This window comes from Stegastes partitus, unplaced genomic scaffold (assembly GCF_000690725.1).
Source record: "Stegastes partitus isolate 25-593 unplaced genomic scaffold, Stegastes_partitus-1.0.2 Scaffold1158, whole genome shotgun sequence".
NCBI classification, from domain to species: domain Eukaryota; kingdom Metazoa; phylum Chordata; class Actinopteri; family Pomacentridae; genus Stegastes; species Stegastes partitus.
Genome location: NW_007578889.1, coordinates 176,420 through 229,571, shown reverse-complemented (window position 1 = coordinate 229,571; position 53,152 = coordinate 176,420). Strand labels below are relative to the sequence as shown.

The 53,152-nt window shown below is 40.2% G+C and overlaps 5 protein-coding genes across 5 annotated transcripts; 2 read left to right on the top strand and 3 right to left on the bottom strand.

Annotated features, from left to right (window-relative positions):
- The first annotated feature begins 3,151 nt into the window (after nucleotides 1-3,151).
- Nucleotides 3,152-8,871, top strand: slc26a10 (solute carrier family 26 member 10). The gene is made up of 18 exons (XM_008296866.1): nucleotides 3,152-3,489; nucleotides 3,839-3,949; nucleotides 4,126-4,283; nucleotides 4,412-4,576; nucleotides 4,888-5,040; nucleotides 5,138-5,220; nucleotides 5,317-5,464; nucleotides 5,552-5,665; nucleotides 5,889-5,966; nucleotides 6,059-6,154; nucleotides 6,554-6,660; nucleotides 6,922-6,991; nucleotides 7,132-7,314; nucleotides 7,406-7,460; nucleotides 7,600-7,688; nucleotides 7,778-7,832; nucleotides 7,951-8,057; nucleotides 8,143-8,871. Exons 1-18 carry the CDS (start codon nucleotides 3,225-3,227, stop codon nucleotides 8,179-8,181), a joined length of 2,076 nt encoding a protein of 691 aa, XP_008295088.1. The 5' UTR covers nucleotides 3,152-3,224; the 3' UTR covers nucleotides 8,182-8,871.
- Nucleotides 8,872-10,826: 1,955 nt separating this feature from the next.
- LOC103368471 (beta-1,4 N-acetylgalactosaminyltransferase 1-like) lies at nucleotides 10,827-18,710 on the bottom strand. The gene is made up of 8 exons (XM_008296868.1): nucleotides 18,700-18,710; nucleotides 17,757-17,817; nucleotides 17,456-17,636; nucleotides 16,247-16,339; nucleotides 14,291-14,478; nucleotides 14,066-14,206; nucleotides 12,909-13,146; nucleotides 10,827-12,802 (listed from the first exon to the last, which is right to left on the bottom strand). Exons 1-8 carry the CDS (start codon nucleotides 18,708-18,710, stop codon nucleotides 12,591-12,593), a joined length of 1,125 nt encoding a protein of 374 aa, XP_008295090.1. The 3' UTR covers nucleotides 10,827-12,590.
- On the bottom strand, nucleotides 17,917-30,965 carry LOC103368468 (beta-1,4 N-acetylgalactosaminyltransferase 1-like). Its single transcript, XM_008296865.1, has 11 exons — nucleotides 30,686-30,965; nucleotides 28,356-28,555; nucleotides 28,072-28,254; nucleotides 25,643-25,749; nucleotides 24,655-24,692; nucleotides 24,354-24,534; nucleotides 23,144-23,236; nucleotides 21,188-21,375; nucleotides 20,963-21,103; nucleotides 19,806-20,043; nucleotides 17,917-19,699 (listed from the first exon to the last, which is right to left on the bottom strand). Exons 1-11 carry the CDS (start codon nucleotides 30,782-30,784, stop codon nucleotides 19,488-19,490), a joined length of 1,680 nt encoding a protein of 559 aa, XP_008295087.1. The 5' UTR covers nucleotides 30,785-30,965; the 3' UTR covers nucleotides 17,917-19,487.
- A 4,613-nt stretch (nucleotides 30,966-35,578) lies between these two features.
- On the top strand, nucleotides 35,579-45,894 carry c1galt1la (core 1 synthase, glycoprotein-N-acetylgalactosamine 3-beta-galactosyltransferase 1, like a). Its single transcript, XM_008296864.1, has 4 exons — nucleotides 35,579-35,819; nucleotides 37,485-37,745; nucleotides 40,387-41,051; nucleotides 44,755-45,894. The coding sequence occupies exons 2-4, from the start codon at nucleotides 37,529-37,531 to the stop codon at nucleotides 45,085-45,087; spliced, it is 1,215 nt and encodes a 404-aa protein (XP_008295086.1). The 5' UTR covers nucleotides 35,579-35,819; nucleotides 37,485-37,528; the 3' UTR covers nucleotides 45,088-45,894.
- Nucleotides 45,895-46,168: 274 nt separating this feature from the next.
- Nucleotides 46,169-48,083, bottom strand: tac3a (tachykinin precursor 3a). Its single transcript, XM_008296863.1, has 7 exons — nucleotides 48,013-48,083; nucleotides 47,512-47,627; nucleotides 47,323-47,422; nucleotides 47,061-47,090; nucleotides 46,904-46,957; nucleotides 46,715-46,781; nucleotides 46,169-46,424 (listed from the first exon to the last, which is right to left on the bottom strand). Exons 2-7 carry the CDS (start codon nucleotides 47,611-47,613, stop codon nucleotides 46,406-46,408), a joined length of 372 nt encoding a protein of 123 aa, XP_008295085.1. The 5' UTR covers nucleotides 47,614-47,627; nucleotides 48,013-48,083; the 3' UTR covers nucleotides 46,169-46,405.
- Between the last annotated feature and the right edge of the window lie 5,069 nt (nucleotides 48,084-53,152).

The window sequence follows — 53,152 nt, the reverse complement described above, 5'->3', positions numbered from 1 at the left end:
TTGGGGTGCCACACAGTCATTCACACTTTCTTTGTTTAAATCTACCAAGAACTGTGTGTTATGACAGAGCAGACAGGTTTCATCTGGTTTGGGGTTAATGCTTCATATCCTTTTCTATTCAGTACATTGTTCCTTTAACCACTGATTAATATCTTGTTTAAACAGTCCGCAGACACATCACTCTCATGGTGCGTTCATAAATCCTCTGGAGCTGATCAACACAATAGCCCACATTCCTGGCATTTAAAGGAAGTCCCTTATATCACTGCGTCTCCTCTCCACCAGAGACAGAAATTCTCGGAATATGACAGTGGAACAAAAACAACTCTTCACATGCATGTCTGTTTATTTCATTTGGTTTAAAAGGCCCGTATACGTCACAGGTTGTACATGCGGCGTTCTGAATCAGTAACACATCCTCGGAATTCTTGCCGACACCCTGTCTGCCTCCACTTAAATTGTTAGCAATGGATTCTCTTTCATGAAATAACATCACATGAAAGAGTTAGCTTAAATTAGCTAATGTTTTCCTTTTCCAAATTTAGAAAGAACAACAGTCATTAGAAAGAGAGAATAATCAGGGTTAAATCATTTGACTTGTCTCCAGCACTGTCCCTGTATGTGGGATTACCAAACATCCCCTGCTAATTATGGCTTCGTCTGGGCTGAGGTGACATGTTGTATAAATATGACAATGATTTCATGTCCTTAACATTACAGCTCCAGCAGTGATTATTTTTTATATGAACAATTAATCAAATGATTGCATGTAATGTGTTGGAGGTCTCTTGGAGTGATGAACAAACTGGTATAGTCCTGCTCTGTAGCTCTACAGCTGTTTTTTTTGACTGAAACAAACAAAGACGTAAACAATATCCACCAACAGCAAACAGCATCGGTGGGCAACCAGGAAATGAAATGCAACACGTAAAAGAGAGAGTGTTGTAAGTATGACTGGAGCAAGAGAAGAAGTCAAGTGATGGTATGATGATGGTAAGAAACGGTGAAAGAAGACAAGTGGATAAAGCTTCCGTAGCCTTGTCTTGAGTTTCTTTAATGCCTAGACATAACGAAACTTTATCCATAATGCTGTCAGATTTTCACCAGTAATTTAGGACATTTTTAAAGGGCAAAGATAAGCGATGTGTCCCTGTAAATAGGAGCATCAGATTAGGAAATGCGTCAAATGATTTGGCCACCTACCCTGACTTAAAACAGAGCTACATTCAGCTGCTGAATGTTGCACTGCATCTGTTGGATATCCAGTTAGTAAGTTGCCAACATGTTAAGTATCACAGTGTTTTAAGGTGATATAACATCAGCCAACTTATTTAACTCAAGTGTCAACCTCTGGAGCTGCAGTTCCTCAATTGTCCACTTGGGGCTGGCTCCGAAAAAAAAAGTCAATCTCCGTAGACCTGCATGTTAAAATGTCCAACTTCACAGCAGAAATGAACTTGTTTACAGCCTGGTACAAAAAATGGTTCAGGTCTCTAAAGCTTATTTCCATGTTCATGAAAACTGCACATGGGATGGAATTGTTTATACCCCAGCCATTTAAATTGCATTAAGGAAAAAAGTTTAAATTACACAAATTAAGGGTGTGGTAGCTTCTAGTTGGTGGGCATGGTCATAGGCCAGTCCATGGCCCAGAGATTTTTGCTTGGCCTGGCTCATGCTCCACTTCTTTGCCCATTATTGGACAAGCAGGGAGTTTGTAGGAGAAAGGCACTACCAAGATGGCACCAGCCAAAGCTGCCACACGATGCTTCAAAACTGCTGTTCAGGAAACTTATGGGTGAAGGTCCGTCTTTATACACAGTTAACCCCAACATTTAAGGTTTCAAAATGTTTCCTTTACCTTTTGTAGGCATAACACAGCCATTATAGTACTTCTATATTGTTATCATAACTGCATGGTACTCTCCATATTCTGATTTGGAAATCACAAATTGAATTTGTTATCATTATAACACACTGTTTGCTTGCGCTCATGTCTGGATGATCAGTATCATGTTCACCGCAGACATCAAGATGAAGCAACTTCACGAATGCACTTCATCCTTTTATATCGTTCTGTGGACTGAATGTGTGTTACAGTGCATCTTGAATTTTCAGCTGTAAACTCGCTGCCCTTTTACCCAAGGTCTACGCCCATTCAAGCCCAAATCCTTGGGTGTTGGCCTATACAACAATAGAAAACAGTGGCATTGCCTGCCCTTCCTCACGTAGCCTCATAGGATGGGAGACGATATTCATGGGATGGGTGAGATCATTCACGGCACCCAAAAACCAGTCAACACCCTACATTTTCTTTATTTTATATTGGCCAGTCAGCCTTTCTTGAGACTCTCTTTAATGCGCAAGGAGAATCTCTACTTTGATTTTATCATTCGATTCCGAAGCTGCATTTTGCAGACACACACACACATTTTATCTGTTTTATCTGTTTTATCTTGTATTTATCCAAAGCTCCCTTGTATACTCTCCTGTCTGACAAAGAACATCTCACTCATCACTCACAATCTCTGATCAGAGTCAAGGTGTGGTTTGATCCATGAACCAGGCTGCCATGTGTGATTGAGTTTCACAGGAGTCTCATGGGTACCGGGCAGACTCTTTTCCTTATGGCTACACAATTTAAACGCCCACCCATTACAGACATCCATCCTTCTCGGAAATGAACTCCTCGCTAACAGACATGGTTTGAGGTTACACCTCAGCTCCACCAACAATACTACTTTGATCTCCTCAGGCGTTTCACAGTGCTATACATTGTGTGACTTAATCTATTGTGCCTCCCCTGAGCTTGTACCAACCGCATAGCTGTGCAGTGTGAAGGATTGTGTGTGTGTGTGTGTGGAGGAGGGATTGTGATCAGAGGCAGGTTGTGTGTCTGACTTTTTACTTTCTGCTGAAGAAATAAAATGCTTCTAGCAGTAGGACCCAGAGGATATGTGTGGGGGGGATGAACCAGCACACCTTTATGTTGTCTGAGGCAGGGCAGAGATGTAAAAAAAAAAAGTTGTTCAATACTGTAACAAGAAAAAAAAGTTGAGCTATGAGCCACGTCATTGGCTAAGAAGAGGCTGACAGGAAAATGCAATGGCTCTTGAGGTCAGGGCAGAGTCTGCTATATATGTATTGCAATTGACAACACCTTGCCGGACTCTGCTACAGCGCTTGCGTGGTCGACTGTCATCAGGCGTCTCTACAGGGACAACATGAGCGCTTCTGTGGCCGTGTACAGGAATATCTACACGGAGGACCGCTTCAAGCAGACGTACGGCTCTGATGATGACACCGGTGGAAGTTTGCGGCTCCGGCAGAAGCTGGCGGAGAGATGCAGGTGTTCGAGGCGCAGCTGCCTTCACCTGTTGAGGGAGAGAGTTCCCATTTCCAGCTGGCTGCCGAGGTACAGGCTGAAGAAATGGATTTTAGGAGACACCGTAGCAGGACTGACCGTCGGTATTCTGCACATTCCACAAGGTGAGGAAACACTGATTACAACAATAGCAACAACAAAAATAGCAATAATAACAATAATAATAACAACAATAATAATATGTAAAACTACCATTATAATTATGATTTATTAATTATTATAATAATGATGTTTTGAATTGAATTGACAAGTATCCCAAGTTCTTGACAAGTGTTAACATTTTTCACATTTACATTGTCATAGTGGAGAATTTTTAATTTTATTTTTTATGTATGTTCCAACCTTAGTGTGAAAAAGTTTCAGATTTTATGTTATTTTATAAATTGTTAAAAACAAAAAACAAACAAACAAAAAAACACAGGGTTATTAATTAACTTTTTTTCCCCTAAACAGGCATGGCCTTTGCTTTACTCACATCCGTGGCCCCAATTTTTGGCCTTTACACCTCCTTCTTCCCAGTTGTCCTCTATATGTTTTTCGGCACCGGTCGCCATGTGTCCACAGGTAAGACTGGAGTCCACATAGCATGATGTAGAAAAGCAAACATCATTTTCAACGTTTTGTCCTAAACACAGTATTGTAAGCACTTAAATTGCTTAATATCCTGAAACCAGATTTAAATCGGAGTCAGTTATCATGTTTTCCAGTGTTGCTGAAATGACTTAGTGGCCTTTTCTCAGGTACATTTGCTGTAGTGAGTCTGATGACCGGCTCTGTGGTGGAGCAGCTGGTTCCCACTCCTCTGGAGATGAACTCAAGTTCGTCAGAAGCGGCTGACTTTGAGGCCCAGAGGATTGGAGTGGCCTCAGCTGTAGCACTTCTCTCAGGAATTATTATGGTAAGACAAAGTTTAAGAAAGTCACAAAGTGGAAAAAAAAAATGCTGCCAGTGAGGTGGCAGGTTTCTCTGTGTGAGCAGCGTTCTTGATTTCCTGACACTCATAATGTTCATCTTATTCGTATCCAGCTCTGCATGTTTGGTCTTCAGCTGGGCTTCCTCTCCACCTATCTGTCAGAGCCAATTGTTAAGGCTTTCACCAGTGCTGCTGCCTTCCATGTCACCGTCTCACAGCTGCAAAGCATTCTGGGCCTGCGACTCCCTCGCCACACCGGGACCTTCTCCCTCTTTAAGGTTAGCAGAGCTTTATGATGAGATTTGATTTGATTTCACTTTATCGACATGCATTTCTCTGCAATTTGTGTTACATCTCAAGACATACACTGTTTCACCAAAAGGACAAAGATGTAATGAGTAGAATACAAGGTCACAGTACATCAATTTAATCACTCCCTTCAGTGACTAGTCCACACAGGAACAACACAGGAACCCAAACATTGATTTAATAGTTTGATAGACCAAGGAACAAAAGAGTCTGTTTTTAACTCTAAATGTTGTTGTCATAGCAGAGAGCCTGTAGTCTACTCACTAATTCATGTGCTTAGACTTTAGCATCAGTGATGGAGAACCTGCCTCACACCAACATTGCAGAGCTGCTGATCTCTTTGGTGTGTTTGGCCGTCCTGGTCCCAGTCAAGGAGATCAACATGCGTTACCGGCACCGCCTGCGTACACCGATCCCCGTGGAGATCCTCACGGTCAGTCAGCTGGCTTTAGGAATGCTAAAGGTATATTTAATATTTACAATGGAATCAACATGAGTTATAAAAGATGGTTTTACGCTTCACTCCTCAGGTGATTATCGCTACAGGTGTGGCCTATGCCTTCTCGCTGGACTCCACTTACAGCATTGAGATAGTTGGCCACATCCCTGCTGGGTAATCTTTTCATTTGGATTGAAAAAAAAACACACAGATTAGCTCAGTAGCTACAAGTGGTGTGACTAATTTTTTCCACATTTTTTTTATTCTCAGATTCCCAAAGCCACGGATGCCCGCCTTTCACACTTTCCCTGACATTGCTGGAGACACGATAGCCATAACATTTGTTGGTTATGCTGTGTCTGTCTCGCTGGCAATGATTTATGCTGATAAACATGGATATTCTATACATCCAAACCAGGTAAAATCCAGGAATGTCTTCTTGCTAAAATGTCACATTGGTTTCTTAAAAAAAAATGTTAACCCTTTAACCTGTGTTTGATTTCAGGAGCTGCTGGCTCACGGTATCTCCAACACAGTATCCTCTTTTTTTACCTGCTTCCCCAGTTCAGCCACTCTGGCCACCACTAATATACTGGAGAGCGCAGGAGGATACACACAGGTAATGTGCGTCTATACATCTTCACTGATTACACCTTTACCTTGCTACAGATGTAAACAGAGGGGTCGCACCAGGGAATATAAATGAATCACTAACAACTCATTTAATTGTTTAATTAAAAGAAATATAAACAAAGACATACAGAAAATCGGATTTTACATCTAGCACACATGTGATCTTTGTTTAGTTGAATATGTGACTGTATTTGTGTTTGTTCCTGCAGCTCTCTGGCTTGTTCACTAGTCTGGTTGTCCTGGTTGTCCTGCTGCTGATCGGACCACTGTTCTACTTCCTACCCAAGGTGTGGACATATGTGTGTGTTTGTGTCTGTACAAGCCAAAGTTAAAGAGAGAGGGCAAGTTCACTCACCTCATCTTTTGTCTCTCTCCTCAGGCAGTCCTGGCATGCATCAATGTTACCAGCCTGAGGCAGATGTTCTTGCAGTTCCAAGACTTACCCGAGCTGTGGAGAATCAGCAAGATTGACTTTGTAAGGTCATTTTAATAGCAGTACGACATACAAGAGTGTGGTCTTAAACATTAGAAAATTAAGTTAATTTGTTTTGCAGTTTAGGTAGAAAAGTGCCGTCTGGTCAGCTACAGCCGCCTGCTGACAAATTGATGCATGTATCTTCAAACAATAACCGTGGTGTCTCAGTCGCAAGGTTGTTTGAAATAAACACTCTTTCAGCCAAGAGGTATTAATCATGTTTATGGAATCATGGGCTCGTGAAACCCAGTGAACACATCAGATAAATCGCCTTGATCTTTGCACTTTCAGGCTGATCGCTTGGCAAGAATGAATCCTATCTTACACTGGCATGCTTCCATTTTTTAATCGTTGCATTTTGAAATACCAAAGCGCTGTTGTGTCTGTGTCTCTGTGTAGATGGTTTGGCTTGTAACCTGGCTGTCTGTGGTGGTGCTCAACGTGGACCTTGGCCTAGCTATCGGGGTGATTTTCTCTATGATGACTGTCATCTGTCGCACACAAAGGTACGTTTTGCTTTCTGTATAAATACTGTTGACATCCAGAACAAGCAGCTCGTGGCAACATTTCAATTAGAAGAAATACCATTTACATCTGGGAGGTTAAACAAGAACTGAAATGTGCACAAATATTCACACTCACAAGCAGCAGAAGTCACCCTTCAGTCATTTTGGTATAAAAACCAGGGACAATCTTCTAGGCAGGACATTTACAGTAGATCATGTGTCATAATGTGTGACGTTATTCTTAAACTGATGATTCCACAGGGCTGGCTGTTCAGTACTTGGTCGGGCCAGCAACACAGAAATTTACAGACCTCTGGAGAACCACAACAAGGTGAGCAAATTGTCTGGTTAGGTCACTTGCAATATATATATATGTTTTTATTCCAGCGACAATTAATAATTATAATCACAGGGATGATGCAGCAGCAGTGTCTTACCATAAAGATGAGACTGTTCGATTTTCTTTTTCAGTGCTACGAAGTGCCAGGAGTGAAGATCCTGACTTACAACGGGCCTATTTACTACGGTAACCGTAGTTTCTTCAGGGAGGAAATGAGCAGGCTGTTGGGCCTGACGCCAGAGAAGATTCGCAGCCGGGAGAAGGCCAGGAAAGCCCTGGAGAAACGGGAGAGAGAGGCCACCGTCAACACTGTGGTAGGTACAGATTTTAGAGCAAAACCTATGTGTGTAAAAAAAAAAACCTTTGTAAAATCCTATTTAAACTAAGTGTCCCTCTATTCTGTAGGAAAGAGGCATCGCAAACACATCGTTTTCCTCAGAAAATGAGTTCTTTAAATCAGGTAAGTTATGCCTTTTATAGTGGCCTGTGGTGAAGGCTGCTAAACATGCATGCTGTGCTGTTTTCTGAGCACTAGGATTTTTTTTTTTGTGTAGATTTTCCTGTGTTGCAAATAATTTAAAGATTGCTTTTATCTTCAGAAACATCTGAGAGTGACGTCCAGGTAGTGCTGATCGATTGCAGCAGTGTGATATTTGTTGATGTTGCTGGGGCAAGACTCTTCACGCAGGTTAGTCAGCAACACGAGTTCCATGTCATCGCAGTGGTTTTCTCCCTCATTGTTTCGAAATGATTGACTATTCCGGGCTTTTTTTGCAGATGTGCACCGAGTGCCAGAAAGTTGGAGTTCATGTATATTTGGCAAACTGCAATGGTAAGACCTTTTCTTATGTTTATTTTTGTTTTATTCTGTGTATTTTATGCAGAAGTTTTATCTTTTTTTTTGAAAGTTAATATACACTAACTGCTACTACTGTTTTCCCTCCCTTCAGAAAGTGTCTTAAAGATCCTAACATCCAGCGGTTTGATGAACTACATGAACCCTCAGCATATCTTCGTCACAGTTCATGATGCTGTGATGTATATTCAACAGCAGAAGGTAGAGATTAGACTCTTTTCACAATTATACAAGAGAGTTTTAAAAAAAGAGGTTGCTAATTTCATACTGCTATCGTCTGTTGTAGGAAAAACCTCCAGAGAACACCACAACAGTTTGGGTGTGAGCCAGGAGGACAGTGATGAGTCATGCTCGCCTCGACCGAGTATCTGGGACTAAAATGTCAGAGTGCACGAGGACTTGGGTTTTATTGGCTACGTCTCTCAGCTGCATAGGAGCACTCCAGTAATCTGTCCAGATTGTACTGTAAACCAGTGTTTCAAAGAAGCAGTAGCCTGTTGTAGCACTAAGTCATAAATTACTTTTACATTACAGTGTTACCAGATCTTTTGCAGACATTGGAGAATCGAAATCAGCTGGGTTTAAATCAAGCAGAAGGAGCCACACCGCAACAAATAAATCTGGTCATACAGTGTATTTAGACGAGTCTGAAAAACAATATAATTACTTGTGTCTATTAAACTGTTTATGGCAGATATGAAATGTTCTTGTTTAACAGCTGTTCTGTTTTTTTTTTAATTGTCATATATGATGTATTTTGTAATATTTATTTAGTTTGGTGTTTGCAATACAAACAAATATTGAAGTGCACTGCGTAGTTTGTAAAATACTTTATATATTTATATCTTTTGAAATCTGTGCTTTGAAATATGCAACCGTGTACAGCAAATGCCATTACATACTGACTTTATTCTCTTTTCTAACTCCAGAGAGACTGAACAAAAGATTTTATGAATGACCTTTGTACAGTCATTCAGTGTCTGTTTTGACAATAAATATATCTCCAAAAACGGAACATGGATTGTGTTTTTGTTCCCCCCTCATTAAAACTACAATTAATAAATGTTTTTAGAGAAAGCTAATGTTTCTACATTAATGTTTGGGCTACCATGGTTAAGTGTGAATACATTTTGGGTGGGAAGCACAGTGTGGAATGTGAAGCATGCCACAGATTTTGAAGAGGGAAGAAGAGCAGTCTTTGTATTGGGTCGGGTACTGTAGATGTGGATGTCTGCACGGAGAAATTATTAAAAATGAAAAAAATATGCTTGGATTCACAATGACAAAGGGATTTTTTTCAAAAAGTAAAGCCGGATGAGGGAGATCACAGGTCATCAGCAGTGTAACCTACTGTTTTTTTTTCAACATCCAACACTGGAAATAGATTAGCTTACTTTTGATCATTTTCTACTTTCTAAGAAAAAGGTGATCCGTTTTATAAAACACGTCTGACAAAAACCCTCTGTTCTAATGTCTCACCTCGCTGCCCTGCTGCCCTCTGCTGTCCAACGGCTAAAAGCTATGACTGCTCCTCATCACAATCCTGTTACCTTGACCTGATAAAACTATATGTAGTGCAAGTTCAAAACCAGGACAAAAAAAAAGGCAAAAAAAAAAAAAAACTAATTATTTCCTTGCTTGATGTTGGATAGCCAAGTTATTAATTTTTTCTTGTGCATATTTCAAAGAGGCCTCTAGACACTGTACCCTTTGGGCTTTCCCTTTAAAGCTCAAGGAGTGTTTCACTAATTGGCAGGAAGTAGTCCACTTCAATTAGAACATGGTACACAAGGCTCTGGCCAAATGTTTACTAAGCCAGATTCTACCGTCAGGCCTACTAACGTGCACACATGTACGGGCACATACTGAGAAAGTAACCCTACAAACTCCTCAGGGAAGGTCAGTGATTTAACAATAACGCTCTGATTTACCTGTGGAAAGGTGCTTACAGGTAATACTGCAAAAATGAGAAGACTGTACACAGCTTGTGCTTACAGTTATGTCAGTTAAATTGTCTAATAAAGGAAATTAAGTAATTCTCTTTTCTCTACTCAGTTACCGTTGGCTTTTTCCCATAAAGGAACAATAGATCATAGTAGAAGGATATCTACAAACGCATATAACACTAAGTAATCCCATGTTTCTGTTCTTATTAATTTGTTTGTACAGAAACAGCAAGAATTAAAATGTAGCAACAAAAAAAAAAAAACATACATTTTTGGTACTTCCTGGCAATGCAGAGCACCTTTCAACCTGTGTGGCATTTTTGTCTGATCTTTCATTTCCATCTTGTGGTGAACAGCTGGAATGACAATCTGTTTCCTTACTCTGCATGAAGGATCACATGACTCTCCAAAGAGTCAGCTGCCACCACAGTAACAAAAGCTTGCACAGGCAATTTATTAATCGTATTAATCCCGGTTGAAACCAAACACAAATTACACCTTTACAGATACATGAATGCCCAGAGGAGATACTTAGATTCATAAAAGTACTACTTCAACAATAGCAGAAGCAGTCTAAGTATCCTATGGATGCATCCAGAGCTGCTGCTGCATCGAAAGACATGTTGATAATTTTTTTGTCTAATATTCAAAACCTTGTCAGTGAAGAAGGACATTAAGTCTTCACTGCTGACAGCTAAAGGGACACAAGGCTCCACAGAGCTGTGACTCTTTGGCAGCCTGGCTACAGTGCTAAAAAGAAACCTGGGGTTGTTCTTGTTCTCCTCAATAAGGGGTAGAATAGTAAGCAGTTCTCGTCTTGCGGATCACTTTTTTTTTTTATAGGCGATGAAACTATCTTTCCAGGCTAACTGAGATTCATCTGAATTTGTCATGCGCCACTGTCTTTCCAGTTAATGATGCCTCTATATTTAACAAACCACTTGTCACCAAGCTGTGGACTTAACCCAGACAACCAAACACACACACAAGTAGTTAGTATTCATATCAAAGCGATGAGACGATACCAGCTGAAGATTATTTTTAGTGAGGAATGACTTCTCAGCATAGTTGAGGCAATGACTAATTTGCCAGCATGATAACAAGAGGATGAACTTTCATTGCCTCACATTCACACATAGACAATTATATGTCCATCACACACACACACACACACACACACACACACACACAACACAAAGAGAAGTCATGAGACAAAATTGTGATCTAAACACTAAACATCGTTGCTTAACACCAACAGAAGACGGGAAAAATCAAGTCAAACAGAACAACTACATTTGTTGGGACACTGTCAGATGTTTAGCTACGTATGTGTCATTTGTATTTAAAAAAAAAAAAAAAAGTCTGCAGCCAGTATTTTGTTTTTGGAAAAAAAAACCCCAACAACTTAAAATACAATCTCATCTGTCATTAAACACATCAGGTTCTAAATTACAGAAATGAACATCAACTTAAAAAAAAGTATCTAATACAGTAAAATCTCTTTTTTTGCTACCAAATCCAACTGAAAAAATTACATCAGTGTGCAATTTATTTATTTATTCCCCCCTCTCTCAATGCACGTACCTCAAACTTTGCAGCTGAACAGTTTACTCTACATCGTGGGAAGGAAAAAAGCTTAATTTAAGGACTAACGCTAAAAAAAGCTCCCCAGATGTAAACAGCCTGTGGATGCAAAAGGCTCCTAAGATTTGGAGAAGGCATGCTTCCTAAAGGAGAGTAATGAGTAGCATGATCCATTTCATCCAACAAATCTCAGTAATGACGTTTTATCAACATTTTATCGCGACACTGTCAAAACAGGGTGAAGTGATGAGGCACTACTGCCTCATGTTAGGTTAATTGGTGATTCTAAATTGGCCTTATATATGAATGTAAGCACAAATGGGTTTCTGTCTGTGAAGGCTGTACTTTGTCACATCAGCTGAAAGGAAAAGAAACTTGGAAAGAGTAACCGCGGAGACACGACCATAAACTCTTACAGGGTCTGCATAACTGTTGGGAGTCAAAAACGTTCTTGATCATTGCTGCGGACAAACTGGAATCCGGGAGTCACAACAAAAATTTGGCATTTTTGGTTGTGAAAAGAATGTTTTCTATCATGACATCCTCTCTCTAGTTCTGTCTCACATCTACTTGGCTCTTTCAGGTCTTTCTCTTTCTGGAGTGTTACAAAGGACATCAAAACCTGCACGTGGACAGGAAGAGGCCAAAGGACATAAAAAGTCTATCAAAGGAGACTCTGAGCAGCCTTGATGCCATTCACATGGCCTTCGCTTTTGATTGCTTTGTTTTCTTCTTTGTTTTTTTTAGGTCTCCCACCCACACTCGCTCATCCACTCATTCTTTGCACCACTGATGCCTGAAATTACCAAACATAATTATGAGTTCGTCTGTGGACAAACATGTTGCAACTCCTGAGCCTGAGGTTTGTAACATGATCCCACAGGAAGTTTTGGAAACCAAACTACTGTGCAATAAAAATGGCAAACAGGGCTGTTGACTATACTGAGTGCAGAAAAGCTGACTGACAACTCAGCTTAGATTCTAACATGCACTGAATTCCCCTCAAACAGGTCAATAGTGTTTATGAAAGCATATAATTGTGGACTTCTCAACTCACAACAGCATTTTAATTGTTCAGGCAGTAAAAAAACAACAACAACAACAACAAAAAACTGTAAAAAAATAAAATAACAATACAAGATTTTGCGTTCTTCATTTATCGGGAAACAAAAATTATTTGTTGCTCTTACATTAGACAAGTGTGTCATTGACTGGTCATGCACTTGAACCTGTTCTTGAAGTAGTAGACTTCGTTATGCATGTTCGTGTTCGCACTGGAAGACAAGTAGCGGAATTTTTCATAGGCCTTTTGTGACTCTGTTTTACTCCAGGGCAGTTGAATCTTTGATGCGTGGTTTACAATGACGTCGCCACAGGAGCCAACGTGGAGGGAGCCCAGAGCGTCGATGAAGAACTCTACAGAATCAGAGGAAAATGTATTTTAGCACAGGTCTTGTTTGCTTTTCGTTCTGAATCAACTCAACAGTGTAACCCCAGCTCAATGCAGGAAATCAATACCAACCCAGATGCGCTTGTCGTGACAGCCGGGGGTCGAAGCCAACCTGCCGCACTTTGTCCGTCTGCCCCATGAAGAAGTTGATGACGGCATCGGCCACCACGCAGTTGGGAAATCCGTCGATGGCGTGGTGGTTGCCATTTCTGATATGCAAACAGTCGCCCTCTTCTCCTCCTGCTTCCACTGAAATGGTGTGACAGTACGTTACAGTGTAACCCGTCACCTCTCTCACCGCGCCGCCGACCTGGTGTCACAAAGGCAACAAAAACATACAGCAAATACATTTATGAACATAAGAGTGTGTATATCCATGGAGGCAGACAAACAACTAAAGACATTTCTCACACAGAGGGGTTACTGCTCAGCCACAGCATTTTAATCTCACAACTCCTGTTCTGACATACTTATGTGGTTTGACTCACTCTGTAACCTCAAGACATCAAATGACAGAGCATGCATGCACTACAGCCCACAGTTGCAGGATACATGATAAAAACAGAGCCACCTAACAGAAAATACTGATGAATGATTGAGTACTGTGTGAAGCTGCAGCATTCACTCCTACTTCTCTTTTTGACTCTATAATCTGACAAATAATAGCTACATAATATCAAACTACAACAACAAAAAAATATCAGTCCGCAATAAATCTTGATTGAAATAGTTCAGATGGCTTACTGATAAAAACATATAGAAACTGGATTCCAGCGCAACCTTGGTCACCTTTGTTCTGAGTTTCGACTTAAGGTCGCTCAAAAATGTATTGCAGCATTGATCACTGGAAGCCGTGTAAGGAATCAACAGAATGCTAAGATGAATATTTTACTTGTAGACAGTAAAGTAAAGCCAAGAGTGAGGAGATATGAAGGGAAATTGCTGGGGAGATTTGCTGCTGATGCTATCAGCACCGCACCGGTAATGAGGACCTCTGTTTAAGGAAAATAAATTGTACAGTGACATTCGATTGCCTTCTGTTTCTGTGACTATGTTGTGTGGTCAGAGCTGATGTGTTCAGAATGTATTCATGCTATTAATTTATTTAGACACATGCGTGCTCCTTGGCCTCATTTAGGTGGCTCAGCAAGGAGGGAGCAAAGAGGAAGGAGCTGAATACTTCTGTTTGATACAATGAGTTCAGCGTATACATGTCACATGCATCTCACCAGATCCAGAGTGGTTTTCTCTAGTATGTCCACCATCTTCTCCAACTTGGTGTTTGCAGTGAAGATGAAATCATCATCCACCCAGAGCACATACTTGGTGGTCACTTGAGACACTGCCAGGTTTCTTCCTGCAAACCAACCCTGCATAAAAGAGGAATCAACGTACACTAACTATTTAATAACTACAATGCAGAACGCTACATAGAGAGACATCAACTTCTTTACCTTTCCATATGGCATGATATAATGTTCAATATGAGGGCCGGTCACAGGCTGAGGGTGCTCGTTGTCATCTGCTATCACTATGGTGACGTTGGGATAATACTGTCGTATGCTGTCGATGAGGTCTTTGAGCTTGTCGTAGCGAAGGAAGGTCTTGGTGGCAATAGTGACAAGAGCACTAATGTTGTACTCTAAGTGGAAACAGAAAAATAAATCATACGGAGATGTGATTTTGAAATCATGTACAGTATGTATACAGTATATCTCTTCATGGGACAACACTGAAGAAAAGACACTTTGCTACAGTCTAAAGCAGTCAGTGTACAGTTTGTGTAACAGTGTTCCCTCAAAATAGACAGCCATTAATGTCTAAACCACTGGCAACAAAAGTGAGTACACCCTTAAGTGAAAATGTCCAAACTGGTCCCAATAAGCCATTTTCCCTCCCCCCTGTCATGTGACCCGTTAGCGTTACAAGGTCTCAGGTGTGAATGGGGAGCAGGCGTGTTAAATTTGGTGTTATCGCTCTCACACTCTCTCATACTGATCACTGGAAGTTTAACATGGCACCTCATGGCAAAGAACTCTCTGAGGATCTGAAAAAAGAACTGTTGCACTACATAAAGATGGCCTAGACTATAAGAAGATTGCCAACATCCTGAAACTGAGCAGCAGCACGGCGGTCAAGACCATACAGCGGTTTAACAGCACAGGTTCCACTCAGAAGGTTGTCTTTGGAAAATAGATGTATAAGTGCTGCCAGCATTGCTCCAGAGGTTGAAGGGGTGGGGGGTTGGTGTGTCAGTGCTCAGACCATACGCCGCACACTGCATCAAATTGGCCTGCGTGTCTGTCATCCCAGAAGGAAGACTCTTCTAAAGATGATGCACAAGAAAGCCCACAAACAGTTTGCTAAGGACAAGCAGACTAAGGACATGGATTACTGGAACCATGTCTTGTGGTCTGATGAGTCCAAAATAAACGTATTTGGTTCAGATGGTGTCGAGTGTGTGTGGCGGAAACCAGATGAGGAGTACAAAGACAAGTGTGTCTTGCCTACAGTCAAACATGGTGGTGGGAGTGTCATGATCTGGGGCTGCATGAGTGCTGCCAGTGTAATGGAAAAATATTGCATCTGCATGAACAATGTTAAAGCAAGTTTCTCTAAGTTTCTCTAAGTTTTATTAAAGCTGAGTGGAAAGGTTACAGGCCCAAAATGTGTTCCCATAACATCTAGGTAAACACTAGTGGCTATACATGGGAAGAAGAAGTTGTGCATCCCATGTGTTTAGACTATTGATGCCTGATCCACCGTGTTTAGTCTTCTAAATGTCTGTGGATGAGTAGACCCTGTACACCCAGCTGTTGTTTTCCAGCATGAGATTGTTATACTACCGTTGAAGTAAAGACCACGCCTGTACATGTATAAGAATACTATGCTGCCTGCATTCATGTGTACTCTCCTGCAGACTGATTGCATTCTGTATGACCTGTACCTTCAAAGCTTTGAATAAAACAAGACAAAGACAACTCGGACCACTGGACTTTATGTGGATCATAGAAAATTTCCTCAACACCGGCACCGGACAACTACAGTTCATTGAGGGAAACCATGAATGCCAACACGTACTGTGACATCCTGAAGCAGAGTATGATCCCCTCCCTTCAGACACTGGGCCACCGGGCAGTATTCCACATGATAACAACCCCAAACACACCTTCAAGGCAACCACTGCCTTGCTAAAGAAGTTGAGGGTGAACGTGATAGACTGGCCAAGCATATCTCCAGACCTAAAACCTATTGAGCATCTGTGGGGCATCCTCAAACGGAAGGTGGAGGAGCACAAAGTCTCTAACATCCACCAGCTCCGTGATGTCGTCATGAAGAAGTACATTGCAGCAAAGTATATATATATGTGTGTGTGTGTAAATATATAAAGATGATACACAATAACAAACCTTCCTGGTATCCAGAGTTGTAAAGCTTCGGAATGATTGGATGCCCAACTTTGATGATGAAAAATGACCGTTGACTTTTGGTTGCAAACCGAACTGCAGAATGAAACAAAACAGTGACAAATCCAAGTCAGAGGTGATGAAGTAAGTGCATATTATCATGAAGATACGATTTTCATGGTAAGCTGTATTTGCACAGGCAAGTACAACTTTTTTTTTTAAATTTTTTTTAGATGCACTGGAAACAAGTTTCACAGGGAGAGACTAACATTTAAATGACTTCTTCTCCATGTTCAGAGAACGACCTTTCATGAATCTGTTGCAATTTTTATTGCACACTTGTTCCACTTATTTGGTCTTTTCATCATAATTAGAACAGAATAGGAATAAAAAAATGTCAGATATTGAAATCTGGGATATAAATATGTATAGGCATTACAACAGAGGACATTTTGCTTTTGCTGTCAAATGATGAGCAAAATATTACTATGTGACATGCAGGAACATAAACATAAACATAAACATAAACATAAACATATATATATGTATGTATATAACTAAACTGAACTGACCAGCAGGTAATGCTCATATCATATTGAGTACCTGTATTGTGGTTCTGATGATGTGGCTTCAAATGAACAAGTTTGCTTCTTTCTAAGCAGGCAGGAGCCAGACAGGTACACCCAGAGGTAGTTATCTAGCTCATGGCCAAATCTGTGGTGTTGGTTAACTGTCAGGCAGTGAGGCCAGAACTAAACTTGCTTCCTGGTCCAGGCTTTGACAGACTGCGTGAGTATTCCCACACCACCCAGCCTGGATATGTCCTAAGTGACAAATCTTCCTTTTGACAGGCAACAGATTATCAGCCATTAACTTTGCACTTCAACCTAAAACTTTACTTTTGCTTAGAGATAATGTTTTGCACTGTAAGAGCAGTCAAACCTAACCTTGCTTCACTTTGGTCTCTTTAGGTAGTTATTTTTTATTACTCATTGACCATCTCATGATAGTTATGAGGTCGTATCTGAACACCATTTCCATATGTTTAGATTCAGCCTGTATTAATACTTGCGTAACTCATTTTCAATAATGCCTATTCTATTATTAAAAATACGTCTAAAATAATTTTTATTTTACTACTGAGGGTCTACTCTACACCATCAAATGTATGCACATGACATTCTCGTTTTAGTATCCACATGATAACTTTACTTGTATCTGCTGTCTTCGGGTGGAACACAGTGTTTGTATAGGTGACGAACTCCAGCTGCCTGTTCAGGTCAGGGAGACGAGGACTCGACAGCATCATCTGCTTCTCTCCCTCTCCTGTGATGGAGACCCCGTCCACCGTCGCAGCAACATCAAAAATCCCCAGAGTTGCTGTCAAATATACCTTTTCGATCATTTTCAGAGTTTTTTGGGGGAAGAAAAAAATAAACTTTAACATTTGGACAAAAAAAAAAAGGGGGGGGAAAAGTCAACCACAATGAAAACCTCAAAATGAAGAAATTACTGTATGGACTGATCTTGCTTCTTCTTTCAGACCCAAACCTATGGAAAGAGAGCAGCGATTACTAAAGATGTCAAAGTGAAATAATGATCAAGACTCAAACAGCAGTCACAGTACCAGTAGCAAGTGAATATAGCNCACAAAGAGAAGTCATGAGACAAAATTGTGATCTAAACACTAAACATCGTTGCTTAACACCAACAGAAGACGGGAAAAATCAAGTCAAACAGAACAACTACATTTGTTGGGACACTGTCAGATGTTTAGCTACGTATGTGTCATTTGTATTTAAAAAAAAAAAAAAAAGTCTGCAGCCAGTATTTTGTTTTTGGAAAAAAAAACCCCAACAACTTAAAATACAATCTCATCTGTCATTAAACACATCAGGTTCTAAATTACAGAAATGAACATCAACTTAAAAAAAAGTATCTAATACAGTAAAATCTCTTTTTTTGCTACCAAATCCAACTGAAAAAATTACATCAGTGTGCAATTTATTTATTTATTCCCCCCTCTCTCAATGCACGTACCTCAAACTTTGCAGCTGAACAGTTTACTCTACATCGTGGGAAGGAAAAAAGCTTAATTTAAGGACTAACGCTAAAAAAAGCTCCCCAGATGTAAACAGCCTGTGGATGCAAAAGGCTCCTAAGATTTGGAGAAGGCATGCTTCCTAAAGGAGAGTAATGAATAGCATGATGCATTTCATCCAACAAATCTCAGTAATGACGTTTTATCAACATTTTATCGCGACACTGTCAAAACAGGGTGAAGTGATGAGGCACTACTGCCTCATGTTAGGTTAATTGGTGATTCTAAATTGGCCTTATATATGAATGTAAGCACAAATGGGTTTCTGTCTGTGAAGGCTGTACTTTGTCACATCAGCTGAAAGGAAAAGAAACTTGGAAAGAGTAACCGCGGAGACACGACCATAAACTCTTACAGGGTCTGCATAACTGTTGGGAGTCAAAAACGTTCTTGATCATTGCTGCGGACAAACTGGAATCCGGGAGTCACAACAAAAATTTGGCATTTTTGGTTGTGAAAAGAATGTTTTCTATCATGACATCCTCTCTCTAGTTCTGTCTCACATCTACTTGGCTCTTTCAGGTCTTTCTCTTTCTGGAGTGTTACAAAGGACATCAAAACCTGCACGTGGACAGGAAGAGGCCAAAGGACATAAAAAGTCTATCAAAGGAGACTCTGAGCAGCCTTGATGCCATTCACATGGCCTTCGCTTTTGATTGCTTTGTTTTCTTCTTTGTTTTTTTTAGGTCTCCCACCCACACTCGCTCATCCACTCATTCTTTGCACCACTGATGCCTGAAATTACCAAACATAATTATGAGTTCGTCTGTGGACAAACATGTTGCAACTCCTGAGCCTGAGGTTTGTAACATGATCCCACAGGAAGTTTTGGAAACCAAACTACTGTGCAATAAAAATGGCAAACAGGGCTGTTGACTATACTGAGTGCAGAAAAGCTGACTGACAACTCAGCTTAGATTCTAACATGCACTGAATTCCCCTCAAACAGGTCAATAGTGTTTATGAAAGCATATAATTGTGGACTTCTCAACTCACAACAGCATTTTAATTGTTCAGGCAGTAAAAAAACAACAACAACAACAACAAAAAACTGTAAAAAAATAAAATAACAATACAAGATTTTGCATTCTTCATTTACCGGGAAACAAAAATGATTTGTTGCTCTTACATTAGACAAGTGTGTCATTGACTGGTCATGCACTTGAACCTGTTCTTGAAGTAGTAGACTTCGTTATGCATGTTCGTGTTCGCACTGGAAGACAAGTAGCGGAATTTTTCATAGGCCTTTTGTGACTCTGTTTTACTCCAGGGCAGTTGAATCTTTGATGCGTGGTTTACAATGACGTCGCCACAGGAGCCAACGTGGAGGGAGCCCAGAGCGTCGATGAAGAACTCTACAGAATCAGAGGAAAATGTATTTTAGCACAGGTCTTGTTTGCTTTTCGTTCTGAATCAACTCAACAGTGTAACCCCAGCTCAATGCAGGAAATCAATACCAACCCAGATGCGCTTGTCGTGACAGCCGGGGGTCGAAGCCAACCTGCCGCACTTTGTCCGTCTGCCCCATGAAGAAGTTGATGACGGCATCGGCCACCACGCAGTTGGGAAATCCGTCGATGGCGTGGTGGTTGCCATTTCTGATATGCAAACAGTCGCCCTCTTCTCCTCCTGCTTCCACTGAAATGGTGTGACAGTACGTTACAGTGTAACCCGTCACCTCTCTCACCGCGCCGCCGACCTGGTGTCACAAAGGCAACAAAAACATACAGCAAATACATTTATGAACATAAGAGTGTGTATATCCATGGAGGCAGACAAACAACTAAAGACATTTCTCACACAGAGGGGTTACTGCTCAGCCACAGCATTTTAATCTCACAACTCCTGTTCTGACATACTTATGTGGTTTGACTCACTCTGTAACCTCAAGACATCAAATGACAGAGCATGCATGCACTACAGCCCACAGTTGCAGGATACATGATAAAAACAGAGCCACCTAACAGAAAATACTGATGAATGATTGAGTACTGTGTGAAGCTGCAGCATTCACTCCTACTTCTCTTTTTGACTCTATAATCTGACAAATAATAGCTACATAATATCAAACTACAACAACAAAAAAATATCAGTCCGCAATAAATCTTGATTGAAATAGTTCAGATGGCTTACTGATAAAAACATATAGAAACTGGATTCCAGCGCAACCTTGGTCACCTTTGTTCTGAGTTTCGACTTAAGGTCGCTCAAAAATGTATTGCAGCATTGATCACTGGAAGCCGTGTAAGGAATCAACAGAATGCTAAGATGAATATTTTACTTGTAGACAGTAAAGTAAAGCCAAGAGTGAGGAGATATGAAGGGAAATTGCTGGGGAGATTTGCTGCTGATGCTATCAGCACCGCACCGGTAATGAGGACCTCTGTTTAAGGAAAATAAATTGTACAGTGACATTCGATTGCCTTCTGTTTCTGTGACTATGTTGTGTGGTCAGAGCTGATGTGTTCAGAATGTATTCATGCTATTAATTTATTTAGACACATGCGTGCTCCTTGGCCTCATTTAGGTGGCTCAGCAAGGAGGGAGCAAAGAGGAAGGAGCTGAATACTTCTGTTTGATACAATGAGTTCAGCGTATACATGTCACATGCATCTCACCAGATCCAGAGTGGTTTTCTCTAGTATGTCCACCATCTTCTCCAACTTGGTGTTTGCAGTGAAGATGAAATCATCATCCACCCAGAGCACATACTTGGTGGTCACTTGAGACACTGCCAGGTTTCTTCCTGCAAACCAACCCTGCATAAAAGAGGAATCAACGTACACTAACTATTTAATAACTACAATGCAGAACGCTACATAGAGAGACATCAACTTCTTTACCTTTCCATATGGCATGATATAATGTTCAATATGAGGGCCGGTCACAGGCTGAGGGTGCTCGTTGTCATCTGCTATCACTATGGTGACGTTGGGATAATACTGTCGTATGCTGTCGATGAGGTCTTTGAGCTTGTCGTAGCGAAGGAAGGTCTTGGTGGCAATAGTGACAAGAGCACTAATGTTGTACTCTAAGTGGAAACAGAAAAATAAATCATACGGAGATGTGATTTTGAAATCATGTACAGTATGTATACAGTATATCTCTTCATGGGACAACACTGAAGAAAAGACACTTTGCTACAGTCTAAAGCAGTCAGTGTACAGTTTGTGTAACAGTGTTCCCTCAAAATAGACAGCCATTAATGTCTAAACCACTGGCAACAAAAGTGAGTACACCCTTAAGTGAAAATGTCCAAACTGGTCCCAATAAGCCATTTTCCCTCCCCCCTGTCATGTGACCCGTTAGCGTTACAAGGTCTCAGGTGTGAATGGGGAGCAGGCGTGTTAAATTTGGTGTTATCGCTCTCACACTCTCTCATACTGATCACTGGAAGTTTAACATGGCACCTCATGGCAAAGAACTCTCTGAGGATCTGAAAAAAGAACTGTTGCACTACATAAAGATGGCCTAGACTATAAGAAGATTGCCAACATCCTGAAACTGAGCAGCAGCACGGCGGTCAAGACCATACAGCGGTTTAACAGCACAGGTTCCACTCAGAAGGTTGTCTTTGGAAAATAGATGTATAAGTGCTGCCAGCATTGCTCCAGAGGTTGAAGGGGTGGGGGGTTGGTGTGTCAGTGCTCAGACCATACGCCGCACACTGCATCAAATTGGCCTGCGTGTCTGTCATCCCAGAAGGAAGACTCTTCTAAAGATGATGCACAAGAAAGCCCACAAACAGTTTGCTAAGGACAAGCAGACTAAGGACATGGATTACTGGAACCATGTCTTGTGGTCTGATGAGTCCAAAATAAACGTATTTGGTTCAGATGGTGTCGAGTGTGTGTGGCGGAAACCAGATGAGGAGTACAAAGACAAGTGTGTCTTGCCTACAGTCAAACATGGTGGTGGGAGTGTCATGATCTGGGGCTGCATGAGTGCTGCCAGTGTAATGGAAAAATATTGCATCTGCATGAACAATGTTAAAGCAAGTTTCTCTAAGTTTCTCTAAGTTTTATTAAAGCTGAGTGGAAAGGTTACAGGCCCAAAATGTGTTCCCATAACATCTAGGTAAACACTAGTGGCTATACATGGGAAGAAGAAGTTGTGCATCCCATGTGTTTAGACTATTGATGCCTGATCCACCGTGTTTAGTCTTCTAAATGTCTGTGGATGAGTAGACCCTGTACACCCAGCTGTTGTTTTCCAGCATGAGATTGTTATACTACCGTTGAAGTAAAGACCACGCCTGTACATGTATAAGAATACTATGCTGCCTGCATTCATGTGTACTCTCCTGCAGACTGCTTGCATTCTGTATGACCTGTACCTTCAAAGCTTTGAATAAAACAAGACAAAGACAACTCGGACCACTGGACTTTATGTGGATCATAGAAAATTTCCTCAACACCGGCACCGGACAACTACAGTTCATTGAGGGAAACCATGAATGCCAACACGTACTGTGACATCCTGAAGCAGAGTATGATCCCCTCCCTTCAGACACTGGGCCACCGGGCAGTATTCCACATGATAACAACCCCAAACACACCTTCAAGGCAACCACTGCCTTGCTAAAGAAGTTGAGGGTGAACGTGATAGACTGGCCAAGCATATCTCCAGACCTAAAACCTATTGAGCATCTGTGGGGCATCCTCAAACGGAAGGTGGAGGAGCACAAAGTCTCTAACATCCACCAGCTCCGTGATGTCGTCATGAAGAAGTACATTGCAGCAAAGTATATATATATGTGTGTGTGTGTAAATATATAAAGATGATACACAATAACAAACCTTCCTGGTATCCAGAGTTGTAAAGCTTCGGAATGATTGGATGCCCAACTTTGATGATGAAAAATGACCGTTGACTTTTGGTTGCAAACCGAACTGCAGAATGAAACAAAACAGTGACAAATCCAAGTCAGAGGTGATGAAGTAAGTGCATATTATCATGAAGATACGATTTTCATGGTAAGCTGTATTTGCACAGGCAAGTACAACTTTTTTTTTTAAATTTTTTTTAGATGCACTGGAAACAAGTTTCACAGGGAGAGACTAACATTTAAATGACTTCTTCTCCATGTTCAGAGAACGACCTTTCATGAATCTGTTGCAATTTTTATTGCACACTTGTTCCACTTATTTGGTCTTTTCATCATAATTAGAACAGAATAGGAATAAAAAAATGTCAGATATTGAAATCTGGGATATAAATATGTATAGGCATTACAACAGAGGACATTTTGCTTTTGCTGTCAAATGATGAGCAAAATATTACTATGTGACATGCAGGAACATAAACATAAACATAAACATAAACATAAACATATATATATGTATGTATATAACTAAACTGAACTGACCAGCAGGTAATGCTCATATCATATTGAGTACCTGTATTGTGGTTCTGATGATGTGGCTTCAAATGAACAAGTTTGCTTCTTTCTAAGCAGGCAGGAGCCAGACAGGTACACCCAGAGGTAGTTATCTAGCTCATGGCCAAATCTGTGGTGTTGGTTAACTGTCAGGCAGTGAGGCCAGAACTAAACTTGCTTCCTGGTCCAGGCTTTGACAGACTGCGTGAGTATTCCCACACCACCCAGCCTGGATATATCCTAAGTGACAAATCTTCCTTTTGACAGGCAACAGATGATCAGCCATTAAATTTGCACTTCAACCTAAAACTTTACTTTTGCTTAGAGATAATGTTTTGCACTGTAAGAGCAGTCAAACCTAACCTTGCTTCACTTTGGTCTCTTTAGGTAGTTATTTTTTATTACTCATTGACCATCTCATGATAGTTATGAGGTCGTATCTGAACACCATTTCCATATGTTTAGAACTCAGCCTGTATTAATACTTGCGTAACTCATTTTCAATAATGCCTATTCTATTATTAAAAATATGTCTAAAAGAATTTTTATTTTACTACTGAGGGTCTACTCTACACCATCAAATGTATGCACATGACATTCTCGTTTTAGTATCCACATGATAACTTTACTTGTATCTGCTGTCTTCGGGTGGAACACAGTGTTTGTATAGGTGACGAACTCCAGCTGCCTGTTCAGGTCAGGGAGACGAGGACTCGACAGCATCATCTGCTTCTCTCCCTCTCCTGTGATGGAGACCCCGTCCACCGTCGCAGCAACATCAAAAATCCCCAGAGTTGCTGTCAAATATACCTTTTCGATCATTTTCAGAGTTTTTTGGGGGAAGAAAAAAATAAACTTTAACATTTGGACAAAAAAAAAAAGGGGGGGGAAAAGTCAACCACAATGAAAACCTCAAAATGAAGAAATTACTGTATGGACTGATCTTGCTTCTTCTTTCAGACCCAAACCTATGGAAAGAGAGCAGCGATTACTAAAGATGTCAAAGTGAAATAATGATCAAGACTCAAACAGCAGTCACAGTACCAGTAGCAAGTGAATATAGCTTCATCTATCTGTAATGTGACGCCATTCCGTCATTCTTACATGGGTCACTTTTACATTTATGTTTACGGCTTCATTCAGACAAACCCATAAATGAGTTATTTCACATCGTACACGTGAGATCAAGTGTCATAATGGATGCTAATGCACTAACAAGCAAAAGACTAGATCTAAATCTGCTACGTAACAAATGGTTTAGCTGTAGCTGATAAACTGTGAGCTTGTGTGTGACAGCTCACCTCCATTCAGAGATAATTATAAGCAACTGATGAGGTTACTGCTGTTGTTTTACATGTGTAGATATGCTTATATGGATTATGCTGCCGTCTGATGCTGCAAGTGTTCAATAAACTCTGAGGAAAGACCCCTACAAACAGCTGGAAGCAACAAACTAAGCTTCAGCTCATAATAGCGTGACTAGGTTAATTTGGTTGATTTTAGATATAAGTTTTTTTTTTCTTATCAGACAATGAGTTGTTCAGAAAGGAGCTGTTGTACCACGGCTGTTATAAGTAACTCATTGTCTGACAAGAAAAGAAACCTTATATCTAAACTTCAGCTCCTCTTAACATTTTGTCAAAACCCAGAATACATTCACCATTTGTGAGTTTCAATAATCTGATGCCGTCATTGGAGCAAAGTCTTATTTTTATGGAAAATTTCAGTTTGTAATCGATGTGAAATTGTAGGGCAAAGTAAATACGTAAGGTATGTTGTTTTTGTGACAAATCGTCACTCTGTGATGTTTTTGGACCAGTTTTGGTGCTGAAACGTATCTTGAAAAAAAAAAAACTCATTAAATGTGAAGCATTTAGGCCCAGCCTGTTAAGGAAACTGTGTTAAAATGTGTTGTTACCTGGAATGATGATTGTTTGCAGAGGTCGCACCTCCACACCCTGGGTAGGATACTGAAGAGGACTGTTGGCCTCCGCTACAATAAGCACATCCGCAGGACTGTAGGACCTATATGTACACATATAACATAACATACTTTAGTGCAGCCTTGTGTTGTTCACAGAGTCATGCCTGAACAAACTCACTCCGGACTCGCTCGTAATTTTGGATGCATTCCACCTGGTCAGAGCGGTCCGGAGCTGGAGGGAGAGTGGTAAGAAGAAAGGCTGGGGACTCGCCATGTGTGTGAATGAGAGATGATGTACTGCTGGGCACATTAGTGTTAAAGAGCAGCGCTGCACAAAGGATGCTGAACTGCTGAACTTTTTTCTTTTGTGTTTCTTTGCCTAGTCTCATCAATGTGTGCATGTATAGGTCTTGATGCTCTGGCAATCGTTGAGATTCAGGTTTTCTCAGCTTCTGCATCTCTTGCAGGTACTCTTGATGATTGTCGGCCCGGTTTTCCCACAAAAGTCGTCAGATCGTCTCTGCTGTGTGTTAGTACAGCAGTGCAGTTAGTGCAGCTAGATTATGGTGTATTTGTTTTCTTTTGTTTTCCTCTACTTTCCTTTCACTCTTCCTCGCACTTCTTTGGACTGCACACTTTTCTTTTTCCTTTTTCAGGTCCAGCAATATGACATGTAACTCAATAAGAATCCAGCATCCAAAATAACTGAACAAAATAAAATAGAATGACTACATACATAAATAAAGGAAAATCAGACTATCAAGAGGGGCCTTATATTTGTAAAGCTCCCCTTGGCAAAGTAAATCTGTTCAGCACAACACAGCATTCAGGTCATCATTCTGCTTGCTATGATGCTGGACCGGACATGCTAAAAAAAAAAAAAAAAAAAAGGATGCTGAACTGCTGGCGGTTGATTTGCGGCTGTTTTACCTGCCGAGGGAGTTTTTGGCGATTACAGTTTACATCCCCTCCTCGGCTGATGCTTCTGCAGCCTGTGAACTCATCCGTAGTTCAGTGTCCCAGCTGCAAACATCACACCCTCAGTCTATGATCGTCATCTCAGGAGACTAATATGTCACTCTCTACCACTCTCCCCGCATTCAGCCAGTGTGTGGACTGCCCAACCGGAGACGGTGGGGCCTTGGACCTGCTGTGTGCGGACACTGGCGATGCATATTACTTAACTATTGTTATTTTCTTGTACTGTCTTCTATGTTTTTGGATGCTGCTGTTTACAATAATTTCCCAGGTCTGGGATAAATAAAGTATATTCTGTTCTATTCTATTCTTTAACATATCAGAAAAAAGCTGTATTATTTAATTCATGTGCAATAATCGCCATATTCCAGACACATACAGAAGAGGCAGTAGTACTGTATGGTCCTAGTATTGAGCTCTGCACAAGCAGAAGTGACAAAAGCTGACAGATGAAATACTCTTTTAAAAAAGACAATCCTGTTGCCTAAGAGTTATTATACTGTGAAATATCCTCTGACCTGGGTGACTTATCCATTGTCTAAAATAATGCTGGTAAAATTAATTAATCAGATGGTTTCATTGCCACAAATCTTGAGCCATCTAAGCTTAACTACATGATTTTTTTTTAAAAATGTACTTTATGCGTATAACTGAAATGTAAAAAAAAATCAACTGTGACCACCAGAGAGCTTATCTTCAAATATGTAGCAAGATTATTCACGTAAACCTTGCTCATTTAAGACAAACTGCATCAAGAATATCGCTTCTACTAAGTCTATTAAAACAGTGGTATCTGTTACATCAAATGTTTTTAGATCGTCTTCTGTTTCCCCAAGTTGTGTATGAAACCGCCCTCTGCGCTCCTATTGGTCAACTTCACAGCCATGTTCCAGACGTTGTCATACAACACAGGAGAACGTAAGAGGAACAGAAACAGAAGCCCTTTGTTGGGATGTTGTGACGTATCCGAAATGCAGCACTGGTTGTTTGCAGCAATGATAAACAATGAGGACAAAACTATCAATTGTCATGTCCAATTTCATTCGTGATGCCTTACGTCTTTTTGGCTGGTATATTTTCATGCTGATATGATGTAGTCTGAAACGGTTATTGGTTTCAAATACATGCCACAATGGGGGAGGTGTCAAACTGAACTAACGCTTTATTAAGATGGGTGCGGAAGACGTTGAGGCATTTCAACAGGCAGCACTGCCAAGTGAGATGTTATCATGTTACAGCATGACTTAGAGACGTCTCTCTGGAATAGTTGGTAGTGATTCATGACCCAGCCTTTTGTGTCAAAGTGCAGATCCTTAATCCACATGGATTTTCTCCACATCTTACAAAACTGTGAACATCTTTTAATGAAACAAACATTTAAAAAGCAAAGCAAACAGTTACATAACTCACACATAATCAGAGTGATATTATCATTTAAACTATACCTCCACTGGAAGTTGTTGTACTCCTGAGCTCTGTGACGTTTTATGCTGTCAGGATCAGGGTGGAGCTCCAAGAATGCAAGATCTAGGTTGTGGGCCCACACTCGTGGAAAGAGCAGGTTGGAGAACGGCAGGTGAAAGCTTTCCTGATCAGCCTGGCATACACATGCATTTTGTGCCAAACGACTGGGTCAGAAAACAGAGTACAGAGTGAGTTGATAAGGATGATTATTTGAATTTAGAACATAATTTAAGCAAAATTACAGTCATGCTGATAAATAACACACCATGCCACGTCCTCCTTTATATGGTAGGGAATGTTGGTGTCTCCAGTTTTCCCACGGAAGAATTGTTTTATTGGACTACTCTGTTTTGACCGTATGTCGACTCCTGAACTGGTCCCGGGCCTCCAAGCATGAAACAGGAACATCAGCAGTAATCCACTGACCAAAATCAATCCGAGACACTTCTTATTGATGTTATTCATCTAAAAGGAAGATTTGTTGAAATGTCAAAATGGTAAACAGGACAAAGGGGCATGTGAGAGACCTGTGTCCAATGTGGGAATTTTCCATTTTGACAAAATTGGACACCTAGACATGAGCCTGGTTTTTTCAGTCCTTGAAACTCTGCGGAGGTGAAAGCACAAATAAAGCGACTGCCATGTAAAGACCTACCAAAATAATGAGCTTTCCTTAAATTTGAAATGATAAGAGCTACATTTTAACTTAATAAAGGTTGTCTGATTTGCTGGATCCCATCACAGATTGAATAATGGATCCCATTCATGTATCATACTGCAGATGTGCAAGCATATTGGTGGTGTAAACAATTTAATGCAGAGCAGTCTGTACATGCACAACCGATAGTTCATACCAGCAAACATTCTTTTCAAAATCAGAATGATGCTTTGAAGCTCCTATACAATTTTGTAAATGTCACAGTGTAGTGTTAGACTTCCTGATTTAGACTGACAACCACAGATAGGCGGCTACAGGATGTGAACGCTTTGTCACTGAAGCTTCTGGTTAGTTTTACTGCTCTTTTCTAGTTAACACTAATGCCCTGACCTTCACCACTATTTTCTTTTCTTTAATTTAATTTACTTTTTAATTTAGGTTGTCAGTGTATTGAGTAGCTTCCTCCCTTTTGCACCCCCTGTGCATTTGAATGAAGAACAGGCAAATGATAAGGTCACAGCTAAGCCTTCTAGAGGCAGCGCGTTACGTCTGTTATCAGGAGACAGATCTTTCCATCCACTGAATCTCCATGTTTAGCTATTATGCTCTTTTAAAGTGCACTGAAGAATTGAAATTCTGCTGTCAGTAAACATGAAGGTGAGATGAGGGCTAAATGTATCTGTGGCCTTTGCACTTATTTTTTCCACACTGAAGCTAAACTACTGGTCATTTATAAATTGTCTGCTAGCTAGATATTTCCTAATATAAATAATTAGGTTATATTAGATTAGATTTCACTTTACTCTTACCGAGACAACGGAAGACAGTTTAGCATCTAACCAGAGATGTCAAAAGCAGGTGTCCCTGTTCTTAACTTAAGCTGTGTTTAAACATGATAACAAGTGCACAAGCATAAAGACCAGTATGAAAGGCTGCGTGGTATGTGGGTAGCCTAACTGGTCTAGCTGGAAGTATTCTACATAATGTCAAGTTGGGTTATCAGATCATTTTCATGTGCCCAAGTTGAGTAGAGAGCACATGAACAAAGCTCAGAGGGACACTGGAAACAACACTTAGACAAGCACGATGGAATCAGCCAACACTCTCAGACCAAGCAGAGCACCCCTGGACTACCTCACACCTGGATACTAGACTAATCAGGGACTGACAACCTTTATCAAGAGCACACAGTGGAATCAATGTAAGATTAAATGTTACAAAAGTTTTTAAAAAACGTGCAAAAAAATAAAGAGGCCTGAATACATTCTGCGCATGTGTGTGAATTTCTGTCCAAAATATGCTGCCTGGATGTCTGTACAAGTCAAAAGCATGACTCTGGACTCCTTTTGTAAGATGCCACGCAACACAAATGTTGTATTCTTTATTTGCGGATGTATTTTGATGTAGGTTTTGCTTGAATTTAAATTTTTTTTTTCCTGATTTGCATTTTGGCGACTGAAGAGAACAGGACTTCTCAGGGTTACTGCAAGTTACAGTAAATGACTGTTTACCTTTAATATATTCTCTCTTGACAGTTTTCCCTCCCTTTTCTGTCTTTCCTAAAACAGTCTTTTATAAATAAAAATCCAACCTATAGGCCACATGATAGAAACCAGTGATTTGTCTAAATAGATAAGCCTCAAACTAACACCACTCCCCCATTGTTAGCTCCTAAACTAAAGTCATATATTCACAACTTAATGATAAAGGAGTAAAACAATGAACACTAGGTTAGGTTTGGCTTTTTGTGTAGCGCTGCAGCACGTCTAACACACATTTCATATTTGCTTTGGAGCAGCCTATGGAACCGGTATTTCAGTAGACAAATCCTCACCAATCCAGACATGTCTTATCAGAAAAGAATAAGCAAGGAAGACAGAAGGGGTAATAAATAAATAAACAAATAAATAAAATTTTAAAAAGGACATATTTCTTACTGTTGGTGAATCCACTGGAGGTGTTTTCCGATTAAGCCGACTTCCGCACAAATTCTCAGAACTTTTGACGGACAGTTGCGCATGCTGTCTGCGGAACATGGGTTTGGTGATCTGACGCAGCCACACCTTTAGAGCGGTGCGACATCATCCCTGTAAGCAGCTGAAGGTGAACAATCCAAGTGAAATTCGGTGCGTAAAAGTTGAGAAAGTTTCTCCAGGTGAGGTTGTATCATTTCTCCATTGAGCTGACCAGACACCGTTCCTCCCTCCCCAGTAGCGCACTTTTGGAGTTTGACTCCGGAAGCGGTAATCTGTGCAAGTTTTGACCCGCTTCATTAAGAAATACATGTTGCTTCTTTCTTGTACTTCATTTGAGTGTTTTCAGGTAGGGCCTGAATTCAGATTTTATCCTTTTATTCACTTATTAGTGACTTTGAGTTACTCCTATATAAATCTAATCAATGATTATGATTATTCCACAATTTCCAATATGAGGCCTTGTTTATTTTTTTGATTTATATGATTTATTCTTTACACATGACCGCATTTTGGATCACTATTAATACGTCGTCCTGTAATATTCTCAGTACATGTTTTCCATTTTTGTTTTTTTCAAACAGGCACTTGAAAGGGAATATTAAACGGTGCTGTTTTGCTCTGCTCTGATTGGTCCAATTTGACAGCTGACTGTGTCTCTGTTAGTGTTTTGCGCTCTAAAAAGTCATTCAAGGGACCTTTTCTTTCCATCACTTAATTAAATACTGGTTTTACTGGTATCCTCTTTTTTGTCCTAGAGATTGCTTTTATTTATTGATTTTTTATTGTGACTTACTTTTACTGATCTTGATCTTATTTATTTGATCTTGTCTTTATTACTTCCTGGCTATCATATCAACAAATGGTGGAATACTGAGCACTTTTTTTGTTTGTTTGCCAAACACTATCATTTGTTTTTTCTGCAAAACAAATCTTCCCTAAGGTATTAATAAATTAACCTTGACCTTGATAATATAATTGAAAGATTTAAAAAAATAAATAAAATTTAAAAAATTCTAATTTCCCTTTTTTACTTTATTTTATTTATTTATTTATTTATTTTTTTACAACTCACAAACATTCTTTTCAAGGGTTTGGTTGGCATAATAATGTCAGTAATTCCATCAACTTAATGTTGTGTGTGATTGAAGCTTAAATTTATTGGTTAGTTGATGTAGCACTACATTTACATAATGAAATTAGCTTGATAACTCTTTTTTTCTTCTTCACCTTATCAAGTTCAAGTCCCCTCCTTGGTAAGGAATGGTGAATAAAAATAACAATAATAAAAAGAACTTTGATTTTTAAAGAAAAAGCTAGTTGCCCAAACTTGTGTTTTGAACACAATTCTATTAGAAGTTGTCATAAGTGAAAAATATTGGTGCAAACTGTTGTGTTGGTTTTCTTTTGCTTTTGTTGGGCATAAATGTTATGTTTTAGAGTGCACATGCTGCTTTGCTTTGTGAAGTCTTGTTCATACTGGCTAACTCAGAAACTACAGCCTTCCTGGAAACAACACCCACGTTCCGGATTTCCCGTGTCAGTGCTTTTAGTATTCTTTTGTATTCATGGAACAGTTTGTATTGAAGAGATATGAGGCATTTGGATTCTGTCCCCCTGTTGTGTTGCTTTTTCAAATCTGAAGTCATCATAATTCTTTACCCTGGCACCAGTTCTAGTAGCCCTCTTCTCTAGCCTAGTTCCTGTATCTCTTATCTAAGTTCCTCCTGAAGAGGCTGACAAGTTCACTGTCAGTTGTTTCTTGATAGTCGGGGGACAGTGTGCTTAAACAACGAACCAAAATCAGGTCATTCCTCAAAAATATAGACTTAGAAAAGTTCATCCATGCTTTCATCTCCTCCAGACTTGACTACTGTAATGCACTTTGGTGATGACCCCTGAGGTCATCTCGTATCTTGAGGGTGGTTCTAGTTCGTCTGTTGGTTCTGTGAGTGGCTGCTTGATGTAAACAGGAGCACCTGTGACACCCAGTGTGCTCCTGGGTTACTTAAGGGCCGACTGCAGTCTAATCGCTCTCTGCATCCCTCTGCAGGTAACACACCGGTCTGGTTATGGGTTAGTTTCTTCATTTGGAATGTTTACATTTACATCACTTGCACAGACATAATTCATGCATGCATCACACACAAACCACTGACTATGTCCTCTCACAACCCCATTCTGGTTTGGCTTTTAATTTGGTATAATTTAAGTGAATAAAGACAAGCTTTAATTTTTGAAATTTGGTGTGTCTGTCCTTGACCTGGCGTCCGTATGCGTGGACATCACATTTTGGGTTATATTACTGCAGTAGTTAATTTTTTAAATTTTTTTTATTATTTCTATTTTATTATTATTGTTTTCATTATTTTTTTTATTTCTAAAAATATTTGTATATATATATATATATATATATATATATATATTTTTTTTTTAAAATATATTTTGAATTTCTTTATATTTTTTATATTTTATCCCTCTTTGATATTCAATCAGACCAAATAGCAAAGACGAAAAAAAAACAAACAACTTATATCAAACAGGAGCTTGGGTCTTAAGAGGTTAAGTAGGGAGCTGCTCTGACCCCGGCACCAATGAACAAACTCCACGTATCCCTATGTCTATAGGGATGTACATTTATACATATACGTACACATATATGCAGCAGTGTTTCTATAAAGGGACAAACTGATTATATGTAGACATTTTGCTATACATTTATAGAATATTTGTTTGTTTAATATGTTCGACATTTTGGACGAGGCTAATCCTTGTTCGTCTGGGTCCAGATTGAAGGTTTTCTTTCCCGGCTTACCCACATTATAAATTTATTGTGGCAATATCAGTGGTTTCTCTTGGTATCACTGCTGATTCTCATGTCTCTAGATATCATGTAAATAATGTTTCTTCTCTTTTATTCTTTAGGTGCTACATAACTCCCAGGGATTTGTGGAGAGTCTTCATTAGCTGTGGAGTCAGAACCACTCCGTATATAAGATGGCTTCTGACTTTGCACCAAGCTATTGGTTTAACTAGACCTGATGAAGGTCCAGTACCGAAACGTTGCTGTAATAAATTCATGTTTGGAATTAGACAGTGTGCGTGAGTCCATTTTCATACCTGTTCAATGTACTCTTCCCTCTCCTACACACCCGCCTCTTGAAATAGATGTGCAAAGAGTTGCCTTGAGTTGGATCCAATTTACCTGCAATATACCTGTTTTACAGTAAAGCACTTTGTTGTAATGGCTGATATAGAAATAAAATTTATATTATTGTGATAAAAAAAATTCACTTGTGTCTTTTATCACAGACTCATATTAATCATATCTTTGTGCTGATGTATTGTGTTTATTTCTATTTTTATTGTTATTATTATAGCCTTTAGACTTTATTTTAAGCATTTAATCGTTTTTAAAACTTTATCTATTTCCTTGTTCATTTTATTCTCTTTAACCATTAATTTATTTACTTATGTGTTTATGGTTTTACCCTCTATTTTCTTTTATTCCACTTGTTCTTTCCCTTACTCAGATGTGACATTTCATTTTGCTATCTGGTGTGGTTGTACTCATTTATTTTGAGAGTCTTTTACAATGTTCGGATTAAGAGTCCTGAAACAAGTTTTTCAGTTTGTTTTTACAATTGCCGATAGAAACACAGGTCTCAATGTCATTCGGCAGGATGTCCCACTGAGTGGTAGCTTTTACAGAACAAGCTGACTGCCCAAAGGTGGTGCGTCGAAAAGGTATTAAACAGTCACTTGTGGAAGATATCCTTGTGGATTTTATGGATTGTGCCGTGCGATACCAAATAAACTGGAGTAGCAGAGGAGGGGCCAAACCATTTAAAATTTTAAAAACAAGACACGTTTGAAAATAACGTACAATTTTCGAAGCTCAGAAGATAATGCTTATCTAAAATCCTATACTACTACTAATAATAATAATAATAATAATAATGATGATGATGCTCGGCCATCCAGCTCTTTAAGTCAAGTTTATACTATCAGTGACTGCTCTTTAGGCCTCAGGTGCGTTCATGTACAGTAATCATACATTCGTCCTCACATGTATTCATACCCTCCCATTAAAGAAGGAAAAAAACAGCTGTCACTGAAATAAATTCAAATTGACAAAAGTAATAATAAATAAACATTTAATGAAAATCATGACATTGCTTTTGAATTGTGGCTCAACAGAAATATTACAAAAAAAACCCCAAAACAAACAAAAACAAGCATGATGAGACCCGCAAAATACTATTTTGTTGAACAACCCTTTGAGCCAATCACTGCAATCAAGTATTTTCTGTAACTCTCAATCAGACGTCTGCACCCGTTGACAGGTGTTTTGATTTTGGCCCACTGCTCATCAACAAAGTGCTCTGATTTGTCTGAGACAGTTTTCTTTTTTTAAAATTATTCTTTTAAACCACAATTCAAAACCAATGTCTCATTTCACTAAATTATAATTTAGCAAATTTTTATTTATTATTACTTTTTTCAGTTTCTGGATATTTGAGTGACTATTGAGAATTTTGCCTTTTCTTTAATTAATAGAAGGGTATGAATACATTTGAGGTCGCCTCTAGCTGTGGAGCTGTGTTAGAGTGACACCTAGTGGCCAAGCTTTGTGAAGCAACACCTCTACTTCCTGTCCTTTCGCTTCCTCGCTCATTATCCTTAAATAACCTATATACTAATAATTAACACATCCAATATAACTCAACCTGCGAGTTATTTACAATTACCACATTTAAAAAAATAAAAAACGTGGAAAAATGGGTCTTCCGCATACGTCACAGCCAGCCAGCCAATGAGAGCCCGCATTTGCAGAGCTTAGCGCGTGATGCTGAAGAATGTAAATCTATCCGGTGGCTTTTCTCTCAATAATCATGTTGTTCGGGGAAGCAATAATAGGGAGAACCAAAAAGCAGCAGCAGCAGTAGCAGCAGCAGCAACTCGGATGAATGTGAGCCACACATGTGAGCAGATGTCCGGCTGGTGTAGCAGGCTGGTGCCGCTCTCAGGAAACACTGACTGCTCAAAGGGCTGACAAGCAAACCGTGCTCACAAGTGACTGATCCTCCCAGCGAAGGTAAATGACACACACACATGCAGGTGTTATTTCTTCAGTGTTTCTTTCGTTTTGAAGGCTGACTGCAGACAAACAAGCAGCTGCTGGTGTTTGTGGTGATCAACTTAAAGAAAGCGATGTGCTGTCCTCGTGGCCTCTCGGCGCTTCCTCAGTCATGTGTTTTTTCCTCTACTCGGATTGTCGCTCAATTTTATTTATCGTCAGGATAAGAGAGCAGATGCTTTTTTTTTTGCCAAATGTTAATCATTAACATCTGTTTTGAGGTCTTTAACCTCACAGGCAGCAGCAGAACTGAATTGAAAACATTTTGACATACTGGCAAGTGTGAAGTCTGTGTCAAAAGAGATTGAGTTTATCTATTTACTTCAGTCTAGCTTTAAAACAAAATTAGACCTGAATGCTGTGACTTAATCCCAGAGCTGCTCCACAGACTGATTAGTGGCACTAATCACTGTGACTGGAGCACATTTTCTGACCCACAGTCCTGTTGTTGAAGTTTAAGTCCACAGCATCAGTCATGAGTCAAGTTTTGACAATTGGTATTAGAATAAATAAATAAACGCAGCATGCAAATAATGTTCTTTTCTGAATTAGAGAAAAAGTTTATAATCCCATTTGCAGTGCTCCTGTTGTTCAATTTAGCCAATTGTGCGCATGTTTTGAGCAGCTCAACCGGTCACAAATATTTTAACAATTGCAGTAATTCACACCCCTGTTAGGTGTGGCTTTTAAAAGTATTACCATTACACTGAAACTGGCCAGCAGCTATGTCATGACACCTTAAATGCAGCTTCACTGGAATTACATGATACCCCAGATGATAAGAGAAATGTGAGAACAGGCAGACTTGATGCTGGCAGGTCATTCAGAGCAGTAACCGGACACTCGAATGTACACAGCTTCACCATATGTTGTCTAACAAATGGGTTTTAGGCAGCGTAGTAGGACTGACAAGCTGTGATGTTCTGGACGCACGCGTTTGACATCATTTCCCCTAAAATGTCTTGACAACTTTACCAAACCTTTTAGGAAGAGTGGGACAGCGTACCGCAAGCAGCATCAACAGCGTCTTTGACTCTATGCATCATTGATGTGCAAGTCATTACTGATTTGTGATTTCTGGTCTCATAACCACAGCCTATTTATAATCTCCAATACAGCGTGTGCTTGGTTGTTTCATGACTCCCACTCTGTTGTAGAGATGCCGTGTGTTGGAACAACAGATGCTTATTCTTAAAAACAATGCATCGAATTTAATAAAACCTCACATGCTGCATTTAGGTAGTTTTTTCAGTGTATATTTTCTGTCAAGATTTTATTGCAAAAACAAAATGTAGAATTAGATCTTGAGACAAAATTTCTTTGCCGTGTTTAAAACATGCAGTGTTAGTCTAAAACGAGTAAATGCATGAACTAAAACCTCATTGCATGTTTTAATTTTTAGGCATATATGAAAAATGTGTCCTGCTGTAGAGTACAGTTTTATTTTCGGGACTATTTGACACAAATGATTTTCAAATTAATACTGGAAATTCTTGAATTGGAAAAAAAACACATCAACTCAGCTCAAAATCATACACTATATATAACAAAACAAATACATGCTAATGAGTGAGATAGTTCAGGTTTGACATCCCACTGATCCTAGTGTGTGACTTTGTGTAGACATGCTGTAACTGGGACGTCGCGGCGCTGGAGACGGTGTCACCATGAAGGGCGGCGGCTCCAGATGGGCCTTTTCACTGGGCTTCCTGGTGGGGGCCTGCAGCGTGTACTTCTTCCTGCACCAGATGTGGTTTGAGAGAAGCTACCCAGTGCTGTCAGAGACTCAGGAAAAAGCCACGGTGGTAGGCTCACTTCCAACTCCATCCAGTTGGAAGAAGGAAGGATCTGCTCTCATCAACCTCCTCCGCCTTAACCGTGCAGGTGCTTTACACTCTACAGATAGAACCATCCAGTGTGCATGAAATGACAGAAGTATTTCAATGAATATTACCATCCATATGTTTGTAGTACAGAAAAACCTTTATGAACTAATGGAATTCGACATCAAATCTGCATTATTCATAAGAGAAGCTAATTGATTTCCATCCATCCATTATCTATACACCACTTAATCCTCACTAGGGTCGCGGGGGGCTGGAGTCTATCCCAGCTGAGTTAGGGCGAAGGCAGAGGACACCCTGGACAGGTCGCCAGTCTATCACAGGGCTAGCTAATTGATTTTTCAAAATAAAACACTGTTTGATGCTGAACACTGAAAGATTCTAAATAAGTAAAAAATAACCTGTTCTACTGAAATCACAGCAGCAACTCAGACGTGATGTTTATTTGGTGAATGATGCAGCAGAGGCCAACTCATAACCCTTTAATGTGCAGTATCTGCCCGTAAGCACTTAGCTGGCTAGGATAGAGCAATGATAGTGATGGATGATTGTACAGACGTATTTCTGTAATTTACATGATAGTATAGTGAGCTTTTAAAGGTTCTTAATGGTGGCGATGGGGACGTGGGAGAAGTCCTGTGGCACACTGTAAGACACTGACATGATGAGCACATAAGATGCATAATGTTTAGCATGGCTGCTTAGATTATTCTGAAAGTAACCAAAGAGAAAAAATGGACAGAGAGGCCAAGAAAGGAAGAATTAGAGGAGGGAGCTGATTGTGTGCCCTGCATGCCTTTACTCTTGCTACGTTGCTTTGTAACTGACTTGTTTCTAGACAGGCTGGTGTCGTGGATATACTGCCATGACTCCTAAAACATCAGATAATAAAATGAGCACTTTACTGATAAAAAAAGTAAGTGTTGGTAAAAACTAAAATTTTAAAGAGAGAGACAGAATTTGTCCAGCATTTCCCTCTCACCCAGAGAAGAAGAATGGCAGCTGGTCTACAACATGATGACGAAGAACACAAAACTCTACTTTCAGCTGGATCAGAGCAAATAGTATGGAGCTAAAAGAGAGACAGTGATAGGTAGATAGATAGATAGATTTACTCTATTTACAAGTAGCAGCATCAGTGAGGTGATGTAGCAGCAGATATATATACATTTAAAGAGCACAGTGCCTGGTGACACATGTTAACGTGAATGTTGAACTGGAACTTGAACAGCAGTGATCAGTCATTGTTTGTGGTTGTTCAGGAGTCTGATGGCCTGAGGAAAGAAACTGTTTGTCATTGTTGTGGTCCTTGACTTCACGCTCCCGTACCGCCTCCCTGACAGCAGCGGTGTGAAGAGTGTGTACTGTGGGTGTGTGTGGTCAAAATAATTTTTTTAGATGACAATTTTTTTTTCCCAATGACAGCTAGTACTGTCTCTCTTTTAGCCCCATAAAATAGCCTCTAATGGTTTCGATCTGTTGCAAGGTTTCCAAGCAGTGTAAGAAGCACTTTCCTTAGGCAAAAACTGCTCCCTATAGATGAGAAGGAAACCGTCTAAGTGGACCTGCAGCCTCGTCGACATTCCATCAGTTGACCAAGGAGCCTCTTCAGACTGAAACTATGTACCTGAGGTGGCCTTAAGTCCCTTTCTGCTACCTTTCTTGTGTAATAGACACGTCTCACATGACTGAACCACTGGTCAGCCTAACCTAAAAAAAAAAAAACATAGACATAGACACTAGACATACAAGCAACTGTTCACTAGCACATGATGAACATATAATATTTAGCTTAAAATTGGTTATACTTTGAAACTACTTAAAGATCCACTGTGGTGAAAATCATCATTTTTCTATTGTTGACGGGCCCATTTGGTGTTTTTAAAATGCTAGAAGACATATTATAAGCAAAATAAATGACCATGGCGAATCGCTTTGTCCGTGAGGCTGCAGTGTAACGACGACGGTCTCATAAACGTGGATTCACACTGAAGAGGTTTCATATCCAAACAACAAGTCTAGAAAAAAACCAACCCTGTCAGTTTGCAGGTGGGACTTTCCGTATCATTATTATTATTATTCTTATGAATCAGTTTCTCATGAGAAAAGCTACATTTCAGCCATTTTAATGCAGGAATGGATTATTTTTCACAGAGTTGAGTTTTTAAGGGTTTAATCAGTGACTGGGGAGAAACTTTAATTACCACTAAGTGTACTATATTATATGTATATATCACTTTACTACCTTGACAGAATGTGTGTTTAAATAATAATGTAGCTTTCAATCAGTATTATTGTAATGAAAAAGTTATGCCGCACTTTATTTTCTCATTTCATTTAGTCTATTTATTATTATGTTTTTTGTCTTTTGCTGTATCCTCGTAATGTGTTGAGGCACTTGGATGTAGTCGTACATATTTTGGGTAGTATTTTTTTTCAAGTTCTTAGCATATTTATATATTGAGAGAAAAGGGGGTGGCTAATGAGCAACTGTTTGAAAGTTTGCAAAATGCAGTTAAAGGGGGACAAACACAAGAAGAATGTAAAAGTAAGTCAATTGGACATGTGGATGTTCTGGTGACGTGTACCAGGATAGTGTGGTGTTCGTGGTAGAATCCCACATACAGTAGTTCTGTTGCACTCCAGATAACATTGTTATGTATTGTACTGTATCCCTCCAGACGAAGACGGCCGGGTGGCGGATGTGTTGTACAAGAAGGTACGTGTTCTCTGTTGGGTGATGACGGGGCCGGCTAACCTGCAGAGCAAAGCCCGCCACGTCAAGGCCACCTGGAGTCGGCACTGCAACTTAGTTCTGTTCATGAGCTCGGTGGAGGACCCCGCCTTTCCCACTGTAGGTCTGGGCACCAAGGAGGGCCGCGATCAGCTCTACTGGAAGACCATCCGGGCCTTCCATTATGTCTACGAACACCACCGGGATGAAGCGGACTGGTTCCTAAAAGCAGATGACGATACCTATGTGGTGGTGGACAACTTGCGCTGGATTCTGTCAAATCACACCTCTGAAGAACCCATCTATTTTGGGAAACGCTTCAAGCCTTATAGCAAACAAGGATACATGAGCGGGGGGGCGGGCTATGTGCTCAGCAAAGAAGCCCTCAAGAGATTCGTGGAGGGTTTTCGGACCAAGGTTTGCACCCACACCACCCCTGTAGAAGACCTAGCGCTGGGGCAGTGTTTGGAGAAGATGGGCGTTGTGGCTGGGGACTCCAGAGATACTTTGCTTCGAGAAACATTTCATCCGTTTGTGCCCGAACACCATCTGACCAGCAAGTTCTCCAAGAACTTCTGGTACTGGAGCTATTGTTACTACCCAATTGTTGAGGCAAGTCCCTTCATATGTGTTTTACTTGTGGGTTATTCACGTATTTAATAGTATACGATATAAAGTAACTTGCTTAAAGAAAAGAAGGTAAAATGTAAAGAAGTCAACGTGCTCAAGCTTGAGTCCCTATTGCAAGACAATTTAATTTCCAGAGTTCAGGCAGACAGTATTAGAAATGGGCAAGTCAGTCACTTAGAAAGACGTGCTGTGGAGAGACTAAATGTCAGTTTTCAAATCCAGAGTGCACGTCTACCGTTCAGGGGAGAGAATTCTTTCATTTGACATGTAAAGCAGGAGCTTTTTTTCTAACTGAAAGTGAGTAGTGTATACTACACTGGATGATGCTTTAAATGACTAATCAGAGGAATAACAACTAAATGAATGAACATGCGAGTATCTGGCACATTCAGACTCTGCACCTGACCCCTGCATACAATGAGTAAATTGAAACAGAGGGAGTTTATTTTAAAGGAGATGATTGCAGCACAAACAATGTCCTGTCAACAAAAGGAAAATTGGTCAATTTGTTGCCGTCGATGCAGCTAATTTATCGTCCTTTGCAATTAAAATGAGACGGATTCATTACTGATCCTGTCACACGCAGTATACGGAGCCGCTTTGTTCCTGGTCTTTGACAGGGTAACAAGAAAACAAACTCACTTTTAATATTAAAGTAATTATGTTTTTATCAGACTGTATAAATGGCGCTTTGTGGTTTCAGAACTCGCAACATGTGACGACTCATAAAAAATTAATGAGCGCCGTTTCTCTTAGTAATTTCTTTGTTGAGAGATCTAAGTTATTCCTTTGCGCCACACACCTCCTTTGTTGCTCAAAAACTATAATTAACACTGAAAACAGCCTCATTGTTACACTGGAAAGCAGTTCTTATAATGGTGAGAGTACAAGTACTGTACTTTATCTTCATTATAGCCCCATACTGTGACCCTTGTCCAAAAATTAATGACCGTTTCACACAGTTCCCCGCAAAGTGCTTTTCAGTTTTTCTACTGAAGTTACTGCAAAGATGGTTCATTTTAGCACGACTATGTAACACCTGGTTCTACCTCTGATTTCAATGCAGACATAACATCACATCAGTTGCCGGCACAGCAGCTGACACGCTCAAACTTCCTCTCTGAGCAACGTTGCGGTAATTTAAAAAAAATCTTTTCGCGGTGCAGAGCTGCAACGTGGAAATGTCTCTGAACGTGACCGCAGGTTAACATGTCGTGTTAATGTGCTGCATTTCAGTCACTGTTTCGACTGCACTTTATTTTTCACCACCGATGGGGAAACTCACTTGTTGCAGCTGTACAAATACAGGAAAGGGCACAAAAAAGAGAACAAATAAACTATAAATAGGAAGAGCTGAGAAATACAATACAGTAGAGCTACACACACACACACTATATACACTATAGATCCATCCAATAGATGCTATGATTTAAATCAGATTTTTTATCAAGTGGTAAACTTAATAATTTAGGGTCCTTATAAAAGTGAAATTCATCGTGTCCACGCTTCACAACATTGATATCATATTTAGAGGGAATCATGTTGGTTAGAAAAGTGTTCCTCCTTTCTGTCTGGTTCTTTAACTGAATGTTGTCTTTCAAACTTTAACTTGAGCGGTTAACATTTAAAATCACCTGCCGAGTATTGTGCAGCTCTCCCTTGTGCTGCCAAAACAGCTCTGATCTGTCAAAGCTTCCCAAAACCTCTGAAGGTGTCCTGTGGTACCAAGACGTACGTAGCAGATGCTATAAGTCCTGTGAAGTAAAACCTCCATCCACATTTCCAGTGCTTCCTACAGATGCTCTAGTGAACTGAGATCTGGGTAATTTAGAGGCCAAGTCAACACTTTGTTCCCCCGACCATTCTTGAACAATTTCTGCTGAGTGACAAATAGTCTTGCTGAAAGGGGCCATCAGGGAATACTGTTACTATGAAGAGGTGTGTGTGGTCTGATTCGACATCAGTTGTAAACATGAAATACGTAGCATTGCTGGCTTCATCAGTCTGTTAAGGTGGTGGCATTGTGACATTCAGTCATTAAAATAGCCAGACGGCTTTGTTCAGTTCAGAGCTCGACCTGAGGACAGCTGCTATCGAACAAATAATTCGACTGCAGCTGATTAACTGTGTTTAACAGCTCACCTGTCTAAAGGTAAAGAAAAGCCACGGTGTGACTTGCAGTTGGGTTCTGTCCCAGACTGACATTGTCTCTATGTGAGAAATAATTTAGAATTACGAATAATTAATGCAGTTACCGGAGCTGTTGTTCTACGTGCATGAATGCCAGCTGTTGTCTCACTTTGGAAACACGTATAGGGATCCTGCTGCTGTCTGATCTTTGATAGAGTCAGAGGAAAGACTCCTAGAAACAGCTGAAAGCAACAAGCTCCTGCTCATGCTTTAAAAAAAAACAAAAATCACATTACAGCAAAAATAAATTAGAAAGGCGTTTTGTGGTTTTTTGCAGCAAATTGTGTCTTTTGCTCTCGGTGATGTTTTGGGACCAATATTACTGTCACTTGTGTGTGTCTGTCTGATAATGCGATGGCAGTTATGCAGAAATGCTACTAAGTCCAGCCTCGCAAGATTGCTGTTCCAAATTTTCCGTAAATGTGCGCTGGGTGTTCGTTCAGACAAGAAGTTGAAACGCTCAGTCGCTGTCAGATTAATGGAAAGGAGTTCATATCTGAAAGGGGATGATGTGTAGGTTGGCAGTACATGTGAACGTAATATTCACATGAATGCAAGGTTTGGCGGCAGAACGTTGCCCACACTGCTTTCGCCAACTTGCCTTCTTCCCGTAGCGCATCCTGTTGCCATCTCTTCTGGTAACGATGCACATACACCAGGCCGTATACATGAAAACATGGCTAATCAGACCAGGCCATCTTCTTTCATTGCATTATTCAAGGAACTTTATTTGTCATGCTAGCTCACATCCACGTTATGAAATTTGTACTCTGGTCCTGTTTTTTTTTTTTTTTTTTTCTTAAAAGAAAAAGCCTAATAAATAATAAGTATAATAAAACAAGAGCAAAATATAAGTAAAATACAGCAATAGAGTTTGGTAAAAAAAAATATAATGGTCCAGTTCTGACGCTCATTTGCCAATTGTCGGTGCTTTCAGTGGCAGGCAGGTGTTAACCTCGGCAGTCTGGCCAATTTGCGGCGACGAGCAAAGAGCTCGGGCTGGGATGTGATTTCTGCTGTAAGGTTTTCAGCTATTTGTGTTACGGTAGCTCTTGTGCAGGCTCGGACTGCGTGGGCCACATATCAATGAGCTGTGGGTGTCCGTGACCCTGTGCGTGGTTCACAAGATGTCCTTCTTTGGACCACTTTTGGTTAGTGTGAACCAGTGCATACAGGGAAAACCCAACAAGACTGGCTGTTGTGGAGATGCTCTGACCCAGTCGACCAGCCTTTACAATTTGTGTAGCTGCTCAGATCCTTGTGCTGCACATTTTTTACTGCTTCCAACACATCAACTTTCAGAATTGACTGTTCACTTGCTGCCTGATACATCCCACAACAAGACGTTATTTACATCACCTGTCAGTGCTGATAATGTTGTGGCTGATCAATACTAAACTTCCAGCATGTTGTTTTTTTCTTTTTTTTTCTTGGCTTTTATTCTATGCTGTGTGCGTTTTACATGCGTGATCTGTGTGTTTTTTTTAATCCCTAGGGTCCACAGTGCTGCTCAGATCTGGCAGTGTCATTCCATTACGTGGAAGCAGAGCTGATGTACGAGCTGGAATACTACACCTACCACCTGAGAGCGTATGGCTACTTGCCACGCTACCCCCCCTCCCTACGCCAGCGTCTGAACCTCAGCCCAGTCTCGCAGACGACCACGACGCTGGGACTTAAAGCAGTTCAGGAGGAGATGGACGGAAGGAGTCGCACAGCTGCTAACTTTTCTGTTAGTAAAAACCAAACCAAAGAGGAGAAGGAGCCAGAGAAGGACAACCTTATCTCAAAGCTCACTGAGAACAGGACTGTAGTCGCACATCACTGATTCGCTGTGCTGCAGTTCAGCTGAGGTTGAACATGTTTTAACTGTGTCTGTTCTACATTAGAATCTACATTTGGACACTTGTGGCTACTTTCACTCTGTGATAGGAGCTGCAGTAGAAAGCACAGACCGTTGCAGAGAAGTCTGTTACTGGTATATTGGTTAACGAGACTTTTCTTCTGACAGAGTTTCATTGAACTAATCACAGTTTATTCCAGCCAGTGTCACGCTTTCCACCCTCCCAGTGTGAATGGTCAAAACTTGAATATGATTCAGTGGTAGCTACATGTGACGTCGCTATTTTTAGACAACAAACACTTGATTTAGCTCGATTGTTTCTTGACATCATCAGCGTTTGGATTTAAGGTGGACTCTGGACACGACTACAGTGTGTCTGGAGTATCACCCAATCTGCAGTGAGATACAGTGTTAGATGTATGGAATGATTTCAGAATTTGTTTTATTATTTTAACCACTTTCATTTTTCATCAAATGGAGCACAGCAACATGTGGCATAACTTTAATATATTTACCCTTCATAACTTTGATATATTTAGCCTTTTTACTTTATGACCACCTTGATTTTCTAATGTGATTTTTTTATTTTTTATTTTTTGGAAGAAAAAAAAACGCAAACTTTTTAATTGCTTTAATCTTTTTTAAGTCTATGTCTTTGTTTGTGTTTTGCCTTTTTTAATTTCCTTTTTGATGTATTTGCAGCCCGATTATTAATGCAGACTTTAAATCCAGGGCCAGCAGTGATGCAGTGTTTGTTTCAGGAATAAAAGCAACAAAACTGTGCCGTGAAAATGTCATTTCTTTTTACCTTTGACTGACGTGAAATGCTTTGACGTAGGAGTGTGTACTTGAAACCCCGTGTGCTTCTCTTTGAGAACTCTACTGATGAACACAGCACAAAACTCCAACCAATCCCTCTTGTCAAACCATTTTATATAACCCAACAGTGTGACTGAATATTACCGTCTCCACTGGAGCCGAGCTTGAAGAATCACTCAGACAGCTATGGGGAAAATGCACCAATGTTTAAGTGAATAAATTATGTATAAAAATTATGTTTATTTTGAACTTTGAAGGAAAAGAATAACATGATAAAGAAATAGAATTTATCACATGTAATTATGCTTCGTCTTCAGATAAAACAAATACAATCTGCGTGGTTTACGGTCGTGTTCATAATCCAGTTGGCACGTGTACAGTGTGAATCACGTCTGTTTAGTCGTTTCCATCAGATATTTAGTTGGTTGTTTCTCTGTGATCTGCTGTCATCGTGGCAACACGACAGTTGTTTCAGCAGGAACGTCTACAGCCCCTGAAGTAACCTGCAACAAAACACATGCACAGCTTATAAGCGATATTCCTCGTGCATTTTACGTGTGTGAAATCAATCATCATGTGCACGGTAAAATGAAGTCCAACTACAGATGTACTTCTTAGAAATGAGAAGCACACGGAGTCAGTAAACCTGATCAGCAGAAAACCTTCAGAAGCTCTACAGTCTGATACAGTTTTATTCTATATTAGACAGGTTAAGTGGTAGTTCTATTTTTCTAAGCAGTGGAGACCTGGTGATGCTCCATCTGCCGAGTGAACAAGAAGAAGAGGCACTCACCTCAGTCTGCACTTGTTGAAAAAGACGCCTCTCCTGTCTGGATACTCTCTCCTCCAGGGACCATTATCTGTGAGAGCAGAGATTACATCAAAGTCCCGTATAGCTATATTGTCCATATGACAAATGCCAGAAAATGTGAACGAGAGCACACACTCAAAACAATCCTACTTGGGTATTTGACACACTCACCAGACTCCGAGTTTCTCCTTCCCATAAGACCAACAAAGATGTCATGCATTTCTCCTAACAGAAAGAATAACAACAACAATGTAGTATTTTATGACAAATTCAAATGCTTTAAAGAAAGCAATCACTTAATCACGTTAGTAAATGACAAAGGTCTTACTCTTTTGTGGCGACTGTACAGCATTTTCCTCTGAAAAATAACAACATAAAAGGAATGTTTGTGAAAAAGAAATCACAGGAGCTTTGAAGAACACAAATTCATATAAGAACGACTGTGAACACATTATTAATTCTAAAAAGGGGCCAGAATTTGCAACATATAGTGTTTTCGTTAGTTTATCACTATTAATATTACTGCTAATATTAGTAATGGAAACTTCTTCATGTCATCAGTGGGGTACGCTGGTGAAATAAAGACTCACCGGCATTTCTTCTGCCCATCAGACCCACAAAGCTGTCGTAATCCAAGTCGCTGTACCGCTTCAGAATGTTCCGCTTGAGGTTGTCCATGCCAACCGTCTGCTGCAATTATGAGAAGAAGAAAAAAAAAAACAGTTTCTTTGAATATCAGATATTCTGAAAATCCGGTTCGTTATTACGGGAAAACCTACGTCTGAAGTTGATCTGCGCGATCCGGACTCTTCGCATCTTGACTGGCTGCAGCGAAGTTTCATGATGAGGAACAAAGTCACCAGGAGAAAACCTGTTCTCATTTTCTCAGCACCGCCTGTGTGGTAGTATTTACAGTTATTTATTTTATTTTATTTTTTTTAGGTTGATTCTTTAACTACATGGCAATTTTATAAGGAAACCATTTGTACCTGTTGCGCATAACTGGTGCGTAACTGGTGCGTAAAAACGCACCGTTTAAGGCTTACAAAGATATCCATATTGAATTTTTTTTTTTTTTTTAATCAAAAGCAGCAAACTTGTTTTGATTACATATATCTACCCAAGACAGAAAGAAAATACACAGACAGTCTTTCCACAAAGTATTCTTGCGTTTCCTTACCAAATAGCCACGGCAAAACTTTAAATCCACTTCTTCAAACATCAAGTTGAAAACAAATAGAAACGTTAACATTTTAAATGTGCATTTTCTTTATCCTTACCTGTCTTCTGTCGAGCAGAAAATGTAGTAAAGGACTCAGCTGCGTGTGCCCGAGTGAAGAGTGGAGTGGAAACAGATAGATCCTGCAGCGAGATCCAGTCTGGATAAATGAGGCGTCCACGCTTTGGGGGTAATAAATAATCGCTGGATACCTGCGTAGCGCCAATCAGCAGCTGGAGCGTAGGTGGGGTATCGGGTCTTATATCACGTTGTACTGAAGACTACGCAGAGTCCTCATTGATGGTCATGATGCTGCTGAGAGCTTTTGCCCCCCCTTCCCCCCCATCAAACACGCACACACGCCATAAAAAAATAAAATAAAAGTCCAGGCTACGTGACGAGGATAAAGGTTGGACTCAATACCATGTCTGATGATAACTGGGATTTTTTTCTTAAAGACTCTAATCTTAGTTGGTCTTGACTAAAGATAGAATAAACCTGAACACAAATAAACAACCTGAGCTTGTGTGTTCAACGTGTCTCATTTATCATTTCCAGCAGGCTCACATGTTTGGCATTTGGCCTTTCCTCTCCATTCACCAACCTAACCTTTTTTTTTAGGACACAGTTACAGCCACAGCAGCCGCCTTTGCAGGTTTTGCCAAAAAATCTCACTTATAATGTAGAATGTTTTAATTAAATGCACAATAAAACAAAAAAAATCATGTTAATATCATCAAGAAGTCAGGCAGTGAACATAATCATTTTGAACAGATGAGCTGGTATTTGGACAGACACTTCTTCATACCAGTATTGACACAATGAGTATCACGTGAATCATAGAGTCACTTGAAATTGTTTTCATGGCTGTTAAATTCTCTGTTAAATGGCTCTGACAGGTGGCGAGATGAAATGTCCATCTTGTTACTTGTACAAGTACCCACTGTGCGACACTTCTTTACCCTTTTACATGTTTTTGTAGCTCTCCCACTGCAGTGAATGTTTCATCTGACAACAAAACAGCCACAAACTAGGGAAAAAAACATTTAGTATTCATGTTAATCTTGAAAACATATTTATGTGTATCATGAAAAAACAGCCTTTTCCCTTCATCACCGGCAGCTGAAAACAACTCAGATTTAGTGCTTATACCAAACCTATCATTTTTCTTGCAATTACACAAGCAATTACACTTGTGTTGCTGTTTGTGTGCCCATTTAGAATGCAAACAAGCATGAATATTTCAATAAGTCAAAGTTTTAGATCAGAGCTATAAAACAGGCAGGAGGCACTACAGCAGATGTCACACGCTGTGGCCTCTGGAGATTTAAGCCAGATCGAAGAGGGTGTGACACCAGCAACAAAGCACCAGGCCACGATTCAAATGGTGCATTTCACAAAAAGGTTAACAGCTATGTTTTAGCAATGACTTCCCATTTCCATATTGGTCCCGTTCCCGTATACGTGATGATGTGATGTGGAGGTGAGGGGGGATGTGACAGAGGTGGGGAAGTCATTAATGACACTTTTACATTATTGATGAGTGTTTTTTTTTTCTTATCTCCCCTGGTAATCAAAGCGATCGGGGTTCTGGAGCAACATAGAGCACAGGGACATAGTGCCAGGGGCTGTTTATCCAGAACATACCGTTGCAGGGTAAACTTTTTACATAACTGAATACGTACATGTGCTGTAGGATTACAAGGACATCCTGGTCTGCAGACTGACACGCACCCTCTGCTGTATGGCGTTCAGATGTCGCCCTTTTTCTTCCACCAAACTCAAAATCAAATCTTTTTTGTTTTTCATTCTCCTTATGTATGAGCTCCCCTCAGAGCTGCGGACAGCTGTGGAGGTGTTTGGACAATCTCTCACCCTGACAGGTCAGCAGGGACGCTCACGGTTGGCTCAGTAACAGCAGGTAGCCTGTGGTGGCTATAGGGGGACCAGCATGCAAAAGAAAAAAGACATAGTTCAGCCCCATGCTGAGATCATTTAATATTAATGTGTATAAAAGACTGTTTCAAGTCAGGTTTGCGTCAATGTGATGTTTACTGCTTATCAGAGTGACACTCAGTGGCGAAACAGTTGGCCACATTTAATGTCTCTTTGCAACGGTTAAGTGTCGGAAAAAGTTCATGAACATCTTGCTTCGTCATTTTCTTCCGTTTTGATGTTTCTCAGACATTTATCTCTGTGTGTATAAATAGCATAAATAACTCGTGAAATGTCATCATCTTTGTCCGTATAGAATTTTCTCTTGACTTGATGGCTATGCATAAAAGAAGCTTTTCCAAAAAAAAAAAGAAAAAGGATGAAGGCAACGATGTGCGGGTCAGGCGAGAGGAGGTGGAGGAAGAACTATCTTCTGTTGCTGTAGCAGCAGATGAGTCAGGATGTGACAGGGCCGCTGCCTCATCTACCAGCTGGGTGAAGAAGAGGGTTCTTTAGCTGCCTAACTAGTCAGGCTCAGTGGTTCTCAAATGTTTTTGTCAGAAGGGACAGCATTTATGAAGACAGTTAGTTACAGGGCACACCTTTACATATGAAAATAGCTGCGTAAAATCTTCATTTAAATAATTTCAGCGACACAGTTTGGCCTAGAAAGTTTGTATTCACTGTGAGGTTCATGTGGAACATAAGCTAAGAAAAGAAAGAGGGATGACCTTGCTTTGCTTAGAGTGCAGTGTCTCACATTAATGTCAATTTTACTCTGAAGTAACTTGAAAATGTTATCAGGCTAAAAACTATAGATTTTTGAGCTGGACTAAGCTCCGAATGCTTTAAGGTCCTAACAGCACCTCTAGTGGAACCCATCAGTGAATCGGAGAGGGAAAATTTCGAAAAAGCACAAAGTAAGACAGAAAAATATAGATTCTGTGCGTGTGTGTCTCTACAATGTATAAGACTGTTTGGTAGTTCAATTTGTTTAGAAGTCCATAAGATACATAAGAACACAGGTTTATTCCTGTGTGTAATCGTGCATCCGGTGGAGGAGAGCGGCAGCAGACAAAGCCTGCAGTCCAGCCATGCTCTTATTCCTCTCCTGTCTCTCTAATGGAGCTGCCAATCATCCATTTGTTGCAGGCTTTCATGAGCCTGAGAGGGAAAAGATAAAGTAAGTTCCAGCCTGGAGTTGAGAGGGGACAGTGACGCCACAGCCCTTATATGGGAGAGATGTTATGAAATAATGAGAGAGACAGAAGAGCAGAGAGTGAGACTGCACAGATGTGTGAGAAAAGTGAAGGGTATAGATTTAGCTTGACTTGTACACAGACTGGGTGGATGCACAACTGAAAACCTCTGGCCAGTAAGTCCAAAGGGGATTCTTCATGTGTGAACACCGTCACAGAAGAAACTGTCCTTCACACACTCAGCAGCCGTCCCTGCTGGTTGCTGTTGCTTGTGGCGACGTGGAGGCTAAAATAAGCAGATCTAGATGATTCCAGGCCTCTCCACGGTAGATCATAAGACACACCTGTCAATAATTGAGTTAATGGGCTCTAATCTAATGGAGGAATTTAACTTGGAGTCCACTTTATACTTCTCCTTGGGGGCATGCAAAATGGCTTTGATGGATGCAGTTTTTTTATTGCATCCACTCCTCCCTGATCTCTGACTTGCGAGGTCCACAAGTGTCACTTCCATCTAAATGTTAATTTGAAGGCTCCTTCTTTTAAAACTGGCGTGGACACCGATGTGCTTTGAAGGTCTATTTGCATAAAACCACAATGGGTATGTGAAACTGTGAGCGGCTGTTTCTCTAAACCAAAACACATTACTTTTTTTTCCAGTGTTTTCCAGAAGTGTTGTTCTGCTTTCTGCTAGTCACAGGGTTTTTGTCCTCCTTAATCTTCTCTCAGTGACGATGGTCAGCACTGAGGCCTGTAGGAGGAAAATAAGATGCTGTGCTGCTGTTTAGGCTCTCGAAGCTCTCTTTTTTAGATTGTCAAACTTTTTTGGTCTGTCATAAAACACTATTGCCTATTTTCTACCCATCATGCGGTGAGAATACTCAAGAAGACACATCTCATCACTGACACAATCAAAGTCTTGCACGCTGTGTCCTGCCAACATCCTTTTATTTCAAATGGGTTCAATCAGATGCTTGAGTTGCAGAAAAATGTTTTCTATCATGAAGAGGTGCAGGATTATAAATGAGACAAACTCGGGGCATTCTAAGTTTGTTGTAGGATTTTTGTTTATTGCCAAAAGCTCTGCTTTTTAAAGTGACAGTGTATTATTAGACAGTCATTTACGAGAATTTTCATCCGCAGTGGGTGTTAAATGCCTCCATTTATCTGCTATCGGGTGAGAGGCATCAGTTGCTTCATGCTAGATTTATTTCCTCTGCCATTTGGTCATTACTCCGCTGCCAGCTTTCCAAACCTTTTAGCTACTACTGTTACCACTCACAGCTTTGTTTTTGCATTCATTTTGAATATTGCCAGTGAGTATTTAAATCACTGTATCCCAGCATGTTTTCACCCCCCCACATCTATGAAATTGCTCAGCTAGATCAGAAATCTGAGAGTGAAGCCACAGACAGCACTTTGACACCAGTCGCAGTGGAGTGAAGGAAAAGTAAAGAAACAAAGGAATACTGTCTGGCTGTGACTGTGGGGCTGTTGTGCTGACTAGAACATACTAGCGTAGCGACTTAGCAGGGAACTCTTTCATAGAAAATGTCTTCCCTTTGAGTGTTGTATCCTGGCTTCAATATCTGACTGTTAAAAACAAAACTCAGCTCTCCAGGGGAATCAACCTTGGCAGTGCCACTTTATGCTGCAAACAGCATCAACTGTCTTATCAGCATAGCAAATTCCTTTAAAGATTTACTCATGAAATCTTAAGGTTTTTATCCCATCTCCACTTTTGGCAGAGAGGTATACAGTTCCTTGTGAGAAGACTAGCATCCATAAAAAATACTTTTCCTTTTGTTATTAATTTGTACTTTTCTTTGAGCTAAACTGAACAAAACAATCTGAATTATAAGGGATCTGTAATCGCCACTTCTATTTTGCTGGTCTAATTTTTTTAGATGTCAATGTGACCTTTGGCCTTTGAAAATCAGTTTTGTTATTGTGCCTGTGAATTTAGGGACAGTAACACAAGACACCATACAGGTGGACTATGACAGAAGCTTGACATAACCAAGATTTCTTTGAGTTAGCTGGCTTGACAAAACCTAAACCACAAAT

Coding starts and splice junctions, on each gene's coding strand:
- slc26a10 (XM_008296866.1), top strand. CDS start 3,225: ATGAGCGCTTCTGTGGCCGTGTACAGGAATATCTACACGGAGGACCGC. Junction 7,833..7,950: donor ATATTTGGCAAACTGCAATG/GTAAGACCTTTT, acceptor CCCTCCCTTCAG/AAAGTGTCTTAAAGATCCTA. Junction 8,058..8,142: donor TGTATATTCAACAGCAGAAG/GTAGAGATTAGA, acceptor CGTCTGTTGTAG/GAAAAACCTCCAGAGAACAC.
- LOC103368471 (XM_008296868.1), bottom strand. Junction 17,637..17,756: donor AAGCAAGATCAGTCCATACA/GTAATTTCTTCA, acceptor ATGATCGAAAAG/GTATATTTGACAGCAACTCT. Junction 13,147..14,065: donor AGAAAACCACTCTGGATCTG/GTGAGATGCATG, acceptor TTGTGACACCAG/GTCGGCGGCGCGGTGAGAGA.
- LOC103368468 (XM_008296865.1), bottom strand. CDS start 30,784: ATGTTCCGCAGACAGCATGCGCAACTGTCCGTCAAAAGTTCTGAGAAT. Junction 28,556..30,685: donor CTCCAGTGGATTCACCAACA/GTAAGAAATATG, acceptor TCTTCCTTTTAG/ATGAATAACATCAATAAGAA. Junction 19,700..19,805: donor GTCACGACAAGCGCATCTGG/GTTGGTATTGAT, acceptor CTGATTCTGTAG/AGTTCTTCATCGACGCTCTG.
- c1galt1la (XM_008296864.1), top strand. CDS start 37,529: ATGAAGGGCGGCGGCTCCAGATGGGCCTTTTCACTGGGCTTCCTGGTG. Junction 37,746..40,386: donor CCTCCGCCTTAACCGTGCAG/GTGCTTTACACT, acceptor GTATCCCTCCAG/ACGAAGACGGCCGGGTGGCG. Junction 41,052..44,754: donor GTTACTACCCAATTGTTGAG/GCAAGTCCCTTC, acceptor TTTAATCCCTAG/GGTCCACAGTGCTGCTCAGA.
- tac3a (XM_008296863.1), bottom strand. CDS start 47,613: ATGAGAACAGGTTTTCTCCTGGTGACTTTGTTCCTCATCATGAAACTT. Junction 47,091..47,322: donor GATGGGCAGAAGAAATGCCG/GTGAGTCTTTAT, acceptor GTTATTTTTCAG/AGGAAAATGCTGTACAGTCG. Junction 46,782..46,903: donor AAGGAGAAACTCGGAGTCTG/GTGAGTGTGTCA, acceptor CTGCTCTCACAG/ATAATGGTCCCTGGAGGAGA.